We start from the raw sequence: 72,089 nt of genomic DNA on the forward strand, positions 1-72,089 counted from the left end.
ATTAGTTATTTAGTGACGTAGTATGAAAAACTTCTGTAAAACTTACTCTATTTTCATATATAAATTATTCTGTTTATGGTCATAATAACTTTGCCTACTATAGTACCAATTTCTAATCACTTATTATAGTGATAAAAATTTAAGTATCTTGTTAGTAGGAAATAGCAACTTAATAAAGCATTATTAAGTTGCTACTTTTAAAGAAGCCTTTTTTCTGAGAGTAAATAGTTTAAGTAAAATTTTTTTTTTAATAAGTTAATACTTTATTTGATAATGAATGTTATTAGTAATTCTATTACAGCTTTTAATATTATTTTTCATTGTAATATTTTGTTTGAAATACAATTTTTAATTGCTGTTTTCTAATGAAAAAGTTCGTCAGAACATAATAACAATCGCTTACAAGCTAGTTAACTTGTTAGGCTTTTTTTTTAGTTGTTACTACAGCTCGACAAACTTAATACTAGTATTAAAACTTTGAAAAAACATTGTTAAATTGTTTTCAGTTAACATAGAAAAACGTTGTTTTATTTAAAACGTTATGTTATTTTTAAATTTCAGTTAAGTTTTATTAATTAATTTACGTTATTCTTAGAAACACTTACATATAAACTTAGTAAGTTTAAATAACTTTTATTTTATATTTAATCTTGTTTTTATTTAGTAACGTATGTATAACTGATATTTTTTTTACTTTTGAAATAATTAACGAATAATGAGCTTTTAAATTAACTATAATTCTAAATTTATATATGCTAATATTTTAAGTACTTTATCAAACTATTGTTTTAAAATTGTGTTGGTACATATTTTTCACTGAACAATAAGTACAGTAGTAAATATTCAAAGTATGTAATTCGAAAATTTTAATTTTTTTCAATTTTGTGCACCATTTGTTGAAGCTCTTAAAACTGTAAAAATAATTAAGTTTCAATCAAGACCAATGTTTTATTATATATCATTAAGTAGCAGATTATAGTTCTAGGGTTGCCAAAATGCCTGAAAATCTAGAACTTGAGAAATTTAAAAAAAATACCTGGAGTTTTGATCAATAATTACTAAAAACTTCAGTTAAAACCTGGAATCTTAAACAGCTTTTACTTTTTAAGTAGATAAATTTCGTTTTCAAACAAAGAATCGATCGTATAGACAAAGTTTTTTTTTGTCATCATTAAACATTTTTATACTAATAATAAAATTTGAAGTATCTTTACATTATCTTTTCAATGTTGTTTTACTAACTTTCACGGTTTACCTAACTAAAAATACACCTAAAAACTTGTATTTTTTAAAAACCTGAAATATTTTCAGAAAACTTAGAAAAAAATTTTTTTAAAACCAGTGGCAACCTTGATATAAACTAGCAGCTTATAGTTTTCTTAGTTTGAAATTAATTAGAGCTGTCCACAAAAATAACTATTTAGTTACCAACTTCAAAAACTAAACACATTATTTTAAAACAAAAAATTTTAATTTTTTTTTTAAGACTTCTATTTTGTGAATTTTATAATCACAAAAAAATTATGAGGTATTTTTATCATTATTCAAATCTAAATTATTCTTTTTTTAAGTAGCTTTACCATTTTAAATAATTTATTATCATTTAATATGTTGTATTTGTTTTATTATAACAATCATTCACATAATTATTTATTTTTGTTATAATCTGTCTTGAACTTAAGTATACATATTTATAATATGTAAGAAAATCTTGCTGTATTTTTTGAAAAAGTTTTGAACTATTTAATGACGTAATATAAAAATAGGTCAGAAATACTGACTTTATTTTCGAATATATATAATTGGTTATTTTTGAAAATATATAAGAGCAGGGTTATTCAATTATTTATGATCACTTGTAAAAGTGATAAAATATTATGATAATCGACGACTCGGGAACAATTGTATATGTAATTGATAACACTTCAACTTTAGCATTAAAGCAAATGTAAATAAACCTTATTTCTGAGAGTAAACAAGAATAACGATAAATATTTATAGAATAATTCTTTTTTAATTAAATAATACTATGTTTAATCGAGAAAGTATAAGTTAAATCAATTAATAGTCAACCTTTTATACTATATTAATAGTATAGACTTAAATTATTTGAACTGATTATTTTATTAAAATTTTTCAATAAAAGTCCACACAAAAACGTCCGTAAGAATATAGTAATAAGAACTCTTTAAGTATACAATTAAATCTTTGCAAAAACTTCGTCAAATGTTTTCCGTTAACAAAGAAAAACTTAGTTAAACTTAAAACTTTCAGTTATTTTAAAATTAATATTTGAGTAAATGTTCGTTTATTTTTCTTATAACACTTTCTTATACACTTAGCACATTTTTATATTCTTTGAATTGTGTTTATTCTTTTTAAAGTAAATAATGTATGTTAAATTGATATTTGTGTAGTTTCAAATACAAACAAAGAATGAGCTTTTAAGACAGTTATTTGTTTTATATTTATATATGATAATAATCTCAGTATTGTATCAACAGGATTGCCAAAAATATAGAATTCTTAAAAACCTCAAAATTTGACAATTTAGGCTAAAAAACCCAAGAAAAACCTGGATTTTTGAACAAAAATCACTAAAAAGCCTGGAGAAAATTTTCCAAAATTGTTCGGTAACCTTGTATCAAACTATTTTTTTAAAGTTGTGTTGGTACGTTTTTTCGACTGAATAATAAGTAGTGTAGTACATAATCAAAGTATGTTATTAAAAAGTTTTAAACTTCTTAAAATTTTGCGCACCATCTGTTAAAGTTTTTGAACTTTGAAGAAGTTTAGATCAAGGTCATTTTACTAGTTTCTTTCAATGTAAATTAGCATCCCGTTGTTTTCTTCATTAAAAATAGTTTAGAGCTGTAAATAAAAATAGTTTTTATTGTTAAGAATTTAAAAAGTTATACACGTTTAAGCAAATTGTTTTAAAAGTTCTTTTTTACTTTGATTCTTCTAATTTTAGACTTTTTAAATTCACGAATTAAATTCATAGAAAGTTTTAGTACTTTTCAAATCTAACAAAACTTGTTTAAGGTTGTTTATCTTTTCAATTTTGGTTAACTTGTATTCATTTAATATGCTGGATAGAATAAGTATACAGTAAATTATTCACTTAGTACTATAAACTATCTTAAATTGCAAGTTAATTTATTTTAAAAAATGTAAAAAAAAAATTCGGCCGTAATTTTTTAAAGAGTTTTATTTGAATTATTTAGTGACGTAATTAATAAAAATCAGAAATACTGACTTCATATTCGTATACTTTAATTACAGGTTCCTTATATGATTGCTATGTATAAATTCATTATTTATTTGTAATCACTTGTAAAAAAGATAAAAAAAAATTTAGACCTTGACTATAGAAAAAATACGAATTGATACCGAAACTTGATTGTAAGTGCAAATTAAGATAAAAAAATTTTGGAGAGTAAATAAATATGTTGTAAATTGCTTATAACATGTTTTGTTTTTTATAAAATAATAATTTGTTTAGTCTGCAAAATATAAGTTAAAATCCAGTTAAACCTTAATATACAACATTTTATCAAAAGTATTTATTTTAAGTTGTTTGATATTTTTATTGATATTTACAAATAAAGATACTAATAAAAACTTCCGTCAAAATAAAATAAAAACAATATGAAAGTACTTAATTTATAAAATAAGTCTTTTTTATATTTTAACTTGACAAAATTTTTAGTACTAGTAAATATAAAATCTTAGATTTTTTGATTTTTTTTCAATTATAATATTGTAAAAAGTGCTTAGTTATGATAATCTGTTTTATTACGTTAACTTTTGATCAGATTAATTTGCAAATGTGTTCATTAAGAAACTTTAATACTTTTTAACTTTTAAACTGATACTTTATTTAAATTCTTTTAGATTAATCAACGAATAATGAGCTTTAGAAATGATAATTTATTGTAAATATGTAGACAAAATAATATAAATAGTTTAAAAACATTTGACTATGATTTTAAAGTTGTGTTATCGTACATTATTGTTTAAGTAAAACCTTAAAGTTTCAAGTTAGTTCGAATTTATTCATTGTTTGTTGAATCATTAAAAAAAATTATAGAATTCAGTAAAAACTCTAATAAAAGTCAATACACTAATTTTTTATCATATAAAGAAGTAAATCGTTCATCTTGTAATTATCCTAGATTAAACTAAGTCATAACTTTCAACAAAAATAACTTTTTTCAACCGTTTTGAAAAGTTTTAAAGCGTTAAGAAGGTTATTACACAATAGTATTAATAACTATTGTTATTTTTTGAAGCTATCATAATTCACAAACAAAGTTTAAACTTAACAATTATGAAAATTGAACTTAAATTTATCAAAATTGTCTTATATATATTTTACACTATTATACTTTTTCAACACCTTAAAAAATATTGATTGTATTTTTAAGTTTTTAATAAAAAAAATCATACAGAGTTTGCTTTTACAATACAAACACTTAAAAAATATAAGCTTATTCATTCAAAAACAAACTTTAGACATTTTTTTTGAGTAACTTGAACTGTATTTGAATTGTTTAAAGACGTAACAAAATAAAGAAATACTTATTTTATTTTCGTATATCATTTTTTTCTGTTGAAATAGTAAATTAATTAAATATCAGTACAACTAGTTTATAATGTTTTTTTAAGGTGGCATATTTTTAAAATTTATCTTGAATTTAATGAAGCAGTTTTAAAACGTTTATACTTTATTAAACACTGTTAATAAATCAAATAAAACTGTTTTAATCAATATTTTTTTTAAGTTATCATACTAAAACAAGAAGTTTATTTTGTTCAAATTTTTTATTTATAGATCAGAACAAAAAAAACTTGCCAGATTGTGATAAAAACAACATACTAATTACTAGATTTTTTTTAATATTCTGTGTTAAATTACTTGTACAGTTTAAAAATTTCTTAGTACTAGTGATTAAAACCTTGTCGCAAAATTATCCTTTGCTACTAAAACCTTTGCTACTAAATTTTCAAAGAAAATCTTTATTTTAGTAAGGTAATTAACATTAAATTGATGATTTTTTTCCCAGTTTTAATTAATAAATTAATTTTTACCTAATAGATTTATATACTTGTAAGTTCATTATTTTACAATATTTTCGACTCCAAACCAAACATATGTTGTCGTTTGAAAATATATTGTAATGAACCCAGGCTGGTTAGGGTTGTTACCTTTTGAAGTATTTAGCGTTTGATTCTGAAAGTACTATCTGAGCTACTCATTACAAATAATATCACAAATTGTTAATAGTTATTTACTGCCGAAATTATATATCAAATTTTAACAATAACCGTGATCAAGAGTTTCATTAAACAAAAGCAATGCAACAAACGCAAACAAAATTTTTAAACAACTGGTAATACAAATCAAATAAATACTCTTTAGCGCCAAATTAGAAACAAGTGTGGTAAATCAAAATCAAAAATAGCAAAGACCGATTTGTTACAGTATAGTTTGAAATTCATAAAATTTTTTTAAAGTATTTAAACCGTAATGACAAAAAAAAAGATAATTTAAGATTTTAAAGCTTTAGTGATAAAATGAACTTTTAATTAAAGTTTTTCCACTAACCTTATAACAATAAAACTAGTTAATGTTTTTAACAGTTCATAAATTTCTTAAACTTAAAGTTATTTGTATTTTTCGACAAATGCAACTGTTTTGATAGCAATCTTTAAAAATTACACTGAGTTAATAGATTATATAATGTTTATTTTTTTCTTATTGTTCTAATCCTTTTATTTCAGGCTATCACAAAATAAAGAAAATAAAATAAACCTAAAACTATTACAATATAACAAATGAAAATTAAACTGGATTATTTTTAAAAATTTCAATATATTTTTTAAATTAACTGTTTTGATTTTTTTGTTTAAAACGTTATATTTAATAACTTTTTATAAAACAAATAAGCACTAAAGTAATTATTTTTGTATAACAAACATTTATAAAACACGAGTTGATTTATTCAAAACTATGTTTGAAAATTTTGTTCAATTTTGTATAACTAAAACTGCATTTTGATTATTTACTGACGTAATATAATAAAATTGCAAAACACTTACTTCATTTTCGTACATATTAACCTCGTATAATGTATATTAATAATCTTTGCTTAGCACACTTGAATTTATAGTCACTTATTTAAGTGATAAAATTTTACTAATTATTTTATCTTGACTTGATATTTACCGACGTAGTACAATAAAATTCCAAAAAACTTTCTTTCCGTATAATTTCACCGAGTGTAATTAAATATGATAATGATGCTTAACTCACCTAAATTTGAAATCGCTTAAAAAAAAGATAAAACTATAGTAGCTTTAATGATTATATTAGCAAATTAAATGCCAATTATTTATACCAATATATAATTATTGTTATTATTGTATATATATACAAATAGTTATTATATTACTTTAACTTACACTTTAATGCATAACTAAGTCATTTTTTTGGAAAGTATACCAATATAGTCTAAAAGTTTAAAACTTGTTTAAATCTTGTAAACTCATACTTAATTTTAATTTCGTATAATAAATTTTATTAGATAGTTTTAAAATTAGTCATTAAAATTATTTATTTTTTTCTAAAGATATGTAAGTTTGTGTGCAAATTTATAACGTTCTAAAAATAAATATTTGTCTTTACTATAGTTTACAAATAGCTAAGTCAATACTTTTAAATATTTAATATACTTAGGGTATACATATTACTGAAATTTTTAGTGACTTTTTTTCGTTTTTAGACTATGCTTTTAAACCGGTTTAAATTTTGTGCACTATCTCTTGAAGTTTTTTAAAATAAAAAGTATTTAGTTTTAATCAAGGTCATTTTCACTATTTTTTATCATTCCAAACTAGCAGCTTACAATTCTTTTGGTTTGAAATAAATTAGAGCTGTCAACGAAAATAATTATTTTTGTTACCAGTTTAAAAAAATTTACAAGTATGAACAAATTATACTATAACAAAATTTTGAAATTTTTCTTACTTTTAAGGCTTCAATTTCGATTCTCTTTTTTTTTAGTTTACCACTGAATAAATCTGAATTAAAAATTTTTTAAGTTGTCTAGTAGTAAACATTTAAATAACTTATTATCATTTATAATGTTAGATTTTTTTAAATAGCTTTACACAGAATTAATTATTTTTATTCTAAACTATCTTAAACTGTTAATCATTCGAGTTTAAAATGTAAAAAAAATCGATGTAATTTTATAAAAAGGTTTATTCGTAAATTATTTAATGACGTAATATAAAGAATTTCAGAAACACTAACTTTATTTTCGTATTTACTTAAATACCGGTTTCTAAGATACATGTAATTCAAACCAATAATAATAATTTAAAATCACTATTAAGAGTTACAGAAAATATGATAATCAAAGACTGAGAAACAATAGTGTACTATACAATAATCTCAATCTTACTCGTAAGTGCAGTTGAAGTAAATTCTTTTTTCTGATTGTAAAAAAGTATAATGTAACGTATTTAAAGCATTTTGTTTTTAATTCTACTTTATTTGACCTGGTAATTAACGTACTTAAATCAAATTAAGCCTTAGTAATCGACAGTTTCTTTTTAATATATTTTATAAAACTTATTAGTTTTTAGCATTTTGAAATCATAAGGTGTTTTCCAAGTAAAATCGAAACAAAAACGCTCGTTAGAATAAAATAATAATAACTTGTTAAGTGCTTAATTTATTTAGAAACAACTTTTTTTTCTCGATTGAATTCATAATACAATTACATAAAATATTTAATACTAGTCTCTTAAAACTTTGTTAATATTGTCTGAGCTTTTGATTATAACTTAGTAGTTAAATTATAATAAGTTTTTTCAAAATTCTTGATGAGTTTTCTTTGTAAATAAGCTGTTTTTAGAAACTTTTGTTCATTGATAATTTAAGTTTAGTAAATTTGTACTTTTGTACTGCATTTTTTACAATTTTATTTCTTTGTTGTACAATATCTGCTGAATTAGTACGTTATTAAATAATATTTTCATAATCAAAAAGCTTTTTAGTAGAAATAAATATTGTAAATATTTTTATTAAAATAATTGATATAGTTTATAAACATTTAAATATTATTTTAAAATTGTATTATCGTACATAATTGTTTGAGTAAATTATGTATGCATAAAAATATTACTATAAAGTTTTAAACTGGTTTGAATTTTTCTTTTTTTTTTGCTGAAATTTTTAAAACTATATTCACATTAGTATAAATTTAATCAGAGTCAATGTACTATTTTCAAATCAACTAAAAACGTAAATAATTCATCTTTAAGTTCTCTTAGTTTGAATTAATTAGTAAGTTTGAAGAAAACAACTATTTACATTATTTTTTTTTAAGATTTAAATAGTTAGGAAAATCACTTTAACACAACAATGTTGATAACTATTCTAATTTTTCATGCTTTCATAATTCAAAAACAAAATTTAAAAACCAAAAATGGTGAAAATTAAGATTTAAATATACCTAAAATTGTCTTACATGGCTTTTACTTATCTTAATTAATAAACTTCAAATGAAATCGGTTATAATTGATTTTTATTATAAATAAGCACAAAAATATATAGTTTTGCATATTAAATACGTTTATGATATGAGTACATTTATTGAAAATAATAGAAAAAATTATCAAAATTTTTGAAAAAAAATTATTGATTCTGAAATGTTTAGTGACGTAAAACAACAAAATACCATTAGTTTAACTTTTTTTTACCTATAAATTTAGTTTGGTTTTCTGAGTTGTATTACATTCTTTAAATATCCAAATTTGTAATCACTTATGTTTTTGATAAAAATTTTAATATGTAACGACTTGCGAAGAAGTTTGTAAACAAAATTATTATTATCGCAGCTTACATATTTATATAGCTTTTGTAGGAAACATTTTCTAAATAACCAAGCTTAGTCTAAAAGTTTTCAAACATAACTTATTTTTGTAGACTTATACTTTTTCAAAGCTTTAAATGTTAAATTGCATTTAAAAGTGATAAATTTTGCTTTTTAAAAATCACTTTTATTATGCTAAAAATTCCGCATTCAAATAACATGAGTATTTTATAGTTTTATTATGTAGAATAAAAACTGTTATAACTTTGTACATCCTATATATTTTATATAAAAACGAAAAAGCTTATAGTTTTTTTTTCATAAATATTTCTTTTTATAAATCATTTAAATTTAGTCATGTTTTTCAACGAGTTCGTTAGATTCGTTGTAGTAAAAGAAATTTTATGGTTTTTTTATTTTTATTGTTTTATATTTTTTGTTTTTAACGGTATTTTTATAGTATAGTTATATCTATTCGTGTCACTTACAAATACTGTATATAAATACAGTACTTATAGCTTTATTTATTTGATATTTTTTATGTGTTTTTATGTTATATTATATTTAATTGAATTTGATATTTTTAAACTAATTACTTTATTGATCTTTTCTAAAATAAATAAGCACAAACATAATTGTTTTACAAAAAACTCACTCTAAATATAACCTGTTAGTATAAAAATCTGTAATGTTTAATTACCAACTGAAACTGAATTAATCGCTAAATGACGTAATAAAACAAAGCCCTTAATGAATTTGCTCCCATCTTCATATATACATATTATTAAGTTATTTACCACAAAGAAAGTTGTTACCATATAATTTTGAAATGCTTGAAGATTTTTAATTTACTTCTATAAATGATAAAATAATTATTGATTTATTCCAATACATAACCTCAAATAACAAAATGCAACTATTTTAAACTAAAACTCTTACTAAACTACAATTTAAATGCAAGCCATACTTTTAAAGGTATTTACATTATAACGCTAGAAAATTTAATTTAATTTTTAGTTGAAAATTTATCATTTAAATAATTGTTAAACTAGTTTTAGGTATTTTTTGTTTTTTAATTTTAATTCTGAAACAAAAATTTTTTTGCTAGTGATTGTATTTTTATTAGTATAGTTCGACATATTGATTTACTATTGGTTAGGTTTATTTTATATTTGGAAATTACCAATCGGTATGAGAATAAATAAAGTAGTAAATTAAATATCTAAGGCTAGATTAATTTAATATTCTAATTTGGTTTGATAATCAGATTAAATACAAACACCATACTTTGTTACTAATAGTCAAAGTTTAGATAAAGAACTATATTTCTAATTATTTAGTTTTTATATGTTTTCTTACCGTAGTTTCTCATGTAAAAAACTTGTAGCACATTATAAGTTTTAAATACTTATACCATGTAGAGTATAATCTATTAAAACTAAAAAAATCACATATGGTACGTTTTGGTTTCTATTTTCAAAATTTACTAATTTACTATTGTTTTATTTTTTAAAAATACATAATGATTAATTTGTGTCATCTTCTTAAACAAATAAACTTTAAATACGAATTAAACTATTAAAAAATTGTAGTATAAACTAACTATAGTTTTTGAAAAATGATACGACAAATAGTTTTTTAGTGACATGACATAAAAAAATATTAAAAGGTTAATATTATGAAGATTTAATTTAATCACTTTAAAGTTAGCTAATATAACTTTGCTCAACTTAAAGAACTTTAAAGAACTTCAGATAAACGATAAAGTAATTCTAAGTTTATTTTAGAACTAGTTATAATTATTTCATTTGTTCGATTTTTTCTTTAAACAACTGTACACAGAGTTGATTATTTTTATAATAACTATCTATAACTGTAATTTAATTTATTTTAAAAGATATAAAAAAAGCTTGTCATAAATTAAAAAAAAAATTATTTTAATTACTTAATGACGTAATATAATAAAACTCAGAAATATTGACTTTATTTTCATATATATTAAAAATCGATTTCTACTGCAATTATATTTGTTAATTAGGGCTAATTATTTGTAATCACTTGTATAAGTGATAAAATAACTCTAGAGCAACGACTATGGAAAAGTTATAAATATAATTGATACTGAAAGTTGAGCACAGGTGCAAACTTAGTTAAAACTTATTCTGAGAGAAATAAGTATATTGTAATATGCTTATAACATACTTCGTTTTTATTAAATAATACTTCGTTAAATCTGTAAAATATAAGTTGAAAACTTAATAACCAACATAAAATTTTAAATACTTTTAATCGATAGTATTAATTATAAATTTTCTGAATGATTTTTTAGTTGATTTTTACAATAAAAACACAAACAAAAATTTCTCTAAAATTATAATAAAAAAAATTTCTTAATTACTTAAGTTATAAAATATTTTTCTTTTTAATTAAAAAATATTTTAGTACTAGTACAATTAAAACCTTAGATTATTTGAATTTATTTCAATTATACCAAAATTTCTTAGTTATAATAAATTAATTTTCTTAGAAATTCTTAATTAGTTTGAACTGCTTTATGTGTTAAAAAAAACACTTTTAGCAAATAAAAAAAAAAGCATTTAGTAAATTGGTATTTTTAACTTTTTTTATCTTTTTTATACAATTTCTGTTAAATCGATACCTTATTTAGCTTTAGAATAATTAACGAACAATGAGCTTTAAAACGATAGTTTGTATTAAATGTTTAGACAAAGTGATTTAACTATTTTATGAACATTTATCTAACATTTTAAAGTTGCGTTTTCGTACATATTTGTACGAGTAAATTGTTTAAACATGTCAAAAATATAAACTTCTAAATTATTTATAATTGAATTTATGGTTTGTTGAAGCTTTTTAAATGTAGTAACTTCTGTAAAAAAAATAAATTAGAGTCAGTATAATAGTTTTATATCATTTTAAATTACTAAATAATTCATCTTAAAGTTCTCCTAGTTTAAATTAATTGGTAACCTTATGCACAAATAACTATTTTTCATTATACTCTTTTATTTTTAATATGATATGCCTAATTAAGAAAACTGTTTTTACATTTTTAAATGTTGATAACTATTCTTATTTTATAAGGCTGTCATAATTTAAAAAGTTTAAAAACCAACAGTTATGATAATGAAAATTAATATCGATTAAAAATTGTCGTATTTATCTTCTACACTTTTTTCTAATATTCAATAAACTGTAATTTTAATAACTTATAAAATATCAATATTTTTAATTATTTTCATCCAACAGGGTAATATAATTATACCTGAACTTTAGTACAAATTAAATCTTTTTGTAAATCTAAATTTTTCCCTGTTAAATTAATAGTAGAGTTTGACAACAATTTTAACTTCTAGTTCAGTGCTTCCTTGCTAATCCGGCCTAGTTGGGCAAGATTTTTTTGAAAATATGGCCGGATTTGCCTTTGGCCGGATAAGAACAAAATATCGCTTTTTTTACAAATTATTTACATGAACTATCTGCACTTAATTTTTCGCAACATATTTTAAGATTACGCAAACCTCCATTGAAACCCCGTACTTGCTGAAAAGGGCCTTGAGTGTTCACCGTAAATTAAACGATGGAACTCGGAGGCTTTTTCTAATAGTATTGGGCCAGTTATTGGACAACCCTTTTCACGTTCCTGGCAAAACCAAATGTAAAGGGTGCTGTCTAGCTTGTCAAAGACGCCTCCCTCTACTTTTTTTGCCGTTTTAGCAGCTCCAATTAGTCCAAGCTTCTCCTTTTCGGCTTTAAACTTTTTGAACTTTTCCACGCCTCTCAAAATGTCATTTAAAGTTGACTTACCAATGTTAAACTGGCTCATTATAACAGCTTTAGGCACATTATTGTTTGCCATTTCGCAAACTTTTAACTTGTTTTCAATTGTTAGTTGAACGCGTTTTCGTTTCTTTGCTGTCTTATCCATTTTTTAACCAGATATGTTGATTGTAGTATATTAAAGTGTAACTTGCTTAGCAAAGACAAAAAAGTTGCAAATGAATAATAAACAAGTTTGTTACAACTGAGCGGGAAAAGTATGAAAAAAAACTTAAGATTATACAAATGATACTTTATTATGACGTAACGATATATTGCTTGCATACTTATAAAACGTAAATTGAATACTTTTTCGAAGTAAAATGAAATTAAACGCTAAAGTAAATAAGTCGACTTCTCGACTAAAACTGGCCGGATTAGCGACGACCGGATTAGCGAGGAAGCACTGTACTATTGAAAACTACACTAAACTTTTTCTATTTAACATAGTAAATAGTCATTAGTTTTTATGTGCTAGTTTCTATTAAAATTGTTGGTAAGCTTAATTTTCAAATGAGTTTTTATAAATTTATGATGCTTTTTGAATTATACCCAGTACGTTTATTTTTGTAAAATAATGAATGTTGAGTTTTTAAATTTTTTTTGTTGTTCTAAAACAAAATACCTCTAAAACTACAGTTTATACAGTATTTTTTTTTTTTTTATTATGTTAGTATTTCGTAAAATATTTTACTATTATTTTAAAGTTGTAAACTTATTTGATTAATTGTGCAAACATATAATTATATGTAATTCGAAAATATAATTTAATTTAAATTTTGTAGGCTATTTGTTAAAGTTTTTAAAAGTTTAATAAAATAACAAAGTTTCAATCAAAATTACTCTAATAATATTTAATCAGTATAAACTAGTAATAGTTCAAAAACATTTATTTCTTTAGTTCGAAATCATTTGTATTTTATAACCAAAAACAACTGTTTGTCACTTTTTTTTATAGTTTTAAAGGTTTAAATAAGATTATTTTAATATATAAACTTTGAAATTTTTTCTTGATTTTTAGACTTCTATTTTAGGGATTCGTATTTAACGAATTAAATTAGAAAAAAAACAACATGTATAAACACTTTAAAGTCAAAATTTAATTTAATTAAAGTTTTTTTTGCTTTACCAAACTATATAACTATTAATATTATTATAAAATTAAAATTATTTAATATTTTAAAAATTTGTGTTAGAGCAACTACACACAGAATTAGTAATTTTTGTAATACACTATCGTAAAATTAGGTTTATTTAAATAAAAAAATGTAAGCAAAATTAATCATATTTTTTGAAAAAAATGTATTTAGTGACGTAAAATAATAAAACTCAGTAATACTTACTTCTTTTTTGTATATATTTATGTACCGGTGTTTAAGATCGTTGGACTGGTAATGGAGAAGATTATTTATATTCACTTGTAAAAGTGATAAAATGAAATGATAATCTACGACTAAGGAACAATTGTTTATTTTATATTGATAATACTTCAATGATAAGTGAAAATGTAAATAAACCTCATTTGTGAAAGTAAACAGAATAATGTAAAATACTTATAACATAATTCTTTTTTTATTAAATGTTATTTTGTTTAATATAGTAGATTCAAGTTAAATCAATTAAGTCTTATAGTCCACTTTTTATATTGTTAATAAAAGTATAGAACTTAAATTGTTTGAAATGATTATTTTATTGACATTTTCCGATAAAAGTAATAACCACATAAAAACGTCCGTTAGAATAAGTAACAAAAATTTGTCGAGTATTAAAATTAAAACTTTGGAAAAACTTTGTTAAAATATTTATCGTTAACGTAGTTAAGTTTAAAACATTAGGTTATTTTTTTATTTGTTTCAAGTTAAATGTTAATTTACTTTCTTAAAAATACTTTCACATGCACTGAGTAAATTTAAATAATTTTTTCTTTGTGTTTAACCCTTTTTTTATTTAAGTGATTTATTTCTTACTGATAGTTTTGTAGTTTTGAAGTAATCAACGAACAATAAGTTTTTAAGATAACTGTTTACTTTATATTTATATACGTTAAGAATTTGAATATTGTATTAAACTATTATTTTTAAGTTGTTTTGGTTTATTATTTCGACTGAAAAATAAGTACTATAGTACAAATCCAAAGTAGGATATTCCAAAATTTTATATTGTTTTAAATTTTGTTCAACACCTTTTAAAGCTTAAAAATTAAATGCAGTTTCAATCAAGATCATGAATAATTTTTAACAATTTAAACTAGTAGTTTACGGCTAACAAAACAAAAAATTATTTAATGTTGTCTTGAAAAACCATTTTGAACATCTTTCAATTATTTATTATGTTCGACTTTTTTTCTTAAAAAACTGTTCATAGAATTAGTTATTCTCATAATAAACTGTCATTAACTACAAGTATTTTTAATCAAAAAATGTTAAGAAATTTGTGTTAATTAAAATATGAGTTCGTTTGAATTATTCAGTGACGTAATATAACAAAACTTAGAAGTACTTACTTAGTTTTCTTTTATAAATAAATACCGGTTTTTCAAGATTGGTTAATAATAAAAGACAATTAATTTTAAATAAATTAAAATAGTAATAAAATTTTTTTGAACTACGACTAAAGAGCACTAATATGTTATTTCGATACCTCTTCTTACAAATACGAGCAATTTTAAGTACACCGTATCTTAAAAATAAACAAATACAATGTTTAGCTTCTAAACTAGCTTAATTTAAATAAATTAAATTATATTTAAATTAAAAGTAAAAATTTAAATCAAACTAAATTTTGATAAATAACATTCTGTTTTATTAACTTTTTATGAGAAATATTAATCTTAGTTTTATTAAATTTAAAATTTATAGGTGTTTTCCAATAAAATATACAACATAAATGTTCCTTAGAATAAAGTAACAACAATTTGTTATGTAATCAATATTTTTTTTTTAATGAGTACAAAGTTGGACTTTTTCTTTTATTGCGATTAAAATGTTGACAAATTTTACCAAGTTTCTTTAATTATAAAACAATGAAAAGTCCTTTGTTATAATAAATTAATATTTTCCAAATTCTTGGTGAGTTTAACTAAAAAACTTGCTGACTTAATAAAAACTTTTCCGTTCATAAATTAGCACTCATTACTTTTGAACTTTTATTTTAAGTGTTACCCTTACAACTCTTTGTTGTATAAAACCTGTGAAATTGATAATTTATTTAATTAGTTTTAGAATAATCAACTAATCATAACTTATACAAATAACAACTTGTTTTGGTATTATTTATAATTTGTTCATATATTATTTCATATTTCATAATTATCTATATTATTTATATAACAACAATGTTTTAAAACTTATAAGTATTCAACTATTGTTTTAAAATTGTGTTATGGTACATAATTTTATGAGTAAATTGTGTATACATATGAAAAATATAGTTTTAAGTTAGTTCGTATTTATTAATTTTTTTTAGAAGCTTTTAAAACATTATAGACTTGAGTAAAAATTTTATTTATGTCAATATACTAATTTTATGTCAATTTAAATAAGTAATTAGTTCATCTTATAGCTCTCCTATTTTGATTTAGTTGGTAACTTTTAACAAAAGCAACCATTTTTCAACAGTTCGGAAAGTATTCCTATGGTTAGTAATATTATTTAAACACAGCAATATGATACTTTTTTCTTATTTTGAGACTTTTATAATTCCCAAACAAAGTTTAAAAACCAACAATATTTAAAATTAAAGTTTACATTGATCCAAATATGTCTTATCTGTATATTGTAATATTTTAATTACAACACCTTAAAAAATATTGATTAAGTTTCAAATTTTTCACAAAACAAATAAGAACGAAATCATTTGCTTTTACATATAAACACTTATAGAAGAGCTAACTTATGAATTAACTTATGAGTTAGTTTGTTTTAAAAAACTTCGGAAAATTTTGTCATAATTTTTGAATAACTGAAATTGTATTTGAATTTTTTATTGACGTAGTATAAAAAAAACTAAGAAATACTTACTCTGTTTTCATAAATAAATTTAAACTGTTGAAATATAAAATTAAATCTACAACAGCTCTATTAGTTTATAATTACTTATTAAAGTAATAAACTTGAAAAAAAATCAATTCCTTGGATATAATGAAATATTTGTTTATACCAAACTTTACCATTTTTATGAAGCCATTTTTAACTTATACAAAATTGTTAATATTAGGAAAACGCTATTTCTGAAAGTGAAGTGTTAAGTTTTTAAATTTATTTCTAAGAGGTTTATATTTTATAAATCACGTGTTAATAAATAAAATAAAGCTTTGCAAATTAATTTTTCTAATAGCTGTCTATTAGTAAAATAAGTAGTTCATTCTGTTTATTTTAAATAAGATCAGAACAAAACAAACTTGCAAGATATAATAAAAATAACTAACTAAGCATCAGATTTATTGACTTTTTCAATCTTAAATTAATTATATAATTCTACTAAATTTTGTTTACTAGTAAACAAAATCTTATTACAATACCGTCGAATTATTACTAATTAAACATAGAAAATCTTTCACTTTTGTTTAATGTAATAAATGTCAATTTACTAACTAATTTTTTGTAGTTTTAGAATAAAAGATAGATTTTGAGTAACTAAAACAAAAATTTATTCGATAATTTTATATAATAATAACTTCAGAACTTTGCAAAATATTTAATTTTTTGGTCAAACATATGTAGTTCTCTAAATTTTGAATTATTTGAAAGTATTTAGTTGGAAAATATTAAATTAGTAATTTTATGCAATTTTTCATGAAATTTTAAAAACTTTAGTTATATAGAGTACTTTTAATTAAAGTTAATATATAAATTTTGTAACAAGATAAACAAGTTAATATTTTTAGTAGATCATAACTTTCTTAAACTTCAAGTAGTCTGCAACTGTCGACAAAACAAAATGTTTTGATAGCAATTTTTAAATATTATGGTAAATTAATAGATTATTTAGCACTATTTTTATTTCTAATGTTCGACTCATTTTATTTAAGGTTACCACAAAGCTTTTTCAAAAATGTTAAATCTATCTTCTAAACTAACTGTTTCAATTTTTTCAATGTGTCATTTTCGAGAACTTTTTATAAAAAAATCAGCTCAAAAGTATTTTTTTATATTACAAGCACTCATAATATATAATTTGATTTGTTTAAAGTATGATTAAAAACTTTTCTATAACTTTAAGCGAATGAAACTGCATTTAAATTATTTACTGACGTAGTATAACGAAAATTCAAAACACTTAATTTTTTTTTCATATACATTAACCTAGTGTTATGAAACTTTATCAATTAAGCATTTTTTATAGCTTACTCAAACTTTTAATCACTTATAAAAGTGATAAAGTTATAGTTTCTTGAACGACTTAGAAATTATACCGATTATTATTATTATCTTGACTTACACGTTTATGTATAACTTTGTTAAAAAAAGTATTTTTGAATGTTGATTAGTATAGTCTAAAAGTTTGAATGTTAATTCAATTTTTATAATTTCATACTTAATCAAAATATTAGAAAATAAACTTCGTTAGATAGTTTAAAATTTCACGATAAGAAAAAAAACTTTTAAGTCTGTTAACAAATTTGTAATAATCGCTTTTCTAGTAAGTTACTGTTCTTATTATAGTTAAAACGAGGTTAATTAACTTTTCTAAATAATGAATATATTTATAGTATTAGTGATTATACAAACGATGCGATTTTGTTTATTTTTTTAGGTTATGTATATAAATTCAAAAAAATCCAATCAAGTTTTTAGCTTTTTTAACAATAGTTCAATTTTCATATAATGAACGCGAGTGTATAGAAACATAGTGATTGTACATAACAGTTACCACATCTGTTATACCGAATAAATGATTTTTTTTTTGGTAAAATTGAATGTTTTAAAGTAACTCTTTTTCAGTTATTAATAAACGCCTATATTCATTTGTTTCTAAGGTTACAGGTATGATTTTTTAAACAAAAATTACTAAAGTATGTACATCTATAAGCTACACATTTTACTACACATTTTACTCACGTAAACTACATACTTAACAAAGGACTTACAAAATCTAAAAATTTACGGTAAAAATAATTAAAATCTATTCGTCTTAAAACTTTAAGGTACGAAATATTTAAAATTAATTTTTCCTGGATTAAGATGCGTACCTTATCGATTTGCATTATGTAGTTATGCTTGAGGTTTTATTATGACACTACATTTAGCTAAATAGTTGAATAGATATAACCTTTTTTAATAAGGTCAATGGACCTTGTGAAAAAACCATTATAGTCGTTAGAATTCATACTTCAATGAAAACATACCGACAAAATATATACTTTTGTTAAGAGACGCGTGAATAAACAAGTTTTGTGTCTGTACATGTTATTTGTTACTATGTCTCAGCTACATATAATTTATCTATCGTATACTATCTACTTTTGATAATTTTTTGTCTAATGATTTTTCTGAAGTGTATTACGAGCATACTTACTAAAAAAGTTTTTTTTTTTTATAAATACTTTTATTTAGACTCGTAAATTCTAAATATGCCCTATTACGATACATCAGAGCTAAAATCTAAAACATAAATATGAGCCTACTAAAAAACTGTATAAACAAAATGTATTGGTTTTTTAACAACTAAATGTATTTTTAAGTTAGCTAAATTAAGCTTAACATCTATTTAAAGACTGTTAGAATATATTCAAGAAATATGACTTAAAAATAGCTTAGTTTTGTAGTTTTAAGCATTGTTTGTTGTTGAATTTCACTTAGTCAAGACCAAAAAGAAGTTTTATTTCTATCACAACTTATCATAAATTTTTGTCTATTGGTGTAGGATTTTATGTTTGAGAATTTAGTTTTAGTTCGTTATTGAAATAGGATCTAATTAACATTAAGAGGACTTTTTGCCACTTTTGCAAGTGATTACAAATACTTCTTACTGCTTAATTAATTAACAATAAACTGAAATGGCGTTTTATGTATAAGTAAAAATAAAACTAGTTTTTTTAATATTTATTATATTACGTCACTAACCAAACTTTACGCTTTTTATTTGTTTAAAAACTATGACGACCTTTTCGTATAGTTTTTAAATATACTCTTTTTTTATAAGATTTTATTACACTTTATAGACTTAAGGGTTGATTGTTTTACAAAAAAAAAAAGATTTTAGTTATTTTTTTCCGGCTTTCTAAAATAGAGTAAAAGATGTGTAAAACAATATTAAAAAGATGTTATGTTAAATTTTTATAACTATTGGTTTTAAAATTTTGTTCTGAGTTTTTATAGTCTCAGAAAAAAAGGAGAATTTTCAAAATTGTAGTTTTATAATAATAATTTATTTTATAACAATATACAAATATTATATTTGTTGAGAGTTAATACATACGCTTAAGAAAATAATTAGCTGTTGGAGCTAAAAAACAAGTTTTATTGATAGTAACTATATCATCAACTTCAATAAAAGTAAAACTAGTCTCTTCTAAACCATAAATGTATAATAACTTATTTAATATATTTTAGTATTTGCTTAACAGCTTAGTTTCATTATAGTACGACTCAAACATGAGAAAATCAGATTAATACAATTTAATAACTGGTGCACAATTACTTTAGACAGAAAACTATAGTAATTATAAAAACATCTAAGGCAATATGACAAATGTTAGAATAAGTAAACGATTAATGGTTAAAGTTCAAAAAAAAACTGATTGTATTTTTACTATTTAACTAATTACTCCTAATACTAAATTATTATTGCTTTTCTAGCTAAACATTAAACTTTGTTTAATTAAATGTCAATTTAAAAATAATTAATTAGAAATTTTTACATTTTTCAAATTAAAACCTATTCTTATACGTTTTCAAAAAAGTTATCTACTGTAAAAGAAACATTTGTACGTTACGAAAAGATACCAACAAATTATCACATTTAATTAACTAACGGATATATATAAAAGTTTGGTATTTATTCCATTAATCTGATAATACATGACATGATTATGTTTTTGAAAAGTTTAGTTTTATTATTTATCAGAAATGCTAAAGTTGCACACAAGTTCTGAAAAAAAATTAAAGAAGTCAGTATTTTTTGTTTGGTTTGTATATACTGTTTTGTAGCAGAAGATGATAGTTGTAATACCACAAGGACATCCAAACATAGCAGTAATAACTTAAAGTTTTAAGAGGTACGCACCCGCGTAAGGTACGCACTACAGTTCGTGAGCTGCAAACCTTACAACTTTTAGACAAAAATATTTTGAAATATATTTTTAAAAAGTCTTTAAGGCACACACTTTTTTTCTTCATTCAAGATGCGAAACTTATCGACTTTCCTTTTGCAGTAATGTTTTTAATATGAAACTGATTTTACTTTCAACTTAATTATTAACTCAAAAATAAAGTCTCATGTGTATAAAGACTTTTTAAAAACACATTTCAAAATATTTTTGTCTCAAAGTTGTAAGGTTTGCAGCTCACAAACTGTAGTGCGTACCTTACGCAGGTGCGTACCTTTTAAAACTTTATCGATGTTACTGCTATGTTTGGATGTCCTTGTGATATTACAACTATCATATTCTGCTACATGGTATTATATACTAGCGTCAATTGACCAAACAAAAAATACTGATGTCTTAAAGTTAGTTTTTTTCATAACTTGTGGGCAACTTTAGCAATACTGATAAATAATAAAACTAAACTTTTCAAAAACGTTATCAGGTCGTTTATCATCAGTCTACTGGAATAAACAACGTGATAACTGAAATGTAAAAATACAAACCTTCTATATATACGCGTTAGTTAAATAAATGTAATAATTTGTTGGTATGTTTTCGTGACGTAAAAATGTTTCCAATACAGAAGATAAATTAGAAAAAAATAAATAAATATATGTTTCAACTTAAGAAAGGTGTTATCTATCTAAATATTTTTAACATGTCATTAATCATATTTTTTTATGTTAGCAAAGTTTTAATATTAAGCAAGAAATTCAGTGCTAATTTAAAATAAAGAGTAATTAGGAACTAGTTTCAACTAGTAAAAATACAATCAGTTGTTAACAAATGATTTTTTTTGAACTTTAATATTACAGATTTCCTTATTCTAACATTTGTCATATTGCCTAAGATGATTTTAAAATTACTATAGTTTTCTATTTAAAGTGATTGTGCATCAGGTATTAAACTGTAATAATCTGACTTTATTACATTTGAGTCCTGCAATAATGAAACTAAACTGTTAAGCAAATACTATAGTATATTAAATAAGTTTTAATACGTTTATGAAACTAGAACAGACCCGTATATGTATCAATTTTATATATTTGTTAGAATACCTTAATGGTTTAGATTTCCTTAGATATCCTAACAAGTTTTTGACATTTTTTGTTATTGAAGTGCATTGTAAGTATACTTACCGAATGTATAGTTTTTTTTAATTTAAATTATTTTTACAGAGAAAAAGTATTAATTTCTTTAAAAATTTTTATTAAAATCCAGAAAAATGTGGTCTAGTTTCGATTGATTAGTATTTTTATGAAACGTTCCCTGAAAAAAGCCTCAACACAGTTCTTTTTTTTTTTTTATTAGTAATAAATGAACTTTACAATACGACTATAAACAAAGTTTCTCTAAATATTTTACGAAAGTAAAAAATATCAGTATGCTAGTTGTTAATATGAAAGTTATTATAAAACCTACTTTTAGTTTTTTATTTACTCAAATTAAATAATATTTTATTCAAACTATGTAGTAGTTGCTTTTCGACTAAAAAAATGGCATATATTTTGGACACATGATATTCCTTAGCAGCATAATTTAAAAAGAAATTATAGCCGAAGGTTGTTTTAGATCGTTTTTTAAGTATACTTTAGAATGTTAAATAGTTTACCGTGTCAACTAATAATCTGGTATATAAAACTGATATATATGCGTGTCACTTAGTTTTAGCTGATAAATTGTTGGTAAATATTCGGTGACGTGTTAGATTATGTTAAATAATTAAACTTCATTCGTTCAGTTGTATTAAAAGGAATATTAAATAATTAATTAAATTTACGTTTGGTGATTTTTAAATTTAAATAAGTGAACAATCTAAAAACAGATGTCACATAAAAATAAGCACTTTTATTTATTTATTAATCATTTTAAGCTGTTGTTTAGTTTTTTAAGTGTTTTTTTTATAAAGTAGTTCAATGGCCGGCAGCCTTATGTAACGTGCGGGCCAATTTTCCTCATCAATATTATTAAACGTACTAAGTGTATGGAAAGCGCTTGTAAGATAAACAAAATGAACATTAAACTTCAAAACAACTTTAAAGGAATTTAATAGTTAAAAACTAACTACATTTTTCAATGTTAACTTAAGAAGTTAACAAAACAACTGTAATCGTATTTGTATCGTTTTTTGTGGAATTGTATCAACAAAAAAAAAGATTCTTAAAAAATTAAGTACTTAGTAAGTTTATTTTGCATTTTATCAAATTACAAAAAAAGCACTCAAAGTACTTGATCGTAAGACTTTGTTCACGAGGAAAATTTCGGTTATCAAGTGGTATATCACGGATACCTTTTAACGTCTTGGCAAGGACTTAGCTGTTGTTAATATATTCTAGCAATTCTTTTTTTTAGAAAAAAAGGAATTGTGTTTCAAACAAAATATTTTAATTAAAATAAAAATTGATATAGAATTTGTAAAAATCAACAATAATATATGTTCTCAATTAAAGTACAAACTTCTTAACAAAATTCAAAAAATTTATACTAGAATTGTTTCCTTTCAGAAATAATGCTTCTTTAAAGGATGCAACTGTGCTTAAGCAGTAACAAAATTATATATCTAACAAGTGATTGATTTTATCACTTAATAAGTGACTAGAAATTGGTAAGAGTGGTTAAAAGTTATTAATTTCAACAAACGGAATAATTTATATGTGAAAATTAAGTTAACGTTTTGTGGTTTTATCATATTACGTCACTAAATAATTCATATGAAGTTTCAGTTGATTAAATATATACGAGAAACTTTAAATATAAACTTGAATAAATTAACTTATATTAAACAAATAATTGTGCTTGAAATTTAAATAATGTTTTGCTTATTTGTTTTATGAAAACTATCGGAGACAAAAAATGTTTTCAAGATAGTAAAAAGTAGAAAGTATACAAAACAGTTTTGATTCAATGTAAAGTTTAACTAATATGTTTACGATAATTGGTGTTAAGCATAAAAAAAAATCTATAAAAAAATCTAAAAATTATTTTAAAATAATCTGCTAAACTTAAAAAATATTTAAACTTGTTGAGAAAACAATTATTTTTTTAAAATTATTTAAAATTAAAGAAATTAAAAGATTTTGAAAGATTATTATTTATAAAATAATAATATATCAACTCAAGATATAGTTTTAAAAGCCGTACGTAAGTAATTTGTTTTAATTATATTTTAACGAACGTTTTTCATTCGGATCTTTTAATTTTATAAAAAGCATTAATACAGAAGAAGATTGCAAACTTTTTAAATTAATGACTGTTTAATTTTTTAAACACATTAAAGTGATTCTTAGATATTATTTTTAACTTTCTTTCTTCAACTTTTTTTTTCTTTTGTAATATACAATTCTACGTAACTGAAAATTTACCAACAAATTATCAATTATAATCTACTGACGCGTATAAATAATAAAACTGCAGGACAGAAAGTGTCATACACGAATTGCCAGTCAGGAGTACTGAAATGAATGCAAATATAAATTGGATTAACTGCTAACCAGATAAAAACAGTTTCATCACATCACACAACACTTAACTGCAGAAAATAAGAACTACACAAATACGTCAACAAAAGAAAAGTTAATTCACAAAACAAAACAACATAAATTAGAATACAATCAAAAATCATAGCGAAAAATTATAGCCATAACAATAAAAACTTAGGCAATGTGACAAATGTTAATCTAGCTAAACCATTAATGATTCATATTTGAAAAAGATTAAGTATCTTTTAGTAACTAATTCTATTTTTACTTGCTAAAACTAGTTTCTAATTAATCATAGTTGTTTATCAATACCGTACTTCTAGCTTTATATTGAAACTTTGTTCAGTTTCTTGAAAGAAGGGTTATTTTATTTGAAAATTTAGAAAAAAACTCATTTTTAGTTTTTTTTTTAAACTGTACTTAAAATAAAAACTAGTTAATAAAAACAACAAAAAAGAAATAAAACCTTTAATCCACGATAATTTATCAAAATGTTCAAAAATATAATGTTTGATAGTTATTTTAAGATTGTTTAGTGCATTTAAGTTTAAAAGCATAAAGTGTAAAACAAATTATTTATTTATTTCAATTTACATGATAACTAAACGAATATACTTAAATTACTTATTTAAGATAATCTCACCTGTCAGCAAATATTTACAAACAATTTATCACATAAAACTAACTAATTATAGTTACGGTAGCCTGTCTAAAGCAGGGTTTCCCAAAGTGGGCGATATCGCCCCCCTGGGGGCGATTTTAGTAAATCTGGGGGCGATAATTAGTAAGGGGGCGAAAGGGTGGGCAATAACCAGTAAGGGGGCGAATAGGGGGCGATTTTAAAATTTTTGGCAATTATAAATTTTTTACTTTTTATCTTGCTAATTTACTAATTTTAGCTTGCTATTAAATATTTGACCCTGAGGTAAAACTTAAACAAAAAAGTTTATTTTGTTTATGTAAAATATTTAAAAAAAACCAGTTGCTTGTGACTCCTAATTTCAAGTAAATTACATATTTTCATTCATAAGTTTTAGTATTTAAGAATTACATAGATCATAGACGATCGGAATCCCTCTCGACATTTTATAACCTGACATATATGTTATTTGTGATCATAAATGGTTTTTAAAAATCTATTTTGTCTATTATTAAGTATCACCTCATGATATTTCCAATTGTTTTTTAAAAATTTACTAAGTTAGACTAAGAAATAAAACTATACAGGGTTCCCAATTTACCTAGAAACCTGGAGTTTGACAATTAAGGCAAAAAAAAAAACCTGAAAAATCTTGAATGTTTAACAATTTTGACATATTAAGTAGTAAAATTTCTATTTGACACAAAAAAGCTATCATATAGATAAAAATATGAATCCCTTCGAGGCAGATCTTTTAGATGTAAACGACTTACAAGAAACCTTCTCAGACTTACAAACTGACCTTGAACTTAATTTAAATTTTTCTGAAAAACGATCTGAAAGCTTTAAGACTCAACAAAAACTAAGACAAAAGTATCCAATCCTTTAAGAGAAATTTAGATTGTTCTTTATAGCTTTTCCTTCTAGCTATTTTATTAAGAAAGCTTTCAGTTCAGTTATCAACATTTTGAGCAAAAGATCTAATCTCGATGTAAAGGAGGTGACTTGAGGCTTTATTTTACTGATTATGAGTCAGATATAAAAAATTTGTAAGCATTCATGAACCTCATTCATCACATTATATTAGACTTCAGTAGCAGACATTATTTTATGTAAGTTTATTTTTAATTTGGTTTTAAAAAATGTCTCTTATTTAACCTGGTTGTTATTGTATTTAAGTAGTCTTTTTATAATTATAACTTTATTAAGTTATTTATTCTACAACAGGTTTGCATAATGTCTAATGAATATTCATTACGGTAGACTTCCTCTTGAGTTCGCACTTTTTACCTAAAAAAAGTGCAAACTTATATTTTCTTAAATTTAACATAGAAAAAAAACTATTACTAACTAAGCATCAATAAAACAAAATAAATTATAATACTTTTTAGCTTATATAGATTTAATTTTTAAATGAATGTTTGTTTTATGTTTTAATGGATTTCATGTTTATTCATAACATTATTGCATAATTTTTAAATGAATGTTTGTTTTATGTTTTAATGGGTTTCATGTTTATTCATAACATTATTGCATATAACATATTGAAATTTGTCATTTTGTAAAAACAAATGCTAATGCATTTTTGAGCTCGCACTTTTTTGATTTTGTTCAAAGTGCGAACTGAAGCGGAAGTCTACTGAAACTATTAGATGCTTTTTGTTTTAAATTTGTTAATAGTTTTTTTTGACCTGGTTGATTTTGTAGTTTATATTTGTCGTTTTACATTACACTAAAAATTTCAAAGCATAGTGATTAAAATATTTGTTTGAAAAGTATTTATTTAATCTTGTTTAATCTGTGTAAATTAAAAAATCTTAATAACCATTAAAGTTTTTATTTCAAGATAGATTTTTTTGGCTTTTTAGAGTATAGATTTAAGGTCTTTATTTGAGATGACTTAAAGTTTTTCATTAAACAGATTCTTAAACTCATTTTTATTTTCTAACTTGATTTATTATTGTTAAAAAATCTATATATTGAGGAATTTTTAACTATTAATACAACTGTTTTTTGTTTTATCTTAATTCAAGACATCTTAGCAATTAGAATGTGTTGTTTATTTTAATAGTTCAACACTAGCTTTTAGTTTTTTACTATTTTTCTCTGTTGAATTATTATAGGCTAATAGTTAAAAAAAAAATTAAAAACATTTAAATAAGCCATCAAAAAGACTGCCACACTTACAAAACAAAATTTTAACCTTATTAAAAGTTTTTTTTTTTAATTGATTACTTTCTGTTCACAGAATTAACTGTTAAACATTTGATTTTAATTCAAATTTAAATTAAGAAAAAAAAAATTTAGAATTAAGGTTTAGTTTTCTAAGGGTTGTTCCAAGTCAAATACTATTTCATGGTATTCTACTACGAAACATAAGTTTAAAATGTTTAAAATAAAATTTTTAACTTTACAGCTAACTTGCTTATAATATATCTTCGCATTGAAATTTATAATTTTACTGCATTAACTGAAACTGTTGATGAAACTACTTTTCATGTGAGATAATCAATCAGTCGGTCAAAAAATTATGTTTTAATATTTACTTCATTAAGTGTAGTATAAACTATTCATTCTTTTATTGGTTTTTTTTATCTCTGTTATGGTTATCTAGAATATGCCTATTTATAAAAAAAATTAAGTATTTTGTGCGGCTTAAATAAGTTACTTAGTACTAACTTCTAAATGTCCAAAATTAGTTATATGAGAGAGTATTATAATGCTAGGTTTCAGTTAAGATTTTAGATGGGTAACGTACGGTTAAGATCCAGTAAAATTTCGACCCGCTAAGTAACTTGAAAACTACTTTCTGCAAAATAAATAAAATTTAGTTTTTTGATACTTAATATTTTGAAATACGCTTTCAACTTGGGTTTCAGTTCACAATAGTATTTCCTAGATCACAATAATACTAAATCATTTTATTACAATTTCCCTCGAGTTTTTTTTTTCTTATACGTTTTTAATTTTAATTATGCAGCCCGCAATCACATTTTTTAACGAGTTGAAACTAGAAAAGATTTTTTACTAAATACGAATTGCTAACTAAAAAAGTTGTCCACCACTAACCTAAAATTTTCATAAGTTTTAAAACAATTTATATTTAAACAGGATTGATTACAAGTTACAAAAGGCTTTTTAATAATTAAGTAGTTTAATATACTTTACTGGACTTAAGAAAATAACTGTAGACTATTTTCTCAAGCCCTGTAAACTACTTTGAACATAGCCCAAAAAGGCGTGCATAAGAAGTACCAGACTAAACTACATTTCGAACACAACTTTTTTGGCTTAAAATTTTGTACTCAAGAGAAAAACTACTTTGTAAAATCATGGGGGCGATTTTTTTTTTTAATTTCTGAAAAGGGGGCGATTTAGTAAATGAGTTTGGGAAACCCTGTTATAATATGATTAAAATTTATTAAGGCACTTTTCGTTATTCACTGACGCGTTTATTTATTTGTAATACTAGATGATAATCATTATGTCATAAACAGATAAAGATACATCAATAAAAAACGCATTGTAAGAGAAATGCACCTGTGTAAGGTATGCAAATACATTATGGTTTTGAGAAAGTTATGTGTGTATATTTATTGAATCAAAAACAGTAAGTAACTAAACTCGATAAAGCAGACACTAATGCCTGGATTCAAGGTACTTAGTCGATTTTTATTCCAGAATAATATTTGCGATCAGTTATGTTTCTTTTTATAATCTAAAAATGTTTCAATTAAATATTATGCTGTTAAATATAGTCGACGAACCTAACAACTTATTTTTATTCGTTAGGCCTTACTAGTTTTGTGCTATGTATTGAAAACGAAAATTTTAAACTTTAGTGCTTATCTGAAACAACACTTAACTAAGATGAAATAAATAAAATAAATTAACTAATTTTTTACAAATTAATATAGGAAAACTTATCAAAAAGGTTTTATGGTGAGTACTTTAGTATAACTTAAAAAGACCACCATGACACCTGTTAATAGCTAAAACAAAACTGATACATATATATACGCGTCAGATAATAATATACAATATATTGTTTGTAAAGTTTATGTGACGTACTAAATTATACTGAGTTAATAAAAAAGTTGAATTAGTCAGTTTAATTAAACTGTGAATAAAATTTAGTGTATGTTTAAGTATGCCAATATAAAGTATTTAAATTAAATTTCATAAACCGGCTCAAATTATTTATTACAAAGATGTACATACCTTGCTTTTTTTACTCAATTATTAAAAATTTTATTTGCTTTTTTTACTTATTATTAAATGTATATTTTGTTAAGGGTTTAATGCCTACTTATATAAAAGAATCAGATAATTATTTCTTTTCACATAACTTACTTATAGGGCTTTTAAATATACTATAAAAAAATAGAATTAAATAAAACAGTAAAATTGGTTCATATATGCAAAGAATTTTGAAACAATTGCACAGTTTTTGTTTTGAGTTTTACATTTTGTTATAGAATGTATAGAAATTAAATGTATTGGTTTTTTAATTCAAAACAGTAAGTAATTAAATTCGTTAAAGCACACACTAATGTCTGAATTCAAGTTATTTTATCGGTTTCTAAATGTAATAATATTTGAGATATAATTATGTTTATTCCTTTAATCAAATAATTTAACAAACAAATACCATGCTCTTAAGTATTATCAATGAACCTAGATTTTATTTTAATAATTAGCCCTTTGTAGTTTTTTGCTATGTATTAAAAACGTAAATTTTAAACTTTATATATAAATTGAAATAACACTTAATTACAAACAAATACACGTAAAACTATAAATATCTAACAAATAAGTAAGAATTTAAACAAAAAGAGCAATTTAAAAAAATAACTGGCTCAAGCAAAATAGATTGTTAAACTTTTTATAAAAACAAATAACTCTGTTTGTTTGCAACATTTATGTTTTAAATTTCAATAGGTTACATAAAGGAAATTTCATACTAATGATTTAGCCAACTAATATGTTAATTAAACTATAATAATACAGACATTTATGCACTGCTTTGTTTAGCTATCAGACTTCGGTGAGTTTGAGCTGACCTTGTCAAATAACAACAAATTAGTAAACAACATTTAGACAATGGGAGTAAAGTTAATTTGAAGTCATGAATATACAAAAACATAAACAAAATAATTTGAACATTAAGTATTCAAATTAAATGAAAAGGAATAGTTGGGTAAACTAAATATTGAAATTAATTAATCAAAATTAAAAATTAAAAAAAAAATCTACTGCTTCTGCTGAAGTGCATGACGAGCATACTTACCAAAAGTAAAATGTTCTCTTCTTTAAGTAGTTTTACAGAGAACTCACTTATTATTCTAAACTATGACCTATTAACACTAACCGAAGCTAAATCATAAAACCTAGATATTAACCGACAAAATATTGAACAAACAAAATTTATTGCTTTTATGAACAACAAATTCTATTTGAAAAATGCATAGTAACAGCAGAAGTCTTAAAGCTTTTGCAAGATATAGTGGTCTGTTGGTTGATAAGTAATATGGAATATAAACTTTTTGTTAAGGTAACAAAACAATTTCTGACTACTTCAGCAACAAAAGTAAATACTCGGAAGTATTTGACACAAATGTTATTTATAAATACACCTGCTGTGTAGATCAGAGCATCTCCTACATTGGCGGAATATCACGACAAGTCTTCCGACGAAATACTGATCACTATACAACAGAAAAAAAACGGCGTTATATTTGACTATCTTTTTAATTGCACACGCTGTCAAAACTTAGACATTCAAAAATTAAATTTTTAAAACGATGTAAACAAAGCAACTCTACAGCCTGGAATATTTATTGATTAAAGAAGAACGAACTATATGAATAAGATAATTTATTTAAGCACTGACGAGGTCTTTGACCGAAACTTACTTGCATAATAAGGTCTTGAAAGAATGATTATAACATATCTGTACTTCAGTTTTATTTGCTAGACTCTAAAATTTGTATTTATTTGAATTTAAACTGCTTTACTAACTGATTTTTTTCAAATTGATTAAAAATATACCACTTGACAATGAACCTCGTTTAGTGTTGAAAACCTTTGTGAGATAAAATATCAAATAAAAATGAGTAATCTGTATATACTAAGTTGCAAATGTTGTATAAATACGATTAAAATCTTTCTTATAATAGTACGTTTTGTAATCTATTTGTAGAAACTTTAAAAAGCTTTTTAGTCATTATGCTTTAATAGTTTTGTGATATGTGTAGTAAATAAAATATTTAACTTGATTTTTAAAGATAAAGAACATTTAACAAAAAAAAAGGACAACAAAAGAACTAAAAAAAATTTAGATGTAAGCAAAAAATGGTGATCTAAAAAAAAATTTTACTTTGAATAGTTAAATGATAAACTGTTTAAGATGTTTTAGTTTAAATTAAATCAAATAGTTATGTCTTGTTAATGCTAAGATAATGACTTCAAATATTTTTTAATTGAAACTTTTATTGCAACGTCATATTTAACCTTTTTAATTAAGCGAACGAACTCTTGAAGTACACGAGTTTGGAAAACAAAATAACAAAACTGTTATTACGTCCCCCATCATATATATTATAGAATGAGGAGCGTAATAACAGTCATTTTCAAATTCAAAGCTTGTATATATACGCGTTAGTTGATTGTATAAAAGAAGTTGCTAGTAAAATCTAAAAAACGTGTAAAGATATCTTTAAACTTGTTTAAGTTTTGTAAATTTTTTAAAGCTTTTACTACTTAATAAATAAAAACCTTTTTTTTATAAGTTAAACGAACAACAGTTCGATATATATATTGTTTACTAAAAGATAAAAAAAAGCGCTTAAAAAGTTTGGTCTATGGACCTGGTGTACGAAGGAACCTTTTGGTTATCGAGTCGTACACCACATGCTTATAAAGTTTCTCGCGAGCTATTACTTATAGTTTTTTATAATTTAAATATTTAAATCTTTAGTAATAAACAATCAGGTAAACAAAAAGAAAAATGAAAGGAAATAAAACTAAACGAAAATTAACTTAATTTTGTTTTCAATAATGTACTATGAATCTTGTTTAGTAACATATGAACTAAAGTATATATATACCATTTAAATTAACTTTTAAAGTAGATAAACAACATTAATAATAAACTAGTAAAAACATTAGTAACACACAATAGTAACAACACTAGTAATAAACGATAAAAATTAAACAATCTTTTAAATAGTTTGAGTTAATACCTGTTCGATAAGTATCTACTGTGTGTTTTTATTTTGTTATAAGTACTAATGTGAACAGTAAAAAGCAAGATATCAATTATAAAAGTATAAAAAAATAAATAAGATGTGGTAATGTAAATGAACTGGAAGTGATTTTTTTTTCTTTTTTATTAGTGTTGTGACTTAAAAGAAACTTAGTTTAAAACTTGAGTAAAAAAATATTACAAAGCAAGTTGTAATAGCTAATCAAACTAAATATTATATATAAAGATCATGCTGTGCACGGTTTTATAACAAAACTTTTTGGTGGAAAATTTTTAGTGCATTCATTTTAATTTGCTTGAAAAAATGAAGTATAGTTTTAGTGTCTAGGTTCAGTAAAAAAATTATGACATATTTTATGATGCACAAAACAACATTATTATTTCTTTGTTGCTTATAAAACTTTCATTAAATGTATTCAATCGAAAAATAAGCAAGACTATATATAATATCAAACACTGTATTTTATTGTAATTAAGCATGACACGTTACAAATAATTTACTAACAAATTATCATATAAAATGAGCTTAAGCGTATATATATAAAAACATTGTAATTGTAGATAACAGTTACTATATAAGTTACACCAAATAAATGATTGTACCAGATATGGTGACGGTTTTTAAAAATAACTTTTTGTCTACGGTTATCTTTTGTTTATTTGGTAAAGCTGAAAGTAATTAAAGGAATTATTTTTCTATTATTGACCGACGCATTATTTTTGCTTAAAGTTGCATTCATTGCTTTATAAACAAAAGTTAATACAGTGCAATAAGCTTTACGTTTTAAAATTACCCGCGACTAAATGCAACTAATGAATTGCGTACCTTATAACTTTAAGGCAAAAATACTTAAAACCTATTTGTTTCAATGCTGTAAGGACGCAGTTTATTTAAACCATTTTTCAAACTACATACTATAACTATATAAAAAGTTGTAATGAAAAGTTTGCCAAAATCAGTAAAACTTTTTAAAATTGCTGGCAAAACAGTTTTTTATGTCGGAAACTAAAAATTAGTTTAAGTTTAAAAAAATATCAGCTGTTTAAAATATTCAAAAGTTTTTATTTACAAAACCATAGCACTTAGTATTGACTAAGTTCATCGAAAAACAAAATTTTTGAAATAAAAAAATTCAATACTTTCAAAATATATTTTTTGTAAAGAACAAATAACTCACATAAGTTGTAAAATTGTTCGAATTATTTATTTAGTGGCTAAAAATTTTTGTTTTTTAACTGCTAAAACTAAGCTTTAAAACTAACATTCATTACTCCATTAAAAAGTTAAAGTTTTTTTATGTTAAAATAGTAGCAATTCGACGGAACTTTGGTGAGATTTAATCACAAGTACTAAATTTTTTTCAAACTTTACACTTAGTTTAACACAGAAAAATCCAATAAATCTAATTTTTAGTAAGTTGTTTTTATCATATTCTAGTAATTTTGTTTTTGACCGAACCTATTATCAATGAACATAACAAAACAAAATACTTGTTTTAGTAAGATAACTAAATTAATATATTTATCAACTATATTTAGTTAAATATTAGCTATATTTCATTCAATAACAGTGCTTAATAAAATATAATCTTCTTAAAATACAATATAATTTAAAAAATTTACTGCTTGTTATTTATTTTCAGAAATAACGTTTATTAACTTTTAAACTTATGTGTTTGTTGAAGTATGATTATAAAATTTCCTTACATCCAAGGCACTGGTATTTAAATAAATCACTTTTACAAGTGATTCTAAATTAGAAATCCTGCTGTTAGAATAGTTTACAATTTAAACAGTAAAAATTTATATACGAAAATAGAGTGAGTGTTTCTGAACTGTATTCAATTACGTCACTTGAAAATAAATACAGTTTCAGTTATTCAAAAAATATAATTATTTTGTTTTTAAATTTATTTTAAATAATTTAACTTATATCCTACAAATATTTTTTATGTAAAAGCAATTGTTTTTATGTTTATGTGTTATATAAAAGTTTAAAGAATATAATTAATATTTTTTACGTTGTTGAAAACAAAATAGTGTAGAATATATATTAAACAAATTTATATCACAAAATAAACTAATAAATAAACCATTAGTGTTTCAATTTAGTTTGTGAATTATGATAGCATTATAAAATTAGAATAGTTATCAATGTTGTTCTGTTATAATAATTTATCAAACTCTGCAAATCATTCCAAAAATAAGATAATATAATGTAAAAAAGTCATTTATGTAGAAAGTTACTAATTAATCAAACTAGGAGAACTAAAAGATGTTTTTTTTTTCAAATTGTTATAAATTTGGTTTATTGATTGTAATTTATACTAAAGTGACTATAGCTTTAAAAGCTTAAAAAAACAATAAACAAAAATTAAACTATTTTTAAACTTTATAATTTAAGTGTATACAAATTTTAATAAAACAATTTTGTAATATAACACAACTTTAAAATGATAATTAAATGTTTATAAACTCTTTTAATCATTATTATATAAATGTATATAATAAATTGTCATCTTTACAGCTTGTTAGTTGTTGAATATATTTAAAATGTTTATACAAGGCATCAACTTAAAAATTGGTTGTACAACAAAGAAATAAAATTTTTTTTCTTCAACAAAAACACAAATGTGCTAATATTTAAATCATCTATTGACAAAAGTTTTGAAAAAGAGGTTATTTGCAAAACAAAAACTTTTCACGAATTTAGGAAAACTTACTTTATATAAATAAGAACTTTTCACTATGCTATAATTAAAAGCAACTTAATAAGATATTTACTAAGTTTTTACCGTACTAGTACTAAAATTATTGTCGAATTTTTAATCTTTTTAAATAGAAAACAGGGACTTAAATTACTTGTAAACTAAGTACTTATCCAATTCGTGTTATTTTGATCTTATTGGAAAACATTAAAATTCAAAAAACTTAAAATTAAAACTTTTTATAAAAGGTATTTAAATTAAAATGTGTATCTTGAGGCTCAACATAAATAAACTTTTATAGATAGAATAAAGTATAAATGTGTTAGAAAAGTAATAAGTTATAAATTTTTACAACATACTTATTTAATCTAAGAAATGAGGTTTAATTACAATTACATAAAGTATCAATAAAAGATGTTACTGTTCACCAGTAAAAGATATGCTGTTCACCAAAAGTTTTATCAATTTTAAATGTAGTTATAAATAGTTAACCCCATTGTCCATTAGCAATGTCTACAGATTACAAATTTTTAACAAAAAGTTTTTAATAAATTAAGTACATACTAAGTTTATGATCAGTTTTTTGAGAGACAAAAAAAGAGCTCAACATATTTGATCTTAGGACCTGGTGCATAACGAACCTTTCGCTTATCAAGTCGTACACCACGACTGCCTTTTAAAATCTTGTCCAGGACTATGTCGTCGTTATAGTATTTGACATTTCTGTTTTAGAACTAATTAATAAAAAATTATGTTTTAAACAAAATTTTTTCAATTAAAATTCAAATTAATATTAAAACCTGTAAAAATTATCAATAATGTTTGTTCTAAGAGAGAGTATAAATTTTCTTAAAATCTGTTTCTAAAATTTCGTAAGAAAACTATTTACTATCAGAAATGAGGCTTCTTTAAAAGATGCAACTGTGTCAAAGCATTATAATACGATGAAATACCCTGCTCACAAGTAATAGATTTTATCACTTTTAAAGTGACTATAAATTGAGAAAACTGTTTGAAAGTTATTAACAGTAAAAAAACGGAATATATGTAAATTAAGTTAAAATTTCGGGGCTTTATCATATTACGTCACTAAATAATTCACATGCACTTTCAGTTGATTAAATATATACGAAGTATTTTAAGTATAAACACTCGAATAAATTAAGATTATTATACAAGTAATAGTTGAAAGATAAATGTTTGTATGTTTACTTGTTTTATAAAACTATCGAACATAAACAATCCTTTAAAGGATAAGTGAACTGGAAAATATACGAAACAATTTTGATTAATCGTAAAGTTTAACTAATATGTTTACGATAGTTAATGTTAACCATAAGAATAAAATTCTATAAAAGATCAAAAAGTTATTTTAAAATATTGTGCTAAACTTAAAAAATTAAATTTGTTGGGAAAACAATAATATTTCAATAATTATTTAAAGTTCAAACAAATTATTAGAAGTAGACAGATTTTTTTTAATAAAACACTAATATATTAACTCTGAATAGAGTTTTAAAAGCCGTACGTAAGTAATTCGTTTTAATTATATTTTAACAAACGTTTTTCACTCGGATCTTTTAATTTTATAAAAACATGAATATAAAAGAAGGTTGCAAACTTTTTAAATTAATGACTGCTTAATATTTTAAACACATTAAAGTAATTCTTAGATAGTAGTTTTAACTTTCTTACTGCAACATTTTTCATTTATCAGTATAATATGATATCGGCTAAAATAAAGCTTAAAACCTATTTTAAGACTGCTTGACATCTATTCAACATATAAGAATTTGCTTTGTTCTGTATATTCGAGCACAATTTTTTGTTGAAATTAACTTGGTCCAGTTATATTTTCTCACTAAACGATTTAAATACAGTATATTTGTTTGAAAATTATGACGAACCTTTCTTATATTTTTTCAATGATTTATGTTTCTTTTACAATTTTATAATATTCAAAAATAAATATGTTTCTATGCTTATTCGTTTTACGAAAATAAAAGAAGAATATCAATCTTTTTAGCGCTTTAAAAACAAAGTAGTGTAGAAGATGTATAAAACAACTTAATAAAAGTGTAAAATTTAATTTTTATAATTAACTGTATTTAATTTTTGTTTGTGAATTATGATAGCTTCAAAAAATTAAAAAATATATATTCAAAAGAGTACAGTTTTATCAAAAAAAAATTTTGTTGACACTTATCGTAAAATTTTAGAAAATAGTTAGCTGTTGGAGCTAAAAATAAAGTGCATTCACTTTGAAAAATTGAATCATTGACTTCTATTAAAAATTAAAACCATAATTACAAAACAAAATAAAAAAAGTACTTAATGGAAAAATATTTTTCAAATGAACACCATTACAAATATTATTTAAAAACAAATATGTTTGAACTTAACTTATTGTGCTATTAAACAACTGATCTATGAAAACTAAATGCTTTTTATTAACTAAGTAATATTTAAGCAAAACTTTGGCAAAGTTTATTCAAACCAGTACATAAACTCCAAGGTGCTGTATTATTAATTTAAAGTAATAAAAAGTTGTAAGTTGTTGTTATTATACTCTAACGAACTAGATCTGTTTAACTTTTTGTTGATTACTACAAGTTATCAATATAACATGTGTAACCCATCAAAGAAACAGACTAAAGTTTTAAATGTTTTACAAAAAAATTGCAAATATACTAAATCTTTTGAGAAATGATTATTAATTTTCATTAATAAAAAATGAAAAAACTTTTCCAAAACATAACTAACAAAAAATTTAGTATAAATTAGCATATAAAAACTAAGGATTTTTCTATATTCCAAATTGTTAGCAATTTGACGAAAATTTTCGACGTTAAAACGTGCTAGTACTAAAAGTTATGTCGAACTAAATAATCAGTTTAAAACAGTATTTATTATGGCCTTAATCACCCACAAAAAACTTCGCGCCATCAATTATAAACATTGAACTTAACCACACGATCAACAACATCCGAGACAATCTAAAACCAGTTACATCCACATCAGGACTCATCAGGCAGGTATAATAGCGATTGATGAGTACTAAATAAAACGAAACCGGTCGTAGGTTGCCTCGGATGCTGTTGGTCGTGTGGTTAAGTTTAATGTTTATTAATTTAAAACATAATATTTATGGCAAATGAAGTTTTTAGTAAGTTGTTGTCATTTTACTTATAAATTTTTTTCGTTGTTTATTCTATTTGAGAACGTTAGCAATATATAATATTTCAAACGAATATTTACTAGAAAATTTACTTTTGTTGATGTTGAACTATAAATACAGTATATGTTCATATTTTTGCAAGTATTTAACAATTTCGAAAATTAACAAGATGCAGGTACTTTACTTTAAAACACCATGGCAACAGTAAACAGTATACACTAAATTTAAATTTTTATCTAAGTGTTTTTTTATGTTATGTCACTAAACTATTTACATGCAGTATATTCTTTCAGAAACTATGACGAATTTTAACAACAAATTTATGATAATTTAACAAACTTTTTTTTTATTCTAAAGAGCGTAGGTTTAAAAGTTCTATACTTGTTTATACTTCTCTATTGTTTTTCAAGTTTAATAGAAGGAACTAAACATACTTAATACGTTTACTTACATTTTTTTCTACTTCTTAGATACTAGTAAAAACACAAACTTCAACTTAAACTATTAAAAAAGAAAAAAAAAAGTATTTTATGACCAGTTAACTTTAAAAAAAATTTAATTTATCAATTTAAGATAAAACTTAGTTTTTTCTCTATTACTTTACACAAGCGGTTTTAACTTAAAGTTACGAATTAAAATAAATATCTACTTAGTAGTAAATCTTATTTGTTCAATGTAGACAAATGAGTAGATAAATATATTTTTATATTTTAGACTAAATTTATTTAGACAGAAATGTATCGAAATTACATACAGTAATATTTTATTTTAAATTTCAGTTTAACTAACAAACAGTTAAAATAAAAATATTAGAAAATATAAACAAAAAAACTGTTATTAGGTTCCACACAATATAAGTTATAGAGTGTGGAACGTAATACCTATCATGTAAAAATACAAGGCTTGTATATATACGCGTCAGTTCGTTGTATACTAGATATTGCTGTTAAAATTTTGATGACGATTTTTTTAAACTTTTGGTAGGAATTTTTATAGGTACTATTTAAAGTCACTATTTTGCGGGTAAAATTGCTGCATTTTGTGGCATTATTTTTGTCATATTTGACATTAAATCATTGTTTTGTATTTAAATATTATAAAAAATAGTTACAAAAATACCTCACTTTGAATAGTATTTAAACAATTTTACAATTATTTTTTTCTTTTCTAATGCCTTACTGAATTATTTTCGTTAACTACAGTTTTTATTAAGTTGTAAACATTAACTTTTAGCTAAGTTAGTCTATCTTTATTACTGACCGTATAGTTAACATTTTCATGCTAACATACTTAAGTGCTTATTTTATAAAATCACAACTGTGTTTTTTTATTAACTATAAATATCAAGAAGCATTGATACAAAATATTTTTTGTGTTGATTATCTGTTAAGTAGTTTTCAAGTAGTATTAATATTTAAAAAAAAAAATATCTTCAAAACCTATTAAAAAACTGTTTACCACAAAAAATATTTTTTATTGTTATTCTAAAGTTGTAGACATGTTTTTTTTTCTCATTTGTTTTTCAAAATTTAATAGAAGGAACTATACATAGTTAATAGGTTCTTTTATTTTTCATCTTCTTATGTACTAGTAAAAATACAAACTTCAAATTAACTATTAAAAGAAAAAAAAAGTTAAGCATTTTATACCACTGAACTTTTAAAATTTTCTTATATTTGATCAATATAAGACAAAACTTAGTGTTTGCTCTATTACTCTACACAAGATGTTTTAACTGAAAATTAGGAATTGAAATAAACATCTACTTAGTAGTAAATCTTATTTGTTCAATGTAGACAAATGAGTAGATAAATTTAGTATTAGATTTTTAACTAAATTAATTTAAACAGAATTGTATCGAAAATACACACGCTAATATTTCATTTTCTATTTCAGTTAAACTAAGTAAATCTTAAAATAAAAATATTAGAAAATATAAAGAAAAAAAACTGTTATTAGGTTCCACACAATATAAGTTATAGAGTGTGGAACGTAATAACTATCATGTACAAATACAAGGCTTGTATATATACGCGTCAGTTCGTTTTATATAAGATATTGCTGTTAAAATTTTGATGACATTTTGTCTAAATTTGTCGGTAGAACTTTTTAGAGGTACTATTTAAGATCACCATTTTTTGGGTAGAATTTCTGGAATATTTGTCATGTAGTCATTGTTTTATATTTAAAAAGATGCATTAAAAAGTTACAAAATACGTCACGGTAAATAGCACATTGAACAATTTAAAAAAAAAATATTTTATTTCCAATGTTATATTGAATTATTTTTGTTAACGACAGTTTTTGTTAAAATGTAAACATAAATTTTTAGCTAAATTAGTCAATTCTTGTTTCGACTGTATAGTTCAGGGGTCGGCAAACTGCGGCCCGCGGGCCAATTGCAGCCCGCAAAGGGTAAATCTGCGGCCCGCGAGCATGTTATTTTTTTGAATGGAATGCGGCCCGCGAAAGAAAATTTTGTGGCCCGCGAGCATGTAAATGTGGCCCGCTGAGCAAAATTGTATTTCTTGTTAAATTTTTCAGTAACTCGAGTTAATTTGAATAGTTTGATTTTAAGTCTCTTTATAACATTTTAAAATAATTTTAAGAAATTACTGCTTTAATTTAAAAATGTGAAAAAGACATATTAGCGTTCTAACAGGATATGTTTCTCAGTTTCATAATTACTTCTCTTTACAACAGTAAGTAATTATCTGAAAAAAGGGGAGCCGATCATTTCTAACCCGCTATCATTTATAACCCGTTCACTTCTAACCCGATCACTTCTAACCCGATCATTTCTAACCCGATCACTTATAACCTGATCACTTCTAACGCGATCACTTCTAACCCGAACACTTCTAACCCTAAAGACACTTCTAACCCTAAAGAATGTCAAGAGTGCTTTGGTTTAATACCTATTTATTAAATAATCTAAATGCAAAAATTTTCCATTTTGTACAAAAGTAATGCACAGTAATTAACTTAAGTGTCATTTCTTTATAGCTTAGATATTCTTTTTCAATATATTTATACCTCAGTTTCTTTTATAATTTTTCATTTGTAAATGTTATATTTTAGTGTGAAAACATTTAAAGTAACATAGTAATAAGAAATAAGGTTCATTTGATTTTTGTTTTGATCCATTTTAATTTTTTATAAGTTTTCTACGCACACACATCTTAAAAAAATACTCATATTTTAAACCACTTTTTATTTAATACTTTAGTTAGTTTAAGTTTAGTTTATGCATACTTCTCTAACATTGTTATTTATACATGTCATATCTAAATTTGTATAGGCACATTTAAAACAATATATATGACAAAAGTTAATATAGTTTTTGTTAGGTATACATTCCATTTTTCAAACATTGTTTTTTTCAAGCTAAGTTAATTTTTATGCCTTGCATATCAATACACACAATTGCTGTTTTTTGGAGCAAACTATTTAATATAAACTAGATATAGGGATGGTAAATTTATAAAGTTTGTACGTTGTTAATCAAAATAGTTCAAATTCAAGCAAATAAACAACTTAACATTGCCACACACTCAGACTATCACTATTTGAAGACTTCAAATCTCAGTCCAACTAAGCCATTTTTTAAGTTTTTGGCTAGAATTGCTTTTTGTATACAAAAATATCAGGAATTTTTTTGTTGACTCAGGCTGGATTTTTTGCTTGAAAGACTGGCAAATTAAACTTATGATGTATGTTTTGCTCAATCCACAGTGTTAATTTAAATTTTAATATATGTTAAGTTTTAAGTCTTGCAGCTGATATAATTCAAAATATTATTTAAATTATTGTGTGTACATTAAAGAATGAACAATCAGTGTTGTTAAAAAAGTTGAATCCCGGAAAAGCTTTGAATTTGTGAATTTACGGTTAAAAATTCTAGAAAAAAACTTGAATTTGAGAATTTTTGAAAAAAACCTAGAATTTCAAACAATTTTTACATTTAAAGTGATGAAATTTCGATTTGACTAAAAAAATTACCAAATAAATGTTTTTTTATAAAAAAATATATTATAATAGCTTAACAGTATTTTTTAATATTGATAAATGTTTTAAGACATTTTTTAAAAATTTAATTAAACTTTATACTAAAAGTAAAAGAAGGAATTGTACTTCCAAAAACTCCGTATTGGTACATTGAACCTTTACTTGAAAAACTTCACCGATTGTTGTGTTTCGCGTTGGAACTAAATCAAGAAATTCTACTAAAATGTCAAAGTTAGTAAAAACATCTCTAATAAAAATTCTTAGATGAGCAATAGTTTTTCTATCAGTGCTCTCAAGTCCTAATTTGATTTATGCGACTTTATAACCTTAATGCATTTCCTAAACACGACTTCATGTTGTCATTGAAGATATAAACAAAAGTTTTTCATTACCGCCAACATCAATTCTTTTTAAAAGTTTTCAATTATAAACGATATCTCATTTTAGGTAATAAATTTTGCTACTTTATTACTTGCCTTAACAATTTTTTCTGGCTATTCTGTAGTTACTGAAGATAATAATGTGCTTCGTTGGAAATAACTTGGATGTTTTTTTTAATAGTGTTTCTCGCAATAACTTCTAACTAACGCTTTTTTTATTCTTGTAGCTCGTCTTATATTTTACAATTGATATTTTTAAATGCAATATTCTTATTGCAAATAAGGAATTGCGATCATGCTTAATAAGAAAAAAAATTCTACCTCGCTAATGACTCAATAAAATTTTATACTTTTGTTAAACTTGTTGAAGAAACTTAATTGTCCATTCTAGCTGACTTATATATTTTTTGCATGTAATTTATTTACTGTTAATAACCTTTGTTATTTCTTTATGTAGTGAACTTTATATTAACTGGGTTGCTACACAAACAGGCTATTTTAAAAGCTTGAAAACTCAGATGTGTGTGAAGTTTTTATTTCAAACACTTTAAAGAAATCTTCCAATTCTCAGAATAGTTTTTATGACTGTTGTGTAGTTTACTAATTGCATTTTTGTCTTGTTTTCTTACACTTTGTGAACTTTTTGATAATGATGATATTTTAACTAGGTATTTCAGCTTGATTAACAACTATTTATTAGCTTTTTCAAATTTTAATAAATTTAAGCTGGTTTGATACATCTCAGACATTTTTGCTTTTTAAGTGCCAACCATGTAAAAGTCTAATTACTAATAAAATATTTTATTTAAGTATTTGAGAATTAATTATGTTAAATCATTTGTTTTAGCTTTCTAAAATACAAACAGGTATTAATTTTATTATGTTAACTAACTACGAAATTTCTTAATGAGTGTAAATCATTTAACTCACAAAAACTTTTTTCGAAGTAAATATTCTTAGAAATATGAAAAAGTGTTGATGATATAACAAATTTATAAAAGTAACCCATAAATTGTCTTTTAAGTTAGGTTTTTATAGAGAGTTCGGTTGTAAGTAAAATTAAAAAAGTATTACGTTTAACTTATTAAGTGCTAATGAAAGTTCATATTTTACTAACAATATTAGTACATGTTTATTAAAGCATATTAGTCAATGTAAATCATAATCTAATGAATAATTATTTGAATACGCATTCTATGTATAGCTAAAAGTCATTTTTAATAATAAGGTAGATAAAAGTAAAACTTTCTCTAGTGTAACTAAAACTAAAACCATAAGATTATTCAAATGTCACTAAAACTAAAACTGCGGCCCGCGAAGACTTTAGAAACTTGAAATTTGGCCCGCGACCACCAACTGCCTGCCGACCCCTGCACTAAAGGATGAAACAGGAAAAGTGAAAACTAAATACACAAGCCAAAAGAAGATTGTAAGAGTTGTGCCAGCAAAAAAACGAAAGATAGAAGATGATAGAGCCTCAGGTTTACTTTTACTTCACGGGACTCCCGCAGCGAATGTAATGGGAATTTTAAAAGAAGATTTCATACCGTCCAAAATCGGCAAGCACGGCCCGGGAGTGTACCACACAAACAGTCACAATTACGCTTCGTTGTACAGTAAAAATTACAAAATCGAAAACTCAACTCTTATGGAGTGAGCTACTTGTTTGTTAACAAGGTAAAACAAACAAAGGCACCTAAAAAACCGAGGAAGTTTTCCGGTGAAAATGTTTATGATGATTATCTGAAACAAAAGCCTGTTTTGCAGACTTTTGATTACCAAACAGGCAAGGTAGTAGCAACTGATAAAAGTATGCAGTACAAAACTGATGAAGCAAACACCAAGTTGGTAGGAGGTACATTCAGTGTTGCTTCTAGTAAAAAAAATATTTTTCTAGCACATCATGATCTGGTAGTCCCTGCTTATTTAATCGAAATTAAAAAAGAAGCAGACATTCAAAAATTTGTCTCTGACGCGCTTTACAAATGGTTAGAGATAAAACAATTCAAAGATACAAAACCTGCCAACGGAGTCAAAAAATTAACCATAAAATATCTAAAAGAATACATAGAAAACGAATTGAAAGCAAACCACAATGAAGAGTTAAAGCTTACAGAGCTTAAGTTCAACTACAAAACGATATCTACTTTGCAGCAAATAGCTTTCAAACTCACTGACATTACTGATATACAAGAAGACAAAAGCAGCAAGTACACAATCAAAGAACTTACAAAAACGAAGACTATCTGTTCGTGATGCGTTCGATTCAGAGTTGGTAAAATGCTAATAGTTACTATGGTAATTCAGCAATGAAGCGTATAAACTTTGGTTTGTTTTAAGTTAGTAATTTCACGCTCGAGTAAACAAAGCAGAGCTTTTTAACATGTCTGGTTCGATTTCATTTGAATGTGTTGGAATTGTTCCTAACGTCCTTCACATGTACGCAATCGATTCCAAGGCAAAGAGCGAGGAGATCCAAGGCAGCAGGTTGTATGCCCACGGGGTAAAGTCGGACAAAATAAAAATATTCTAACATCCGGCTACGATTGCCAATCGTGGAGGTCAGTTTGTTTCGAGGAGTGCGTTGCCTGCAACAAAGCCTCCTCCGCCCGCTACTCGACTTCATGCTACCTTTTAGAGAAGGAAAAAAGCAACAACAGGCGTTTGAACAAGAACATCAACACGAAAATCCAAAGACTGGTGAACAAAAACTTGGCCTACGTGTTTCTTGTTGTCGGAAAAGAAAAGAGCATTGACAAGAACGTTGTTACTGACAGCAGAGGATGCTACATCAAGGATGGAACGCTGATGCCTGATTTGAACTTTGGAGTTGAACACAAGCCTGTTGCTGAAACGATCCCGACCTATCTGCTCGTTGTCAAATGCTCCAATAATGATTGCGGTTTGGGTTTGTAGCACTAAAAGGACAAGTTTATAAATGCAGTGTTCTAATGTTTCGTTTAACTGTTAGAAATAATATTTTACTTAATTTAAATAACATAAACTTAAAGTTCTTAACTCAGTTTTTATTGCTTTTAAATAAAGTGTTGAAATAGATTTAATAAAGTAGCAATTATATAAACATTACTGGTTTATTCAATTAAACATTCTAAGTTTAACTAAATCTTTTATATTTGAATAAAAATATTTCAAATTGTTTTAATATACTTGACAGAAATACATTTTAGCTGTTTTAATTAAATTTTTTGAGTAATTTCACTAATATTACCATTTTTAAAACTTTAAGCATTGTATGATTTATTTTCTTTTGAAATAAAGACTTGAAAAAAAAATGTTTTTAATTCTTGTTAGATTTGTTTTAATTAAAACTTTAAAAAGCAAGTTTGATTACCTAGACCAGGGGTCGGCAAACTTCGGCCCGCGGGCCAATTGCGGCCCGCGAGCACGTTATTTTTTTGAATGGAATGCGGCCCGCGAAAGAAAATTTTGTGGCCCGCGAGCATGTAAATGTGGCCCGCTGAGCAAAAATATATTTCAAGTTAACTTTTTTTCTGTAATTCGATTTAATTTGATTAGTTTGGTTTTAAGTCTCTGTATAACATTTTAAAGAAATTAGTGCTTTAGTTTAAAAATGTCAAAAAAGCCAGATAACTATTCTAACAGGATATTAATCTCAGTTTCATAATAACTTCTTTTTTACAACAGCAAGTAATTATCTGAAAAAAGAGTGTAAATAGTGCTTCAATTAAATAAGTTAGTTATATAATACCTATTTATTAAATAAACTAAATGCAAATGTTTTAAACTTTGTACAAAAGTAGTCCACAGTAATTAACTAAAGTCTCATTTCTTTATAGCTTAGATATTATTTTTCAATATTCTTTATACCTAAGTTTCTTTTATGGATTTTTTATTTGTAAATGTTATATTTAAAAGTAAAACCTTTTAAAATAACATAGTATTAAGAAATAGGGTTTATTTTATTTTTGTTTTGACACATTTTAGATTTTTAGAAGTTTTCTTTGCACTTTAAATTAATTTATATGCACACTAACTTAAAAAGATGCACATATTTTAAACCACTTATTATTTAATACTTTAGTTAGTTTAAGTTTAGTTTATGCAAAATTTTCTAACATTGTTGTTTCTACATGTAATATATAAATTTGTACAGACACATTTAAAACGATATATATGACATAGGTTAGTATAGTTTTTGTTAGGTATACATTTTCATTTTTCAAACAATGTTTTTGTCAAACTAAGTTAGTTTTTATGCCTGCATATCAATACACACAATTGCTGTTTTTTGGAGCAACCTATTTAATATAAACTAGATTTAAGGATGTTTAGTTTATTAAGATTGTACATTGTTAATCAAAATAGTTCAAATTCAAGCAAATAAACAACTAAACATTGACACACACTCAGATTATCACTATTTGAAGACTTGAAATCTCAGGCCAACTAAGTTTTATAAGTTTTTGGCTAGAATTTTATTTTTGTATACAAAAATATGAGGAATGTTTTTGTTGACTCAGGCTGGCTTTTTTTCCTGAAAGAGTGAAAAATTTAACTTATGATGTATGTTTTGCTCAATCCACCGTGTTAATTTGAGTTATAATATATATTAAATTTTAAGTCTTGCAGCTGATATAACTAAAAATATTATTTATATTATTGTGTACATTTAAGTGTGAACAATCAGTGTTGCCAAAAAACTTTATTTCCGAAAAAGCTTTGAATTTGAAAATTTATGCTTAAAAGTTCTGGAAAAAAACTTGAGTTTGAGAACTTGAAAAAAAAACTGTAATTTCAAACAATTTTTACATGTCAAGTAATGAAGTTTCGATTTGACAAAAAAAATTTAGCAAATAAACATTTTTTGATAAAAAATATATTAAAGTAGCTTAACAGTATTTTCTAATATTGATATATTTTTTAAAAATTTTTAAAAATTTTAATTAAACTTTATACTATAAATAAAAGTAGGATTTGTACTTCCAAAAACTTTGTATTGGTGCATTCACCTTTACTTGTAAAATTTTACCGATTGTTGTGCTTCGCGTTGGAACTAAACCAAGAATTTCTACTAAAATGTCAAAGTTAGTAAAAACATTTCTAATAAAAATTCTCAGATGAGCAATAGTTTTTCTATCAATGCTCTCATGTTAACAGATAGATTAAAGTCCTAATTAGATTTATGCGACTTTATAACCTTAATGCATTTCCTAAACACGACTTCTTGTTGTCATTGAAGAAATAAACAAAAGTTTTTCATTACTGCATAAAGTTCTTTTAAAAAGTGTTCAATTGTAAACGGTATCTCATTTTAAGTGGTAAATTTTGCTACTTTATAATTTGCCTTAACAATTTTTTTCAGATCATTCTGTAGTTACTGAAGATAATCATGTGCTTTGTTGAAACTGACTTTGGTGATTTGTTTTTTTATCGTTTCTCGCGATAACTCCAAACTAGCGTTTTTTTTTTGTAGCTCGTCTTTTATTTTACAACTAATATTTTTAAATGCAATATTCTTATTGCAGATAAAGAATTGCTATAATGCTTAAGAAAAAATAAGTTTTTCTACTTCGCTGATGACTCCATAAAGTTTTATACGTTTGCTAAATTTGTCTAAGAAACTTAATTGTCCATTCAAACTGACTTATTTTTTTTGCATGTAATTTATTTACTGTTAATAACCTTTGTTATTTCTTCATGTCGTGAACTTTATTTTAACTGGGTTGCTACACAAATAAGCTATTTTAAAAGCTTGAAAACTCAGGTGTGTGTGTGAAACTTTTATTTCAAACACTTTAAATAAATCTTTTAATTCTCAGAATAGTTTTTATGGCTATAGTGTAGTTTACTAATCGTAATTTTTTCTTGTTTTCTTACACTTTGTGTACTTTTTGATTATGATGATATCTTAACTTGGTATTTAAGCTTGATTAACAACTATTTATTAGGTTTTTCAGCTTTTGACAAACTTAGGCTGGTTTGATACAACTCAGACATTTTTGCTTTTTAAGTGGCAACCATGTAAGAGACTAATTACTAATAAGATATTTTATTGAAGTATTCGAGAATTAATTATGTTAAAGAATTTGTTCTAGCTTTCTGGATTACAAACAGGTATTAATATTATTAAGTTATGTAATTACAAAAACTTTTATTGAATGTAAACTATTTACCAGGCAAAAACTTTTTTTGAAGTAAATATTCTTAGAAATACTTAAAAAGGGTTGATAATATAACAAATGTATAAAAGTAACCCCTAAATTATCTTTTAAGTTTGGTTTTTGTTGAGAGATAGATTACAAGTAAAATTACAAAAGTATTAAGTTTAACTAATTAAGTGCTTATGAAAGTACATAGTTTATTAGCACTTAAGTATATTAGTCAATGTAAATTCTATTATAATAAATATTTATTTTTATAGACAATCTATGTATAGCTAAAAGTCATTTAAAATGTTAAGGTGAATAAAAGTAAAACTTTTCTCTAGTGTGACTAAAACTAAAACCAAAAGATTATTCAAAAGTAACTAAAACTAAAACTGCGGCCCGCGAAGACTTTGGGAACTTGAAATTTGGCCCGCGACCACCAACTGCCTGCCGACCCCTGGTATAGTTAATAAAATTATGGTTACACACTTAACTGCTTCTTTTATAAAACTACAACTGTGCTTTTTATGAACCATAACTTTCAGGAAGCATTGATACAAAATAAATGTTGTGTTGAACTTCTGTTTAATATCCTGGTATTATAAATAGTGATAATCAAAAAATTTCTTATTTTCAACAGCTTATAATTTTTACCACTTTACATAGTCTTTTTTTTTATTATTCTAAAGAGTGTATGTTTTAGGGTTGTATACGTGTTTTAGTTTTTCTTTTGTTTTTCAAAATTTAACGGAAGGAACTAAACATACTTAGTTCATTATCTTTTATTTTTCATCTTCTTATGCACTAGTTAAATACAAACTTCAACTTAAACTATTAAAAAAGAAAAAAAGAGGAAGTATTTTATGACCAGTGAACTTTTAAATATTCTTAGGTTTGATAAGTATAAGACAAAACTTAGTGTTTTTTTCTTTTACTCTACACAAGCTGTTTTTACTAAAAATTACGAATTGAAATAAGTATCTACTTAATAGTAAATCTTAGATTTATTTTAATATTTTAGATTAATCTGATTTAGACAGAATTGTATCGAAAATACATACGGTGATATTTAATTTTATATATTAGGTAAACTAACAAACTCTTAAAATAAAAATCAGAGAAAGTTAAAAAACAAAATCGTTATTAAGCTCCACACAATATAAGTTATAGAGTGTGGAACGCAATAACAATCATATACAAATACAAGGCTTGTATATATACGCGTCAGTTCGTTGTATACTAGATATTGTTGTTAAAATTTTGATGACGATTGCTTTAAATTGTAGGGAGGACTTTTTATACGAACAGTGCTTATTCACTTATCTGGACATGTTGGGAAAGATTTTTCTGTAAACATGTCCGGATAAGCATTTTTCCGAATATGTACCAAAAATATGTTTTTGCTGATTTATTTTAAACCTTATTTTCTATTAAATAATATGTCTATATTATTTTATTCAATGTATAATAATAAATAATAAAATCTTAGCGATTTTTTCTTCCTTAAACTTTTCTTCACTTTTCAAAATGTCGTATTTAGCCGACCTGCTTATGCTAAAATACTCCATTATAAAAGACTTTATCACATAACTTTCATCATTTTATAAACTTTTTGTTTATTTTCAACGGTTAGTGCAATTCGTTTTTTCTATTATGTTTTGTCCTTTTCTAAAACTTGGTATGTTAAGGGTATAAACTTTTAGATTTATTGTTATAATTAATAAAAATTGTCATACACATTATCTTAAAAATAAAGTGTTTAAGTTAACAAATTTTATGATATAGATTGAAATAATTATCAAACATAAAAAAACTGTTATTAATTCATTTTCAATAAAAAACTTATAAGTAATTCAACCATCAAAAAAAATTATAAGTTTGAATAAAAAACTTACAGTCATATTTTGAGTATCAATGCTTAAAAAAATTTAAAACTGTTTTACCTTACGTACAGTGGTATTGGATAACTAAACTAGTTTTAAACAAAGTTTGAATGTAAGCTTTAGTAATATCATTAAATCATGATAATAAACTAAATTGCAGAATTCGTAGCGTTATCAAAATTTTGTTACATCATTAACGCTTAAATATTTGTGACACACAAAATTTCGGTTATCAAGTGGTATACCACTGATACCTTTTAAAGTCTTGTCAAGACTTAGTTGTTGTTAATATATTCTATCAATTATTTAAAGAAAAAAGGAATTGTGTTTCTAAAAAATATTTTAATTAAAATGAAAATTGATATTATAATCTGTTAAAATTAACAATAATGTATATTCTCATATAAAGTATAGACTTCTTAAAAACTATTTAAAAAACTTTATACTAAAATTGTTTCCTTTCGTAAATAATGCTTCTTTAAAGGATTCAGCTGTGTTAAAGCAGTGAAAAAATACTATATCCAGCTAACAAGTGATTGATTTATCACTTTATAAGTGACTAGAAATTGGTAAGAGTGCTTAAAAATTATTTATTTCAACAAACGCAATAATTTATATGTGAAAATTAAGTTAACGTTTTGTGGTTTTATCATATTACGTCACTAAATAATTCATATGAAGTTTCAGTTTATTAAATATATACGAGAAACTTTAAATATAAACTTGAATAAATTAACTTAAATTACACAAATAATTGTGTTTGGAAATTAAATATTTTTTTTGCTTATTTGTTTTATTAAAACTATCGAAGACAAAAACTGTTTTCAAGGTAGTAAAAAGTAGAAAATATACAAAACAGTTTTGATTTAATGTAAAGTTTAACTAATATGTTTACGATAATTGGTGATAAGCATAGAAAAAAAATCTATAAATTGTTTTAAAATAATCTGTTAAACTTAAAAAACATTTAAACTTGTTGAGAAAACAATTATTTTTCAATAATTATTTAGAATTAAAGCAATTAAAAGATGTTGAAAGATTTTTATTTATAAAATAATAATATATTAACTTTAAATATAGTTCTAAAAGCCGTACGTAAGTAATTTGTTTTAATTATATTTTAACAAACGTTTTTCATTCTGATCTTTTAATTTTATATAAAAAACATTAATACAAAAGAAGGTTACAAACTTTTTAAACTAATGACTGTTTAATTTTTTAAACACATTAAAGTAATTCTTAGATAGTATTTTTAACTTTCTTACTGCAAAATTTTTCATCTATCAGTATAATATGATATCGGCTAAAATGAAGCTTAAAACATATTGTAAGATTGTTTGATTATCTATTCAACAATATAATAATTTGCTTTGTTCTGTATATTAAAGCACGATTTTTTGTTGAAATCAACTTAATCCAGTTATATTTTCTCACTAAACAATTTACATACAGTATGTTTTTTCAAAAATTTTGACGAACTTTTCTTATATTTTTCCAGTAAATTATCTTTATTTTACAAGTTTATACTATGCAATAATAAATATGTTTCTATGCTTATTGGGTTTACGAAAAGAAAAGAAGGTAATCAATCTTTTTAGGGCTTTAAAAACAAAGTAGTGTAGAAGATGTATAAGATTATTTCGAAAAGATAAGAAAGTTTAATTTTTATAATTAATGGTCTTTAATTTTTGTTTGTGAATTATGATAGCTTCAAAAAATTAAAAAAATATATATTTAAACAAGTACAGTTTTTTCAAAAAAAAATTTTGATAACAGTTATCGTAATAGTTTAGAAGATAGTTAGCTGTTGGAGTTAAAAATAAAAATAGATTAGACATTGATAGACAAAATTAACAGCAAAATTACAAAACAAAATAAAAAAAGTGTTTAATGGAATAATATTATTCAAATGAACACAATTACAAATATTATTTAAAAAAATATTTGTTTTAACTTAACTTATTGTGTTATTAAACAACTTCATCTATAAAAACTAAATGCTTTTTTTTTACTTAGTAATAATTAAGCAAAATTTTGGAAGACTTTTTAACACATTATTATTTGAAAATGTTACATTATATCTGTTATTTTGAAAAAAAAACTACTAAGACAATGCATTGGTATTTAACACTGTATCTTATTATAATAAAGCATGACACGTCACGAATAATTTACTAAAAAATTATCATACAAAATGAAGTGATGCGTATATATAGAAACATTGTAAATGTAAAGTACCGTCCTTCTTACACTGAATAAATGATTGTAATATAAATTGTTTCACTACATTTTTTTAAATATTTGTTTTAATAACTTTCGAAAGTAGACCAGATTTTAATTTGTTTAATAATTGTACTACATAAGCAAACACTTATTAAGAATTTAAACTTACTTAAATACATAAGGGTGAAGTTGATCTACGCCAGGTACTGCAACCAGCGGGCCAAATGCACCATTAAATCTAAAATCTGCGATCTTCAAGGTACAATAAAGCATGTCACGTCACGAATAACTTACTAACAAGTTATCATATAAAATGAACTGACGAACGTGTATATAAATATTTAAAATGTACATAACAGTTACTATATATGTTACACCGAATAAATGATTGTATCAGATATGGTGTTTTGAAAAATTATTATTTGGCTACGGTTATCTTTTTTTTTGGTAAAGCTGAAAGTAATTAAAGGAATTATTTTTCTACTATTGACAGACGCACTATTTTTGCATAAAACTACATTAATTGCTTAATAAAGAAAAATTAATACAGTTTGTACATCAATAAGCTATACGTTTAAAGAGTACCCGCGACTTAATGCAACTTATGAATTACGTACCTTTAAACTTTGAAGCAAAAATATTTAAAATCTAAATGTCTCAAAACTGTAAGATACGCAGTTTATTTATAAAGCATTTTTCAAATTACATGCTACAACTACATAAAAAGTTGTAATGAAAAGTCTGCTCAAATTAGTAAAACCTTTTAAAATTGCTGGCAAAACAGTTGTTTATGTCGGAAACTAAAAATTACTTTAAGTTTAAGAAAATTATCAGCTGTTAGAAATATTTACAAGTTTATATTTATAAAAACTTAGTACCTAGTATTGACTAAGTTCATCGAGAAACAAAAGTTTTGAAATAAAAATAATTCACTACTTTCAATTTTTTTTTGTAAAGAACAAATAACTCACATAAGTTGTAAAATAAAAAATGTTTGATACAAAACTTAAATACTTTATAGATTGTTCGAATTATTTGTTTACTGGATAAGTTGTTGTATTTTAGTCGCTAAAAATAAGCTTTAAAATTAACATATATCACTCTATTGGAAGTAAAAGTTTTTCTATAATAATTTAGTAGCAATTCAACGGAATTTTGGTAAGGTTTTAATCAGTAGTACTAATTTTTTTTCAAACTTACGTTTAACTTAACACAAAAAAAATCCAATAAATCTAGTATTTAGTAAGTTGATTTTATCATATTCTCATAAGTTTGTTTTTTCTGCATCTATTATCAATAAACATGAACAAAACAAACTACTTGTTTTAGTAAGATAACTAAATTAATATATATATTAACAAAGCTTTATTTCATTCATTGACAGTGCAAGTTTTTCTATAATAAATTAGTAGCAATTCAACGTAATTTTGGTAAGGTTTTAATCACTAGTACTAAAGTTTTTTCAAACTTAAATTTAACTTAACACATAAAAAATCAAATAAATCTAGTATTTAGTAAATTGTTTTTATCGTATTCTAATAAGTTTGTTTTTTTTTTGCATCTTTTATCAATAAACATGAACAAAACAAACTACTTGTTTTAGTGAGATAACTAAATTAGTATTAATATAAAAAAGCTTTATTTCATTCATTAACAGTGCTTAATAAAAAATAATCTCCATAACATAAAATATAATTTTAAAAATTTACTGTTTATTATTTACTTTCAGAAATAACGTTTTTTAACTCTTAAACTTATGTGTACGTTGAAATGTAATTAAAATAGTTCATTACATATAGTTCATTAGTTTTTAAATAAATCACTTTTACAAGTGATTCTAAATTAGAACTCCAATTGGTTGTATAGTTACTATTTTAGCAGTGAATATTTATATCCGAAAATAGAGTGAGTGTTTCTATATTTTATAAAATTACGTCACTAAAAAATAAGTACAGTTTTAGTTATTCAAAAGTTATAATTACTTTTTTTTTAATAGTTTAACTTATAACCTAAATTTTTTTTTATGTAAAAGCAATTGTTTTTATGTTCATGTGTATTATTAAAACTTAAAGAATAGAACAAAAATTTTCAAGTTAGTGAGAACAAATAGTGTAGAACATATATTAGACAAATTTATATAAAAATGTTAACTAATAAATAAACTGTTTGTGTTTCAATTTAGTTTGTGAGTTAAGATAATTTTAAAAAAGTAGAGTAGTTATCAACATTGTTCTATTATAATGATTTTTCAAATTCTGCAATTCATTTCGGAAATAAAATACTATAATGTAAAAAAGTTGTTTATGTAGAAAGTTACCAATAAATCAAACTAGGAGAACTAAAGATGAACTACTTATTTTTTTTAAATTGTTATTAACTTGGTATATCGACTCTGATTATAAATAGAAAGTTATTAGGAATTAGTTATAACTATTAAAAATATAATAAGTTAACGAATGATTTCAATTTTGAACTTTAACCATTACAGATTTACGTATTCTAACACTTGTCATATTGCCTAAGATGTTTTTATAATTACTTTAGTTTTCTATTTAAAGTGATTGTGCATCAGGTATTAAACTGTATTAATCTGAATTTTTTATGTTTGAGTCCTATTATAATGAAATTAAACTGTTAAGTAAATAGTAAAATATTTTAAGTAAGCTTTAATTTATTTATGATACTAGAACAGACCCGTATATAAATCAACTTTGTATTTGTTACGACACTTTATTGGTTTAGATCTCCTTAGATACCCTAACAAGTTTTTAATATTTCTTTTGTTGAAGAACATTAAAAAGTATACTTATCGAATGCATAATTATTTTTATTAAATTAGTTTTACAGAGAAAAAGTATCTTATTCTTTTAAATGTTTTATTAAAATCGAAAAAAAAATGGTTTAGTTTCGATTGGTGAGCATTTTTTATAATATTTATTCATAAAAAGCCTTAATACAGTCCATAAACTTTAGCTATGCTGATAATTAATAAAACAAAACTTTTTAAAAACGTTATCAGGTCGCGTATTATCAGTCCTTTGGAATACACGACGTGATAACTGAAATGTAAAAATACAAACCTTCTATATATACGCCTTAGTTAATTAAATGTGATAAATTGTTTATATGTTTTCGTGATGTAAAAAATGTTTCTTTTACAGAAGATAACTTTTTTGAAGACGTATAAGAATAGGTTCTAATTTGAAAGATGTGTAAATATCTAATTAATTTTTTTAGATTTGACATGAAAATTTTTTTCTCAATAAGGTAAACAAAGTTAAATATTTAGCTAGAAATGCAATACTAATTTAGAATTAAGAGTAATTAGGAACTAGAGTTAACTAGTAAAAATACAACGGGTTAAACATTTTTTTTCGAACTCTAACCATTAATGGTTTACTTATTCAAACATTTGTCATATTGCCGAAGATGATTTTAAAATTACTATAGTTTTCTATTTAAAGTGATTGTGCATCAGGTATTAAACTGTAATAATCTTATTTGCTCATGATTGAGTCCTACTATAATGAAACTAAACTTTTAAGCAAATAATAAAATATATTACATAAGTTTTAATATGTATATGGAATTAGAACAGACCCGTATATTTATCAACTTTGTATTTGTCATGATACTTTAATGGTTTAGATCTCCTTAGATATCATAACAAACGTGAATTTTTTTTTTGTTTAAGTACATTGAAAAGGGTACTTATCAAATGTATAATTATTTTGCTTAAATTAGTTTTACAGTGAAAAAGTATCTTATTCTTTTAAATATTTTATTAAAATCATAAAAAAAGGTTAAGTTTCGATTGGTAAATATTTTTATGAAATATTCACTTATAAAAACATTAATACAGCTCATTAACTTTGTTAATTTATCAGCAAATAATGAACTTTACAATACGACCATCTACAAAGTTTCTCTTAATATTTTACGGAAGTAAAAAAGATCAGTATAGCTAGTAGTTTATATGAAAGTTATCATAAAATCTACTTTTAGTTTAAGTTTACTCAAACTAAATAAATTTCTTTTTTAAATTATGTAGTAGTTGGTTTTTGACTAAAAAAATTGACAACTATTCTGGACACATAAAATTCCGTAACAGCATAATTAAAAAAATATATATACAAAAAAGCTGTTAGGGTGTTCTGTTTAGGTATATTTTGGGCAGAACACCGTGACAGCTATTAATTGATATTTATACAGGTCAGTTAGTTTTAAGTGATAAATTGTGGTAAATATTCGAAGACGTGTGAAATTATCTTAAATGAATAACTGAAATTCATAAACAATAAATTGAAATTTTTTCGGTTAGTTACTTTATAAAAAAAATTAATACATAAACAAACTTTATATATACTTTTAAACTTATATACATGAAACAATCTAAAAACAATTTTTATATAGTTTTAAATTCTTTATTTTAAACCGATATTTTTGTTTTTAAATATTTTTTAATAAGTAGTTAATGTTGGTAACGATAAATTTATAGCATGTATATAAACTATAGCTGATGGTAATTTCATTTTTCATTGAGCGCACTAGAATAAACGTGTTATATTTTAACTGTTCAAAAATATAGGTTTAATTTTTTGCTAACAAAAAATCCTAGTGAAATAACTTCACTGGAATATAAATAAAAACAAATTGTACAGTAATCTTCCTTTTCTGTACCAACAACATTTTTATTAATATTATTCTTTCCATCAACAACCCAGTTGAAGTTTGTTAATTCGTTAACACACAGAAACATATATTGGTACAATAAAAGTAGATTACTTTACAGTCTGTTTTTATTTATTTGTTTTTATTTTATATCTTTAACTATATATGCTTACCTTTCTTATAACAAAATCTATCATAATAAAAAAGCAGACACAAGTTTTGAACAGTAAACCTTTTATTAAAACAAAATATTTGTTATGTTTAATATGAGACATATGAAACTTATTATTTATGTTACTAAAACACTAAATCAGTTTTAACTGAAGTTATGAATTTAGACAAATATTTATCTGCTGAACAGTAATTTATATTTTTATTGTGTACACAAAGTCATAGATATATGTAGTTTTTGATTTTATAATATTTTTAAATTATAACGAAGCTAACGAAATCTTAAAATAAACGATTTTTTGTATTACATTCATTAAACTGTAACTGAGGCTTGATGCAACTTGAATTACTCGTTCTAGGAGTCAATTATTTGATGCAGATACAACTTTTGTATATGTTACGTCAGTTTTTTGTTATATGTTGTTAAACTTTTAAAAATATAATTATTTTTTTAGCGTTTTATGTTTAGTAAAAAACTTTTTTTGAGATTTTTTATATAATTCAACAGTACAGTGAGGACAGCTTTGTGATAATGTATGTGTTTAAATCTAAAAACAGTGTTAAGAAATAATTTAAACAAATATTCCTTGAAAAATAAATCAGGGGTCAGCAGTCTTTTATAAGTTGCCGGTACATTCTCATCCAAAAAAGGTTTTTCACATACTGCAATATAAAGAAAAAAGTTTACTGGTCGCTGATGTACAATTAATATAAAAATATTATTTAAAAGTAAACTTGATAAAATACGAAATATCAGAGCGAAGCTCTGTAAAAAATAAATACTGTAAGGAAAGAACAGAAGTTAAAGTAGGTGAATGAACGTTTAATATTATTTCCTAACAGTATTTATTATATTACAGAGCTCTGTTTAAGGGTGTTTACTTGTTAACACACAAAAATATGTGTTAGTTTAATATATAAAGGGTAATGTTTAGTTTGTTGTTCTTTTATATTCCAGTTGACTTATTACGCTAGAACCTTTATTAGCAAACGATTAACTTTTAATTTTGTTATAATACAGCATCAGTAAATATTAATAATCAAGTTAAGAGCCTAATTTGAAAATTTAAACTTTAAACATTTCTTTTTATTGCTTTTCAAAAATAATTTTTCACCTGTAAATTACCTCGCGGGCCGCAGATTTTAGCTTTAAGGACGCATTTGGCCGCTGGTTGCAGTTGTCGCGGCATAGATTAACTTTACTCTTATTTTTATAAGTAAGTTTAGGTTCTTATCTAACTGTTTGCGTATGTAGTAAAATCATAAAACAAATTAAAATCTGGTCTACTTTTGAAATTTATAAAACAAATATTCAGAAAAATGTAGTGTAGATATTATAAAAAACAAACACATTAGATCAATTAAAAGATAATATACTTACTTTTTTGTAATGTATTTTGTTATTGTATTTTTGTTTTTTTAACGACAAAAAAAGCGCTCAAAATAATCAGTCATAGGACATGGTGTACGAAAGAACCTTTGGTTATCGATTCGCACACCACGGATACCTTGTAACATCTTTTCGAGGACAGTAATAAAACATTATTTTTGAGTTTGTCAAACGAAACAGTTCATTATGCTAAAAATTAACTTTTAAACCGTATGACTATAGTACTAAAACAATAAAGTTTAAAAAATTTATATAAACTAACATAAAACATTTACTTATTAAAATATGTAACCACGTCACTGAAAATATACCAACAAATCATCAATTTTAATTAACCAATTCGTATATATACAAGTTTTATATTAATTCTCATAGTAACTTTTTTATAAACTTTTCTCTACTTTTTTTGTCAAATTTTCTTAAAACTCTTTAAACTTAGTTATACAAAAAAAGATTACCTTTTTCTTATTCATTTTTGGAAGTTTATTCCGCAATCAGGAAGTTTGCAAAAAACTTATTTAATTTCAAACGCTTTTCTTCTTTTTTTAAACAAACACTCAGTTTATTTGTTTTTGCATTTTTTTACTAAAGTTTGTAATTTTCTTTAAAAAAACAGCTATCTTTACTATTTAAGTAAATTATTTTAAAGTTTCTAAAAATTGAACCACAACTCTTACTAAAGCAAAATGTGCTTTTATTTATGTGCCGCTGAGAATTTTCTGTTTGCACAAAATACGATAATTTTGTATAGTATAAAAAACTGTCTTTTTTGTGTTTCTGAACTTGTGTGTCTTGTGTAACTTACTGCATAATTACTGGTCACTTATGTTTTAATATCTGAAAAAGAAGTTATTGTTTTATCTAAGTTGTTGTCATATAAAAGGGGTATTGCAGTACTTAACTTAAGTTTAGACTTTACGTACCTATAAAACTGTCTGTTTTACAAAATAGTTATTTAACCTTTAAATAGCTTTTATTTTTTCTAAATTTAATACAAAAACATTTAATACTAGTATAAAAGCAATTTAGTTTACAATAAGCTGTATAAGCTAACACAATTTTTTAAACAAAAATAAATACGTCACTGAAAACAAACCGACAAATCATTATTTTAAATTAACCGACACGTATGTATATATATATATACGTGTCGGCCAATTAAAAAAAATGAATTATCTATATTTATACATGCTAACAATTTTAGTATTGTATTAAACTGCTGTTTTTGAAGATGTGTTGGTATATCATTTTTACTGAACAATAAGTACTGTAGTACATATTGAAAGTATGTAATTCTAAAGCTTAAAATTAAATTGAGTGTGTGCACCATCTATTGAAGTTTTTAAAACTTTAATTAAGTTTCAGTCAAGGACAATGTACTATTTTTTTTCAGTAAAATCTATTAAAAATGTTTCTTTTTTTTAAGACTACTACTTCCAAACGTTTTTACAGTTCACGAATAAATTTTATTCTATTTAAACAGCTTTCAAAACAAAATGAAATTATTAAAAGTTGTCAGGCAGTAATAATTTCGAAAACATTTGTTCATTAAATTTGTTAATTGTTCTTAAAACAACTTTACACAGAATATGTTATTTTGTGATAAATTATCGTTATCGGCAATTTAATTTGTTATGAATGCTAGAAACTTTTGTTATAGTATTTGAAAACATTCGCATGTGAATTTTCTAGTTACTTAATATAGTAAAATTTAGTTACAGCTACTTTATATTTATTTACATAAAACCTTTTTCTGTTGACATTGTTAATGGAAAATTGATTAATTATTTTGAATCACTCGTAAAAGTGACAAAACTTATGATAATCGTTCAACGGTGAAGAGTAATATATTTTATTGATAATTCATCTTTGTGCAATTTAAATTAAACGTCATTTCTTAGATTAAATTAGTATGATGTAAAATTTATAAGATATTTCGTTAAACAAAAAACTTTATTCTATCTCATAAATATTGTTTTAAGTTGAAACTAAATTAACTTATTTTCTTTTAAAAACATTTTATAAAAAGTGTTAATGTTAACTTTTTTGAAATAAGATCTATTTGTTGTCTTTCAATAAGATTTGAACAAAAACGATTGTTAGAACACTTTTCTTTTTTTTTTTTCATTTTATTCTCCAAGTTTCTTTATTTTACGAGTTCGTAAGTTTAATTTAACATTTCAAAAACATTGGTATTAGTATTCTCACTACAAATGTGTCTGAATTTATTGTTTAAAACTTAATTCATCTATGATTTTGTCTAATCTAAACAGATAATTTTTACTGCTAAGTAGGTAAATATTTATTATAATTCATAACTGTCAGTTAAAATTTTTTAGGAGGTATAATAAGAAAAATACTAGGTTCTGTTTTTTATTAACTAACTTTTATTTACAAACAACAAATAATTTTATATTTCAGAGTAAAAGAACTTTGTAAACAATTCATATAATTAATTTAAAAAAATATCTGCTTGTTAATAATTAACTATTATGTAACGCATCTTATAATAAAGCATTGTTTTTCAGTTTGTGAACTAAATAGTTAAATACATTGTTAAATAAACTTGTACTATTATGCTAGTTACAAGATATATAATGTTTTAGAAAAAAGTCTATACAAAAAAACTTTATTTAAATTAACACAAAGCACTTACTTGTAAACATAAATAAATACGTTACTGAAAGCATACCGAGAAATCACTTAAAATTAACCGACGCGTACTTAAGTATTAGTTTTGTATTTGTTGTTATTGTTTTTAAGTTATGTGAATTATATAAATTGACACAGGTGACATAAAGTTTTTCTACTTGCTTGAATGTAACAAAATGACACTAATCGAGTGTTTATTTTTTTCTTCTAAAAAGAGTTTTAAAAATGAGTAAGTATACTATTTTTATACATGGCCTGTTAGATCCACCAGACTTAACACTTACAACTTAAAAACACGAAAATCAAAACATATTGTAACGTAAGAGTGTTACAAACAATAGATAGTGGCACTGTTTCGACCAGTAAGGATTTTTATCAAATACTAACCTGTAAAAATCAAACTAAGTTTAAAAACTTACTAATTGTTAGGTTAATTTTGTCATGTTATATTGTCATACTTCCAACTGGTCCTGGAATTCTTAGTATTTATTTGTTTCAGTGTTTTGTTTTAATCTGTGTATCATTATATTTGAAAAAGTCAAGTTTACACGTGGATATGCGTTAAACTATAATAACATAATGTTTTAATACGAGAAGCTGTTATTTTATTGCAAAGTAATCCGCGAATTTGCCAAAAATAAAAACAATATTAAATGCATTTTCTTTTTAATTTTTCTTTTTTTTCTTAATTAATTTAATTTTCCTATAAAAGTAACTTTAAGTTTGATCACACTAAAATAATTATCAAACCACAAACTCTTAGTAAAGCATAATATGATTATATAAGGAATGTCTCAATGCACATGAAGTTCAATGGTTAAAACGATTCTCTGTTTGAAATTAAAGTAGAATTATGTTTAGCTTTATAAGTCACATCATGTTTTAATCAAAAATTACACAGCTGACCGGCAATACAACTTTATTTAATAAAAATTTATAATTATGATTCTATAAACATTATTACGTTCATCAGTAAAACTGATTATTAACAAAAAATTGTGAGAAGTACCACATTGATTATCAGTGTGAATGATGCTACAACTGTTATTGAAAACTACAAAGTTTCTATATATTTGCGTAGAGTTGATTTTATATGATAGATTTTTATTAAATTTCATGTGACGTATAGTTAGAATAATAACAAAAGTAAAAAATAAGTTTTATTAAAAACTGAAAAAAAAAGTGGGATCACTAAAATTTCAGTTATATTATAAAAATGTATGTGTATAGTATATACAACAAATATATTGCTACCAACATTAATTACTTCAGGGGTCGGCAAACTGCGACCCTTTTTGCCCTTTAAGTCAAAATCTGCGGCCCATAACCTCCTCTTTAGCCGAAAAATACATTTCTAAAACAATAAAAATTAAAAACTTGATAATAAAAAGTTACAGTTTGGCTCTTAATTTATTGAAAAATTTTTATCAATGCTCTAATATTGCTTATTTTATCATTTTGTTGATCTTAAACAGTATTTTTTACTTGTTATTAAAATTTTGTTTAGTAAATGTTGCTCTCAAAGGTTTTTTTCTAAAAAGTGCTGTCCGTGAGAAATTTTTCCAAGGAACATAAGGCTGCCGACCATTTAACTACTTTATAAAAAAGACACTTAAAAAACTTAAAAACAGTTTAAAATGATTAATTAATAAACAAAAGTGCTTATTTCTATGTGATTTCTGTTTTTAAATCGTAATAATTATTTAAATTTAAAAATCACCAAACGTAAATTTAATTATTTATTTAATTTTTTTTCAATACAAATAAACGAATGAAATTTAATTATTTACCTATTTATATTATTATAATCTTACACGTCACCGAATATTTACCTACAATTTATCAGCTTAGACTAACTGACGCGTAAATATATATCAGTTTTATGTAAAAAATTATTAGTTGTCACAGTAAACTATCTAACATTCTAAAGTATACTTAAAAAACAAACTTTAACAGCCTTCGGGTGTAATTTTTTATTTTAATTATGCTGCTAAGGAATTTTATGTGTCCAAAACATATGCCATTTTTTTAATAGAAAACCACCCACTACATAGTTTAAAAAAAAAATATTTAGTTTGAGTAAATTTGAAACTAAAAGTAGGTTTTATGATAACTTTCATATTCACTACTAGCTATACTGATCTTTTTTACTTTCGTAAAGTGTTTAGAAAAGCTTTGTTGATGGTCGTATTGTAAAGTTCATTATTTACTAATAAATAAACAAAGTTTATGAACTGTGTTGAGGCTTTTTATCAGGGAATATTTCAGAAAAATATTAACCAATCGAAACTAGACCAAATTTTCTTAGATTTTATAAAAAATTTTACAGAAAGTGACTCTTTTTCTCTGTAAAAATAATTCATATTAAAAAAAACTATAAATTTGGTAAGTATACTTACAATGCGCTTCAACAACAAAAAATGTCAAAAAATTGTTAGTATATCTAAGGAGATCTTAACCATTAAAGTATCGTAACAAATACAAAGTTGATAAATACACAGGTCTGTTCTAGTTCTATAAATGTATTAAAACTTATTTAATATATTTTAGTATTTGCTTAACAGTTTAGTTTCATAATAGGAAGACTCAAACATAAGAAAATCAGATTATTACAGTTTAATAACTGATGCACAATCACTTTAAATAGAAAACTATAGTAATTATAAAAAAATCTTAGGCAATATGACAAATGTTAGAATAAATAAATCTGTAATGCTTAAAGTTCAAAAAAGAAAATTTTTTAACTGATTGTATTTTTACTAGTTGAAACTAGTTCCTAATAACTTTCTATTTTAAATTAGTATTGAATTTCTAGCTTAATATTAAAACTTTGTTTATCATTAAAAAAATGTTTAATGTCATGTTAAAAAAATTTAGATAGATAACACCTTTCTTAAATTAAAACATATTCTTTTTTTTTTTTGATTTATCTTCTGTAGTGGAAAGATTTGTACGTCACGACAAAATACCAACAAATTATTACATTTAATTAACTAACGCGTATATATAGAAAGTTTGTATTTCTACATTTCAGTTATCACGTCGTTTATTCCAGTAGACTGATGATAAACGACCTGATAACGTTTTTGAAAAGTTTATTTTTATTATTTATCAGTATTGCTAAAGTTGCCCACAAGTTATGAAAAAAACTAACTTTAAGACATCATTATTTTTTGTTTGGTCAATTGACGCATGTATACATTATTATGTAGCAGAAGATGATAGTTGTAATATCACAAGGACATCCAAACATAGCAGTGACATTGATAAAGTTTTAAAAGGTACGCACTACAGTTCGTGAGCTGAACACTTTACAACTTTGAGACAAAATGTTTTGAAATGTGTTTTTAAAAAGTCTTTAAGGTACACACTTTTTTTTTGTATTCAAGATGCGAAACTTATCAACTTTCCTTTTGCAGTAATGTTTTCAGTATAACACTCATTCTACTTTTAACTCAATAATTAACTTGAAAATATGCTCATGTTTATGATCAATGGATTATCAGTTTAATAAATTGAAATGTTTTTAAATACTTTTAATTAGATTTGTATCAAAATAGAAACATTAACTTCAAGAACACTAATAAAAATAAATAATTTAAAACCGCTTACTGCAATTTCTACAATCATTTTATTGGTGTAAGTAATGTGGTAACAGGCTTTAAGTGTTAAGTGCAACGCTTCTATATATACGCATTCAGTTTAAAAATTTAGTATAAATGTTATATATTAGTACACATTACTTTTTTTTTTTATAAGACACAACAAACATTTATAACTGCTATACATTTAAAACATAGAGAATTGTTTGATTTTTTTTAACTATAACAACCTGAATCATCTGAACCAATTTTTTAGGAATATCATTTTTATTTACAAACTAACTTTTTTTCAAGTGGTCTAGTGTTATATATTTTTTAATAAAGTTTTTTTTTGGTAGAAAGCTTAATTTTAACAATTCTATTTCTTAGATATTGAACAAAACTACTAGGGCCTATTTAGTGAACGGATTTTAGCACTAGCTCTATTGATCATATGTACAAACATATTTTCAATTTAATAACTGGGTTTAAAATTTAGAATCAGTGTCATTTTAAAAAAATTACTACAAAAGGAAAGTTGATAAGTTTGCATCTTGAATGCAAAAAAAAGTGGGTACCTTAAAGAGATTTTAAAAACACATTTTAAAATATTTTTGTCTCAAAGTTGTTCGGTTTGCAGCTCACGAACTGTAGTGCGTACCTTACGCGGGTGCGTACCTCTTAAAACTTTATCGATGTTACTGCTATGTTTGAATGACCTTGTGATATTACAACTATCATATTCTGCTACATAATAATGTATACATGCGTCAATTGACCAAACAAAAATACTGATGTATTTAATTTATTTTCTAGAACTTGTGGGCAACTTTAGCAATGCTGATAAATAATAAAAATAAACTTTTCAAAAACGTTATCAGGTCGTTTATCATCAGTTTACTGGAATAAACGACGTGATAACTGAAATGTAAAAATACAAACCTTCTATATATACGCGTTAGTTAATTAAATGTAATAATTTGTTGGTATTTTGTCGTGACGTACAAATGTTTCCACTACAGAAGATAAATTAAAAAAAAATATAAGAATATATTTTAATTTAAGAAAGGTGTTATCTATCTAAATATTTTTAACATGACATTAAACATTTTTTTTAATGAGAAACAAAGTTTTAATATTAAGCTAGAAATTCAATACTAATTTAAAATAGAAAGTTATTAGGAAATAGTTTTAACTAGTAAAAATACAATCAGTTAAAAAATTTTCTTTTTTGAACTTTAAGCATTACAGATTTATTTATTCTAACATTTTTCATATTGCCTAAGATTTTTTTATAGTTACTATAGTTTTCTATTTAAAGTGATTGTGCATCAGTTATGAAACTGTAATAATCTGATTTTCTTATGTTTGAGTCTTCCTATTATGAAACTAAAATGTTAAGCAAATGTTAAATATATTAAATAAGTTTTAATACATTTATAAAACTAGAACAGACCTGTGTATTTATCAACTTTGTATTTGTTACGATACTTTAATGATTAAGATCTCCTTAGATATACTAACAATTTTTTGACATTTTTTGTTGTTGAAGCGCATTGTAAGTATACTTACCAAATTTATAGTTTTTTTTAATATGAATTATTTTTACAGAGAAAAAGTATCATTTTCTGTAAAATTTTTTATTAAAATCTAAGAAAATTTGGTCTAGTTTCGATTGGTTAGTATTTTTCTGAAATATTCCCTCATAAAAAGCCTCAACACAGTTCATAAACTTTGTTTATTTATTAGTAAATAATGACTTATACAATACGACCATCAACAAAGCTTTTTTAAACACTTTACTAAAGTAAAAAAGATCAGTATAGCTAGTAGTGAATATGAAAGTTATCATAAAACCTACTTTTAGTTTCAAATTTACTCAAACTAAATATTTTTTTTTTAAACTATGTAGTGGGTGGTTTTCGACTAAAAAAAATGGCATATGTTTTGGACACATAAAATTCCTTAGCAGCATAATTAAAATAAAAAATTACACCCGAAGGCTGTTAAAGTTTGTTTTTTAAGTATACTTTAGAATGTTAGATAGTTTACCGTGACAACTAATAATTTTGTACATAAAACTGATATATATTTACGCGTCAGTTAGTCTAAGCTGATAAATTGTAGGTAAATATTCGGTGACGTGTAAGATTATAATAATATAAATAGGTAAATAATTAACTGTCATTCGTTTATTTGTATTAAAAGAAAAGTTAAATAAATAATTAAATTTACGTTTGGTGATTTTTAAATTTAAATAATTAATACGATTTAAAAACAGAAATCACATAGAAATAAGCACTTTTGTTTATTTATTAATCATTTTAAACTGTTTTTAAGTTCTTTAAGTGTCTTTTTTTTATAAAGTAGTTAAATGGTCGGCAGCCTTATGTTCCTTGGAAAAATTTCTCACGGACAGCACTTTTTTAGAAAAAAACCTTTGAGAGCAACATTTACTAAACAAAATTTTAATAACAAGTAAAAAATACTGTTTAAGATCAACAAAATGATAAATTAAGCAATATTAGAGCATTGATAAAAATGTTTTAATAAATTAAGAGCCAAACTGTAACTTTTTATTATCAAATTTTTAATTTTTATTGTTTTTGAAATGTATTTTTCGGCTAAAGAGGAGGTTGTGAGCCGCAGATTTTGACTTAAAGGGCCCACGGGTCGCAGTTTGCCGACCCCTGAAGTAATTAATGTTGGTAGCAATATATTTATTGTATATAGTATACGCATACATTTTTATAATATAACTGAAATTTTAGTGATCCCACTTTTTTTTTCAGTTTTTAATAAAACTTATTTTTTACTTTTGTTATTATTTACTTTTGTTGTTATTCTAACTATACGTAACTTGAAATTTAATAAAATTTTATCATTTAAATCAACTCTACGCGTACATATAGAAACTTTGTAGTTTTAAATAACAATTGTAGCATCATTCACACTGATAATCAATGTGGTACTTCTTACAATTTTTTGTTAATAATCAGTTTTACTGATGAACGTAATAATGTTTATAGAATCATAATTATAAATTTTTATTAAATAAAGTTGTATTGCCGGTCAGCTGTGTAATTTTTGGTTAAAACATGATGTGACTTATAAAGCTAAACATAATTCTACTTTAATTTCAAACAGAGAATCGTTTTAACCATTGAACTTTATGTGCATTGAGACATTCCTTATATAATCATATTATGCTTTACTAAGAGTTTGTGGTTTGATAATTATTTTAGTGTGATCAAACTTAAAGTTACTTTTATAGTTAAATTAAATTGATTACTTTAAAAAATATTACCAATATCAAGTAAATACAAGCAGTACAACGAATAAGTTACCTTATTGTTTAAAAAAAAAGAAAATGCATTTAGTATTTATTTTTCGGCAAACTCGCGGGTTACTTTGCAACAAAGTAACAGCTTCTCGTATTTAAACATTATGTTATTATAGTTTAACGCATATCCACGTGTAAACTTGACTTTTTTAAATATAAGGATATACAGATTAAAACAAAACACTGAAACAAATAAATACTAAGAATTCCAGGACTAGTTGGAAGTATAACAATATAATATGACAAAACTAACCTAACAATTAGTAAGTTTTTAAACTTAGTTTGAGTTTTATAGGAAAGTATTTAATAAAAAATATTATGAGTCGAAACAGGACCACTATCTATTGATTGAAACACTCTTACGTTACAAAATGTTTTGATTTTCGTTTGTTTAAGGTTTTAAATGTTAGGTCTGGTGGATCTAACAAGACATGTTTAAAAATAGTATACTTATTATATTTAAAGCTCATTTTAGAAGAAAAAATCAAACACTCGATTAGTGTCATTTGCTATATTTCAGCAAGTAGAAAAATTTTATGTCACCTGTGTCAATTTATATAATTCACATATCGTAAAAACAATAACAACAAATACAAAACTAATATTTATGTACGCGTCGGTTAATTTAAAGTGATTTCTCGGTATGCTTTCAGTGACTATTTATTTATGTTAACAAGTCAGTTCTTTGAGTTAATTTAAACAAAAATTTTTTGTATAGACTTTTTTCTAAAACATTATATGTCTTGTAACGAGCATATTAGTACAAGTTTATTCAACAATGTAAGTGAACTATTTAGATCAACAAACTGAAAAATATAGTTTTTTTATAAGATGCGTTACATAATAGTTAATTATTAACAAGCAGAGATTTTTTTAAATTAATTATATGAATTATTTACAGAGTTCTTTTATTGTGAAATATAAAAATACATGTTGTTTATAAACAAAAGTCAGTTAATATAAAACAGAACTTAGTATTTTTCTTATTATACCACCCAAAAAATTTTAACTGACAGCTATGAATTATAATAAATAATTACCTACTTAGCAGTAAAAATTATCTGTTTAGATTAGACAAAATCATAGATGAATTAAGGTTTAAACAATAAATTCAGACACATTTGTAGTGATAATACTAATACCAATGTTTTCTCAATTGTTTAATGAAACTAACGAACTCGTAAAATAAACAAACTTGGACAATAAAATGAAAAAAAAAAGTGCTCTAACAATTGTTTTTGTTCATATCCTATTGAAAGACACCAAAGAGATCTTATTTCAAAAAACTTAACATTAACACTTTTTATAAAATGTTTTTAAAAGAAAATGTGTTAATTTAGTTTTAACTTAAAACAATATTTTTGAGATAGAATAAAGTTTTTTTTTTTAACGAAATATCTCATAAAATTTTACAACATAATAATTTAATCTTAAAAATGACGTTTAATTAAAATTGCACAAAGATGAAGTATCAATAAAATATATTATTATTCACCGGTGGACGATTATCATAAGTTTTATAATTTTTACGAGTGATTAAAAATAATTAACCAATTGTCCGTTAACAATGTCAACAGAAACCGGTTTTATGTAAATAAATATAAAGTAACTGTAACTAAGTTTTACTATATTACGTCACTAGAAATTTTTTTAATAGTTTTACAAAAAAAAAGAATAAAATTAATCTTTTTAGCGTTTTAAGAACAAAGTAGTGTAGAAGATGTATAAGAAAATTTCAAAAAGGTGTAAAGGTTAATTTTTATAATTAATGGTATTTAATTTTTGATGTGAATTATGAAAGCCTCAAAAAATTAAAAAATTTTGTTCAAACAAGTACAGCTTTTCAAAATAAACTTTTGTTGACACTTATCGTAAAAGTTTAGAAGACAGTTATCTGTTGTAACTAAAAATAAAGTGCATTGATAGATAAAATATCATTGACTTCTATTAAAAATTAAAACCAAAATTACAAAAAAAAAGTGTACTTAATAGAAAAATATTTTTCAAATGAACACAATTACCAATATTATTAAAAAACTAGTTTGTTTGAATTTAACTTATTGTGCTATCAAACAACCTATATATTAAGACTAAATGCTTGTTTTTAACTTGGTAATAATTGAGAAAAATTTTGGCAAATTTTATTAAAACCAGTACATAAACTCCGTGGTGCTGTATTATTAATTTAAAGTAATAAAAAATTGTAAGTTGCTGTTATTTTACTCTAATGAACTTGGTCTGTTTAACTTTTCATTGATTACTTCAAAACTATTTGAACAAGTTATCAATTTAACATGTGTAACCCATCAAAAAAATAAACTGAAGTTTTAAACCATTTACAAAAAAATACAAATTTACTAAGTCTTTTGAAAAATGATTGTTAAAAGAAAACATTGCAAAACATAATTAAGAAACATTTTGTATAAATAAACATTTAAAAACTAATGATTTTTCTATATTTCAAATTAATAACACTTTGAGAAAAATTTTCAACGTTACGTACTTGTACTAAAAGTTTTGTCGAACTGTATTATCAGTTTAAAACAGTATTCATTTTGGCTTTAATCACCAACAAATAACTTCGCGCCATCAATTATAAACAATGAAGTTCACCAGACGATCAACAACATCCGAGACAATCTACTATCGGTTACGTCCACATTAGGACTCATCAGGCAGGTATAATAGCGATTGATGAGTACTAAATAAAACGAAACCGGTCGTAGGTTGCCTCGGATGCTGTTGGTCGCGTGGTTAAGTTCAATGTTAATTAATTTAAAGAAATATTTTTAACAAATAAAGTTTTTAGTAAGTTATTGTCATTTTATTTATTTTTTTTTCGTTTGTTTATTCTATTGGAGAACGTTAGCAATATATAATATTTCAAACTGATATTTACATGCAAATTTTCTTTTGTTGATGTTGAGGTATAAATACAGTACAATGTTCATATTTTTGATAGTTTTTAACAATTTTGAAAATTAACTAGATGCAAGTACTTTCAAACACCGTGGCAACAGTAAACAATATATACTAAAATTAAATTTGTATTTCAGTGTTTTTTTATGTTATGTCACTAAACTATTTACACGCAGTATATTTTTTCAAAAACTATGACGAACTTCAACAACAACTTTGTAACAATTTAACCCACTTTTTTTTGTTATTATAAAGAGTGTAGGTTTTAAAGTTGTATACTTGTTTTTACTTCTCTATTGTTTTTCAAAATTAGATGGAAGCAATTAAACATACTTAATTTATTAACTTTTTTTTCTATTTCTTATGTACTAGTAAAAATACAAACTTCAACTTAAACTGTTATAAAACAAAAATTGAAGTATTTTATGACCA

Source organism: Thalia democratica, chromosome 5, assembly GCF_965202585.1.
Source record: "Thalia democratica chromosome 5, ktThaDemo2.hap1.1, whole genome shotgun sequence".
NCBI lineage: Eukaryota > Metazoa > Chordata > Thaliacea > Salpida > Salpidae > Thalia > Thalia democratica.